Source organism: Chelonia mydas, chromosome 1 (genome assembly GCF_015237465.2).
Source record: "Chelonia mydas isolate rCheMyd1 chromosome 1, rCheMyd1.pri.v2, whole genome shotgun sequence".
Lineage (NCBI taxonomy): Eukaryota > Metazoa > Chordata > Testudines > Cheloniidae > Chelonia > Chelonia mydas.
This window is the reverse complement of record NC_057849.1, coordinates 254,550,640-254,621,418: the sequence shown is the minus strand read 5'-3', so window position 1 is coordinate 254,621,418 and position 70,779 is coordinate 254,550,640. Positions and strand designations below refer to the sequence as shown.

General features: G+C 53.2%; 1 protein-coding gene across 2 annotated transcripts; it reads right to left on the bottom strand.

The window, feature by feature from the left end:
• Positions 1–37,586: 37,586 nt before the first annotated feature.
• Positions 37,587–67,545, bottom strand: CYTH4 (cytohesin 4). 2 transcript variants are annotated; one of them, XM_027825084.3, is made up of 13 exons: positions 67,381–67,545; positions 60,760–60,842; positions 56,608–56,672; positions 56,046–56,112; positions 53,416–53,534; positions 52,847–52,927; positions 51,745–51,857; positions 50,288–50,436; positions 45,884–45,995; positions 45,456–45,532; positions 44,994–45,065; positions 39,321–39,475; positions 37,587–38,769 (listed from the first exon to the last, which is right to left on the bottom strand). In XM_027825084.3, the coding sequence occupies exons 1-13, from the start codon at positions 67,397–67,399 to the stop codon at positions 38,697–38,699; spliced, it is 1,185 nt and encodes a 394-aa protein (XP_027680885.1). In that variant the 5' UTR covers positions 67,400–67,545; the 3' UTR covers positions 37,587–38,696. The 2 variants fall into 2 exon arrangements, with proteins under 2 accessions (XP_027680885.1, XP_043398875.1); XM_043542940.1 differs by lacking the exon at positions 67,381–67,545 and having other exon boundaries at positions 56,046–56,140; positions 60,760–60,815.
• Between the last annotated feature and the right edge of the window lie 3,234 nt (positions 67,546–70,779).

Below are 70,779 nucleotides of genomic sequence, written 5' to 3'. Positions count from 1 at the left end.
GGTTACCATCTGGTCCCATTGGCTGCAGTGGGGTCAAAACCTTCCCTGGCACAATGACAGGGCATTGATTGCTGACCAGAGAGGGAGGTGGCACATAAATCCCTTCCCAGTGAGCCCTCGTGCACTGTTTCTACCTTTGCCCCCTCTTTATTGAACAGTTTTGAACATGAGCGTAACCCCATCTGGGTCTCCCTGAGGAAGGTCTCTGACTATTCCAGGCACTAACCTGGACAGCACTTACTCCTTATTTAAAGAGACAAGGCAGCGGTGGCAAAGAGAGGAAGCAGAATAAAGACCGAGGGTGGGACTCTGCCGTCGGCAAGGACCAGTGGAATCCTCCGTCAGAGCTTTCTGGACACCACCTCTCCTTGCAGCTTTAATCAATATAACCTGATAACATGCAGCAGTTTTAAGTGACTCCAGCACTAAAAGCTCCGACAGACGCGAGGCTTACGAGGTGATGGCTGGCAAAGTTGCTCTCCCAGACAAGTCATGCTTTCCGCCGCTTTTCCTTTCTTTCTCAGTCTGTGGGACACTGGGGAGGAGAAATCGGATGCCCCGCCAAGCTAGGAAATGCACGATGAGAAAGGACCAGCAGTCTCAGGGTTCGTTCATGGAGGGAAGGAGAGAGCAAGAGGGAGAGAGTGGGATGAGGGAGACGGCAAAGAGGGAATGTGTGGGAGGGATGGAGGCCTGAGGAGGGGGGATACTGTTGGAGGGAAAGGGGTTGGGTGAGAATGGAAGAGGTCTACACTAAAAGAATGGCTGACTACCATTCCTCCTCCCCCTTCGCCTCCATCCCTCCTTCACCTTTCCCCTTCCCCTCCATCGCCTCTCTCCTTCCTTCCATCCCTCCCTCCATTCCTCATTCCCCTCACTGACAAGGGTTGTTAGCAACGAGCCCCCTCTTACCCCCGCACCTGGTGTTGACAGCACTTTGGCTGCTAGTGTGGAAAGGACAAAAACATTTGCAATCCCACCCCACACGCCCTGCAGAAAGCGTGTGATCAATAGCCAGCCAGATCCTCAGCTGGGCCGAGCTTTTGCCACCTTTCCGCTTCCCTGACCCTGGGGCTACTGGGAGCCAAAATGGCCCTTGGTGTAACTTAAAGTAACTTAAAGTTTTTAATTATGCTGGCTGCAACGGTCCCGCAGGGAGGGCTGCGCTGACCAGCTGTCAGCTGGAGTGCTGTATGATCTGGGCCCGTCCCATTCCGGTCCTTGATACCCTCTGTACACCCATTGAGGATCACCCCTTCTTGGGGTCTCCTCAGCAGCCTCTGGCCCATAGACACTCAGGCTTTTCCTCCGCAGGGATACTTCCGCCCACCTTGAATAACACCAGAGCACAGGCAGAGCAGGGCAGGGTGTTGAAAATGGCAGAGACACCTGGCAGCCTGTTAATAGGGTTCCCACCGTGGCTAGTGGTGGGGGGAGCTGAACTGGATCTGGCAATAGTTGGAATTGTAGGGGGCAGTGATGGGGAAACCTATTGTAGACACAGACCCTGTCGAAGAGCAGTGAAGGGACAAGTCCCACTGATGCCACAAGCTCAGAGGTTGACAGTGTCGGGGCTGGGTGGATAAAGGGGCTCTGGGAGAGGGAGCATCTCTGGGGTAGGAGGCAGAGAGTGGAAGAAGCGAGGGACAGACAAATAAGTGAGGGAGCAGCAGTGGGCGAGGTGGACAGTGACAGAGGGAGAGGTGGGATCAGTGGTGCTCTGAGTGGGGAGCGTTTGGCTCTCTAAAGCTTTGGTTTTCCTGATGGTCTTCCGATTAATTCGCTCTGCACTTGTCCCCTCAGAGCTGCCTGAGTCGGAGACATCCCCGTTAGCCTGATGCTAGGTAACCAGTCTGTGGCAGAAACCAGACAAGCAGAAGCCCCCAACCACCCCTCGCAGAGCCCTGTCATAACCAGTCGGCTTCCAGCCCCTGCCAGCTGCCCCCAGCGCCGGCTGTCTGTGTGAGTTAAGCGTCTCATCCTGAGCGGCAGAGAACTGCCAAAGCCGGCCTGTATCATTCACAGCATCTGTGAGTGCAGCGCTGCCATCCAGACATCATCCGCCCTGCAGCTCCACGGGCACTCAGCTGGTACAGGAGGGAGGCCAAACGCACACCGTCACACATACATCTGCCAACATATAAACACACATGTACCAGCCCCGATATACATACACCCCCCACTACGTGCTCACATAGGTGTGCACATCCCCTTCCAAATAGGCACATGCCCATCTCACATGAGCACACCTGTAGCCCAGAACATACATACTCTCTAAAACATGCACACACAGATGTGTATACCCCCCAACGCATGGGTGAATACACACCCAACACCCAGCCACACAGATGTGTCCACCCCCCCAACACATGGGTATATACACTCCCAACACATGGGCACACAGATGTGTGAACCCTCGCTCTGCATGGACATAGATAGTGTATACACCCCATAATGCATGGACACAGATGTGTGCACTCCCCCACCCCCACATGGACACAGCTATGTACACACCTCCTTGTGCATGGACACAGATGTGTCTGATTTACAGGATCTGTGCTATGCCCTGGCCTTTAAGCAGTCCCCTGGGAGGACCCCTGCAGTGTGCTGATCCCTGAGGCGTTCTCGCTTTTCTGTAAGGGTAGGCCACGCAGCTTCAATGCCTCATGGACTGAGCCTCCAGGGTACAACACTCCTGGTTCACACTGCGAGCATCACCCAGTGAGTCCCACCGAAGTAGTATCCACAGCAATTCCAGGCAGCCTTTTCCAAACAGAGTAGGGTTTATTAGTCAGCTGGAACCCAGCAGTGGGAAATCCTTAGGTTAGCACAGCGCAGCAAAGGTTAAGGCACAGTCCATAATGGCTGATGCCAGGGCTCCAATGAGGAACCACCTTGGTTGCCTTTATCTGGGCTTGTCTACACTCCGGGTGTGACAGTGGCCTAGCTACGGTGCTGTAGCTTTGTTGCTGTAGCGCCATAGTGCAGAAGTGTCCTACAGTGATCGAAGGGGCTTTTCTGTTGCTGTAGGTAAGTCACCTCCCCAACAGAAGTCTTCCACTGACCTAGCCGGGTCTGCCCCAGAGGTGAGGTCGGCATAGCTCTGGCACTCATGGAGTGTGAATTTTTCACACCCCTTAGCGACATAATTATGTTGAGCTAAATGTTAAATATAGAGCAGGCCTCTCTATCCCTTTGCCTGATGCGATGGCTACACTAGAGAGTTTACATACATGAAAATGCGCCGGGCGGGTGGAGTGGGTCAGCGTGCGGGGGCGCCCATTTTTCTGGGGCTCCCCACTTGGCTGGAGTCCCTGGGCACAGGCCCTGTTGGCCCAGTGGCTAATCCGTCACGGCTGACCTAAGGCCTGCTCCCGCCGACATAGCTACCGCCACTCACTGGAGGTGGTTTTACTATGCTGACCAGGAATTCCCTCCCGGCCTAGAATGTCTTCACCAGGCACACTGCAGTGGCTCAGCTTCACCGCTGTAGCACGTCTAGTGTAGACTATCCCATAGCCTTAGTCCCAGGTAGTCACTAGGTAGTCACTGTGTCTCCATGAGTCCAGTTCTTATCACCGCCTCCTGTCACCCCCGCCCCGTGTTCTGCTGGAAAGCCATGCCCAGTTCACATGTTCATCCTGCTGGGAGCCTCCTGCTGATAAGTGCCAATTGGTCAGTCACTGGGCTTTCCATTGTCTCCGTAAGGGCCCAGCCAGTCCTTAGTGACCCTGGTCCATTCATATCACCCCGGACAGCTTACATGACAAAAAAAACCCTCCGGTGGTCTCCTGCTTTCCCTAATGGGCAGCTTTTCAACCCTTCAGCACGTTCTGGGTAGCAATACCAAGGTGATAGGTACAGGGTCCTACCGTTAGGTCATAAAACTATTACAGACACTTCCCACTTCCGTCACATCCGTACACGTCAATGCACGGGCACAGCAGTGTGTGTATACGCATCAACACGTGTGCACACACCCCAGCGCATGGGCATGTGGATATCTGTACACACCCCAATGCGTGGGCACACAGACATGCACACACCTCAATGGACACACACACAGAGATGTGTGTACACACAACCCAGTGTATGGATGCACAGATGGGCACATGCCCGTGTAACAGTGCGAACTGTCACATGGGAGGAGGAAAAAAATTACCTGCGGAGCAGCTGATTCCAATGAACCAGTCCTCTCAGGGGCTGTTGGGAGTGGGCGTGGTCTGGAGTGTACGTAAACCAGGGAGCGTGTGTGAGAGAGAGGTGGTGAGGCAGCACCCAAAACGACTGGGAGGCCGAAGGAATTGCCAAGGGAAAACCAGGCAATCACCTTGTGGGAAAAGGTGCTGAGTTTGGAGAGAGCTGGGCACAGGCTGGGGCCTGCCTCCTTAAGAAAATTTGGACTTGTCTGGGAAGTGAGAGGTTTTATGGGGGAAGTGGAACTAGTGTATTGGGTGTAGGTGATACTGAACTAAATACTGATCTACCCCTTTTCTAAGTACACCTACATGCTCTCTGACTTCTCTCCTTCTCCCCCACCCCCCGGGGCCAGAATCTGCCACCCCCACACCCCCCGTGGTTAGCTTATCATAGAATCATAGAAAATTAGGGTTGGAAGAGATCTCAGGAGGTCATCTAGTCCAACCCCCTGCTCAAAGCAGGACCATCGCCAACTAAATCATCCCAGCCAGGGCCTTGTCAAGCCGGGGCTTAAAAACCTCTAGGGATGGAGATTCCATCACTTCCCTAGGTAACCCATTCCAGTGCTTCACCACCCTCCTAGTGAAATAGTGTTTCTTAATATCCAGCCTAGACCTCCCCGACTGCAACTTGAGACCATTACTCCTCTTTCTGTCATCTGCCACCACTGAGAACAGCCAAGCTCCATCCTCTTTCGAACCCCACTTGAGGTAGTTGAAGGCTGCTATCAAATCCCCCCTCACTCTTCTCTTCTGCAGACTAAATAACCCCAGTTCCCTCAGCCTCTCCTCATAAGTCTTATTCTGGCCCTCGCTGTGGAATCTGAAGTTTAGCTGGATGGCCAAGTCACCTTTGTGACTGTCTGCCAAATTCCCTGGGGCTGGTGAGAATCCAGCAGTTCACAACCCCACACTGAGGCGCACAGATGTCCACACTCTTCCTTTATCTTCTGCCATGGATCCAATGATCTGTGCTATGCCCTGGCTTTTTAACAATCCCTTGGGAGGGTCTCTCAGAGGGTCACACTTTTCCTTACAGGCAGGTCATGTAGCCTCAGCACCTCCGAGACTGAGCCTCTTGGATCCAGCACTCCAGTTTCACCCCATGAGCTCTGCCCAGCGAGTCTGACTGAGAAGATAGACTCTTGGTCAGAGACTTTCCCCCTCTTCAGGGATCAGTGCACCTCAGCATCACAGCAGGCAGCCTTTCAGAACAGAGTAGGGTTTATTGGTCAACCAGAATGAGTACTGGATTGTTCTTAGGTTAGCACAGAGAAGCAAAGGTTAAGACAAAGTTCCCATTGGCCAAACCAGGGCTCCCTTGTGCCAGGCTCCTAGAAACCATCTTAGTTTCCTTTCTCCGTGTCTGTGCCCTTGTCTTAGTCCTAGGAGAGCTCTCTCTCTCTGAGTGAGCCCAGTTCTTACCAACGCCTCCTGTCATCATCTCCTCCCCTTGTCCTGCTAGGATCACCTAGCCAAGTCAATTGTTCAGTCATTGGGGTTTCCATTGTCTCATGGTCTTCCACTGAGATGGACTGGTCCCAGCCAGTCCTTAGCCGCCCATTCATATCACCCCATCTAGCTACATGACAAAACATCTCAGGTCTCCTGCTGTTTACACTCAGTCCATAGCAGTACAGACCACAGAGGGAAACTGAGACAAACATTGCCACCATACAAATATGACCAAAATTCCTACATGTTTTGTACCTTCCTCCAGCCACCCAAGAAGCAGGTGTGCACAGTGACACACACACGCACGGACCAGAGACACAGGCACATACTGGGAAAGCCGTTGCCTCCACGCTGGGTAAAGAGCAGCTCCTGCATACGTTTGAAAGAGTCAAATTCCTTGCTGGCTTCCCCAGGGGCCCTGCCACCACTCTGCTTTGAAGGGCTTATTAACATCACCAAAAGGGCTGTCAGGTCACACTAGCCCAGTGCAAAACAAAAGCTGCCAGAATTAGGAGTTTAGCAGGAACCTCCAAAGATAGGCAGCACCCTGCAGACCAGGAGCTCAGGAGAGGGGCTGGATGACCAGCAGCTCTCTGCCTTCTCCTCCTTTCCCCTGCTTTTCGTTCCCTCCATCCCTCCTTTCCCAGCCTACCTCCCTATTTCTTCTCACTCCTGCAAGTGCCACCAGGACTTGCCCTTGCCCAGCCTGCCATGGGCCCCATCTCTGCACATTAAGGAAGGCCCATACATCTCTCCTGATGAGCTTGCTGTCATTTGGAATGGGTGGCTCCTTCCCCACCTTGCTCTGGTAAATGGAGTCACAGTGAGAACAATTATCCATAATGACCCATTGCGGTAATAAATAGCCGGAAAAAACGGAAATGGTCACTTCTCAGTGTAAATGGCAAATCAATACCCCGCTGAGCCAGGTTCCCAGCTGCAGGGAGTCCCTCCGGAGAAGAGGAGATGGGGAGCTAACAGAAGGGGGGAGGGCACTGCTCCATGGGAGGAAGGATCTTCTGCATTCACCCCCAGCTTGCACCCACATGCTCTGCTGAGGCAGCGGGGAAAGCCTATCCCCATGTTAATTTACTCCTTGTGATCTCTCCCAGGGTGACCTAGAAAGGAGAGGCAGAGAAACAGTGCCCTCCTTGACAGAGGCTAAGGGGATGGGTAAGAATCCCTTGCCTAGCACAAGATAGTGAGATCTTGATTTATGAACGCAACCTCCCAAAGGAAAGTGGCGTCTGGTGCAGCAGTTCTCAACCAGGGTTCTGGGGTCCCCTAGGGGATTCTGAGCATGACAGATAGGAGAGACAGCCCTTCCCTCAACTCCACTGTGGGCCCCAGGGGGACTCCAGAGGTTGAGGGGTGGAGAGAGAGCCCTCTGTTAGTGTGGGGCAGACAGAACTTTGGGAGTCAGAGGCATGGGGAGGCTCATGTTTGTGCATGGGGTGGGGAGGAGTCCGGGAGGGAGAGGAATCGACAGTGCCCCCTCTTGCCATGGGGCAGAGGCGTAGCTTGACAGGGGGATTAAATGAAGCACAGAGCCACCCTGCAGCACGTGGGGGCCTCTGCCACGCGCCTTTATCACGGCCCAAACCCCTCAAAGTGTGGCCAAGTGTGAATGGGGCAGCCTCAGGGCTCCCCTACGGTGCCTGGTGGAGGCTTGGGGCCATTCTTCCCCTCTTACCACCCTGTTGATGGGAGATGGGCAATTTCATTTCTAGCAGCCAAACCACAACTTCCCCTGTCCCTGGCATTTGAGGAACAAAGCAGAATTTGAGGGGCAGGTCAGACTCTGCACCGGCAACAGAGACAAGGCTCATCTGGAATCATTTGTCTGAACCTCCCTAGACCAGCTAACATATGGGCTCTGGATCCTAAGCGTGTGTGGCTGGGCCTGGCTCTTCCAGGCCTCCTGTTCACATGACAACAGGATTAAGTATGGGAGGTCTTAGACTCTCCTTTTCCTGTCCCTTCCCATTGTCTGCCCTGTTGTGACTCTCATACATCATATTCCAACAAAGCTGTGGCCACCAAGGACTTCCCAGGTGTCACTAGGCCGCAAACTGTGACGGCCCACAGCTTCATGGTGGCAGCAGGGACAGATCTCAGATTCTCCTGCTCCAAAAGCACAGGCCCCTGCCACTTGATCTGAAGGAAAAGCACCATTAGCTGCTAGCAATGGAAGGCCTATGGCACACAGGTGAGCTGTTCTGAGCCCCTCCACTACACAGCAGTAACACACATGTACTAGTCATTACACTGCCCACCGTTGAGCCAGCAACCTTATAGGTCCCTTTCACCTGCCTACTCTCAGATGTCCCCCCTGCCTCCACTGCTCCCCAGTCCCCTTTTAGCAGCTTACAGCTCCAGATAGGGTTGCCCATTTTGGTTGGATGTATTCCTGGAGATTTCATCACATGACATAATCTTTAATTAAAGATTCATCTTTAATTCCTGGAGACTGCAGGCCGATCCTGGAGGGTTGGCAACCCTAGCTCCAGAGGATGCCTGTTTGCTGTCCTGATTTCCTCATTGCTCTGCAGACCACCTGTGATGCCCCCTCCTCACCCACCATGCTTCCTTAGCAACACGTGGTCCACAGGCGTGTAGGAAAGACATCTTTACTGAGGGTGTATCGTCCTTGTATGTGTCTCTATATATGGTGGAAATAGGTTTGGTATATTTGTTGCTCTGGCAACAGAGGCCTTTCTTTAGGGTTAACTTGCACTCCTCCCGATAGTGCACTGTGAACGCCCATTCCTCAGAATGTACCCACGCGTCCTCTTTCCAACCCCTTTCGCTCACTCCCCTCCCTCTCCCGCACGCCTTCTCTCTGCAGGGCTTTGCTTTCCAGAGCAATCCAAATTTGTGTTCTCAGCTCCCCTGCCCTGACAGCTGTTAATTACCTGCCAAATATCCCAGGTTACAGAGCTCTGGCCTGCTTCCTCCTTATGAAATATTGACTCCAACCTTCGCCTCTTCCCCCACACCATACGTTGCCCGAACCCCCCCCCCCCCCGCCTCGCCTCGCACCAGCGGTATTATCAATTACCTCCTTATCCACCTTTCCTTTTAAAAATTCTTTTTCATCTCTCAGAAGGTTTTTCTCTTTATGGTTTGTTTCCTTCACGGGGAGCGGGAGGGGAGAGACAGCATGGGGGGAGAGCCCCCCCCCTCGGCCCATCTAGAAATACAAAGACTGTTTATCTGTTGCACAGTTTTTAATTGGCTGCGTTCTGGAACATCAGCCCTTTTCTCAGTGATGAAATGGAGCTTTGCCTCTCCTTTATATAAGGAAACATGGCAAAAGCAGAGCCTCATGTTCTAAGGGGGGAGGAGGGGGAGTCGAGATGATTCAGCCAGGAAGATATAGAGGCAGCGACCCCAGCTGGCAGCTCCTACCACATGGTTGCCAGCTCTTTGTCACCTCCTGGGCTCCCTGAGTCGAGTCCTTGGGTCAGGTGTCGACTCAGAAACAGCCACACAATTTGTTAATTGGCCTGCCGGGGTCTGATGCTGCTCCCTGTGGGGTGTGAACCCTCAATCTTCTGTGCCAAATGCAGAAGCCTTTACTTCTTGAGCTAAACAATGGAGCCCTAGAGGCCATGGCAGTATTGGACCCATAACTCTCCTTTGTGGACCAGCCACTTAGAGGGCGACAAAGCCCTGCCCTCTCCCAGAAGAGTGGGGATTTCCTAGGCCCCCATGGGAATTCTGGGCCTGGCGATGCTCTGCTCGATTCCTGGCTCAGAGATGGAGGGGAGGCGCCCCTCACTGCTCATCTGCCTCAGGCGTATGTCTGCGTGAGGCTGAGGCTCAGCTGCTGAAATGTGGAGGATCTAGGAGCCAGCCCCCTGGGTGCAGGCCCACTGATGGGGTAAAGTGCCCCAGAAGGGGATCTGGCTGCCCATTGCCCACCGATGGCTCCGCTTAAGGGGAGTGCCCCAGTGACAGAGACTGAACACTAACCCCTGCCTGACTACCACACCGGCTACAGCAATGCAAAGAAGGGAGGCACGGGAGGCCTGTGGCAACACCATCACAGCCAGCTTCGCAGCTGGAGGGAGCTTGGCGTCTCCTCTCTCACGTGGACCCATTGGCACAAAAAATGCCATCTCTTGTCAGCAGCAGCAAGTGTAAACCCCCTAGCAGGGCTTATGAACGTCGGGCCTGCGCCTGGTCCCATTGCTGCTCAGGGAGAATCCCTCCAGAGGGACAAGGTCAGGGCCTCTCTTCATGTTGGGATTTGTCTGCTGTGAGAAGCAAATGGTCAGAAAGGTGGGGGACATGGGGTTGTGTGGTCGTATTCCACAGTGCGACAGCTGGGACAGAGGACAGGGCAGGAGAAGGAGCCTGTCTTTGAGTGGATGGGGTGCGTGTCTGTACCTGCTGGAGTGAGTTTCCGTTTGGTCGGAGGTGGGCACCAGGATGTGACAGAGGGCCCAGGCCCTAACTGGTCTCTAGCAAGCAAAGGGTTAACCTGCAAGTCCGTGGCAAGCAAGGAAGCAGGGCTGAGGCCTGAAGATGCAGCCGGGATCTGAGAGGGGATGCTGAAAGAAGTTATTGGGAGCCAGAAGGAGAGAGTGCCGCAGGGGGGAGGGGGAGGGGGGGATGGGACTTCACACCTGGTGGGAACAGGGCTTGGGTGTTTGTATCAGACCATCTTGTCTGGTTTTTATTCTGGTGGCGGATGCGCTCCGAAAACAAACAGAACGTGGAGGAAGGAACTGGGAGAGTGAATGACTGTTTTTTTCATTGCTAAAGCCATCTGTTCTGCTCCACCAGCTCACTGAGGGCTACGGGGGAGTGTATGTGTCTGCATGGGCAGCTGTAGCTGGGTGGAGTGAGGGTGGATGTGGGGATGTAAGTCTGTTTGTGTTGGTGTTTGGGTGCATAACATTGGCGGGGGTCTGTGTAAATGTGTGCATGTCTTTCTGTGGATGGACTGGGTGTACAAGCAAGTATGTTTATGAGGGTGCATGTGTGTGAGATGCATGTGTAGGTGGGGCTGTGTGTCTGCAGGTGATGTAAGTGTGTGGGTATATGTGGAGGGGTGTGTGTATGTAGGTGATGTATGGATGCAGGGTTGTGTGCCTGCAGGTGATGGAGGTGCATGGGTGTGCGTGGAGGGGTTTGCATATGTGGGTGATGTAGGGGTGCAGGGTTGTGTGTCTGCAGGTGATGGAAGTGTGCAGGGATGTGGGTGCAGGGTTGTGTGCGTAGGTGAGTGATGTAACTGCATGGCTCTGCATGTGTGGGTGTGTGCAGATGGGTGTGTGTCTGTGCATGGAGCTGGTGCATGTGTTTCAGGGAGTGTATGTGTGTTTGTGTGGGGTGTGCATTGGGGGGATGTAGGTGAGTGTGCATTGGGGTGTGGGCCATGGCCACTATGGCACATTGGCACGTCGGTGGGTGAGAGCCTTGTGTCCCCTCCCAATGCGTGTTGCTCCCAACAGCATTGCCTCACCCCTGCCTCTGACATTCAGCCACGCGTCCCCTGTAGCCGGCTGGTGTGCTAAGGATGGAGGATGGTGACAGGGAACGACCTCTGCATATCAATTCCCCCAAAGCAGGCTGTGCACCCCCGCCGCCCCCCCGCTGCCACCCCTTCTCTCATTCTCTCTCACTCTCACCAGCCAAGGCTGGTTGCCATAGCAGCTGCCGACTCGCTGGGCCGAACCTCTGGGGAGAACAGCAGCAGCTGAGCAATGCTCCCTGGCAGGCCCAGAAGGAAGAGGCCTGTAGCAGGGACGTTCCTCCTGGAACACCCACCCAGCACCTCTGTCTGGACTCAGCCCTCCCCAGAGGAGAGGACAAACACCTCCTGAGTCGTCCTGGGTGAGCTCTCGCTCCTGGGCTGGTGATGCAGGAGGCTGAGTCCTTCCCTCAAAGTCAGTATTGAACCAATGCTGCAGCACGATGCTTGGGGGACACAGTGCCGCCATCTCTCAGAGGAAGCTTAAAACCAACGTCCTGACCATGTGTGATCACTAAAGAGCCCACTTCCTCACTGCTTAACCCTCCTGTCCTGGCCAGCGTGGGCGATTGCATCCTGCTGACCCATCTTGCCCCTGCAGTTGTGACAGGAGGAGACATTTTTCATTTTGACGCCTGTGTCACACCGTTGTGGTGCAAATTGGCTGCCAAGTTCCACCCCAGAAGCAGCTTCATTTCAGGCTGGGATGAATGGTTTCTCTGTCTGTACGTATGTGTTCTATAAAGCACAACGCATGAAGTGCATCAATGGCAAGTACTCGTATTCTGCTGGCATGATAGCCAGGGTACCATGATACTGTGTTGCATTATTTTGCATCTTTAGTTGCTATGATGCCTCACTGCAGGACACTATTGTGTGTCCTGGGGCACAGTCATTATGTGACACCATCGCAGTGCACTACATTAACATGTGGCTCTTTAATGGCCCATGCTCATGGGACATAGGACATTTACAACAATAGAATCATAGGGCTGGAAGGGACCTCAGGAGGTCTTCTAGCCCAGTCCCCTGCACTCATGGCAGGACTAAGTATTAACTAGACCATCCCTGTCAGGTGTTTGTCCAACCTCTATGAAAAATCTCCAATGATGGAGACTCCACGACCTCCCAAGGCAATTTATTCCAGTGCTTAACCACCCTGACAGTTAGGAAGTTTTTCCTAATGTCCAACCTAAACTTCCCTTGCTGCAGTTTAAGCCCATTGCTTCTCGTCCTATCCTTAGAGGTTAAGAAGAACAATTTTTCTCCCTCCTCCTTCTAACAACCTTTTATATACTTGAAAACTGTTATCATGTCCCCTCTCAGTCTGCTCTTCTCCAGACTAAACAAACCCATTTTTTTTCAATCTTCCCTCATAGGTCATGTTTTCTAGACCTTGAATCATTTTTGTTGCTCTTCTCTGGACTTTCTCCAATTTGTCCACATCTCTCCTGAAATGTGGCCCCCAGAACTAGACACAATACTCCAGCTGAGGCCTGATCAGCCTAATACTGTCCTGAGACCTCCAGGTGAGGCGGCAATCCAACTGTATGGAATCAGGAATTGAATGCGTTCAATTCCCAGCTCTGCCAGTGACTCCCTGGGTGACTTTGAACAAGTCACTTAGTCTGTCTGTGCCTCTGTTCTCCATCTGTAGGTACATCTACGTTGGAGCTGGAGGTGTCATGCCCAGCGGGAGAATACATACCGGTGCTAGCTCGGATCAAGCTACAGTGCTAAAAATAGAAGCGTAGCGGCATGAGCACCAGGAGGGGCTAGTCACCTCAGTGCTCATCAAGGGTCTCAGGTGGGATCACACTCAGGATGGCTAGCCCCTTGCACCACTCTTTTTATTTTTAGCACACTATCTTGATCAGTGCTAGCACGGGTATGTCTACACAAGCTGGAAATTACACCTCCCTGCTCCAGTGTAAACATACCCCAAATCATGGGGATACTTCCTTTCTTCCACCCTCTGTAAGCTCTTTCTACCCTATACGAACAGTGAGGCCCTGACTTCAGGTGAGGCTTCTAGGCCCTACTGGAATTGTTATTAATAATAATTAATATACCACCAAGACATAAGGGAACCATTGGCTGGAAACCAAGCGGGCACCACTACAGTAGGAACCTATCACTTGGAAGTTAACACGGCTTCCAAGCTTTCAGTTTTCTCACATCAGGACATCCAAGGGGACCTTGACAGAACAGCACAAAAGCCACAATCTGGTGGGCAGAGCTCCTGGGAACCCAGTCAGAATAATGGACGAGGGCAGCAATCAATGGAGTTAATGGGAACCTTATTGACTTGCTTATCTGAGGCAGGGAGACACAATTTGATTCCAAAGAAGCCAATGGAAAAGAAGAAAGTGGGTTCTGTTAAGATGAGGTGGGGCGGGGGGAAGGGGAACCTGAGAGAGGAAGGCAGAGTTGAAGGAGAGACAGGGCATATGTGTGTGTGTGTGTGTGTGTGTGTGTGGAGGAATAATGAAAAACAGAGATGAAAAATGCAGGGCGGCCAGGAACAAGCATCTCATTGGCGCCTTGTTTAACTGGAAGCTGTTGTATACTCCCCATTTTTAGGTGGCTTTTAAGAGAATCTGATTGGGATTTATTAGAAAATAAAAACCCTCTAATTGAAAGCGAGTGGAGGCAATTTGTATTAATAAAAGCAGAAATCGTCAAATAATGGAATTGTTTAAAATCTATTACTTTGCTCCATGCAGCAAGAGGAAGGGGATGATTATCTCACCATACAGCACGTTAGAAGGAGAGCCCAGCCCGCTAGTCCCCTGTGCAGATTAAAGATGTAATTTATTGAAGCAATTTATTTTCTGGTGCGAAGTGGGGGCGGGGGAAGAATGGAAAAATATGATAAGAGCTACAATCAAGTCTCAGATTCTTAATTTGAAGACCTGCCTCTTATCAGCGTTGTTTCAATCATAAAAGATTGTATTCATTCCTCAAATGGGGTGAAAGCTGCAGGAAGAGACAGAGGCTGGGTAAAGAAGAGATCCCATGAGGAGGCCCATTACTCACCTCTCGGGGTTGTGTTATCGAGCCAGTCACTGCAAATCCAGGGGCCAAAATGAGCATATTGCTAAGCTTGATGTGAATTCAGGGCTGTTTAGTGTCTGTCTATCTATCTCATTTTTATAACTCCTACCTCCTTACTGTAATAGCTAAGCACTCACTTGCCCTGTGACTTGGCCTTGTAGGAGAAGGAACCAACCTGCCATCGTCACCGTGGGTGGTAACTCCAGCTGGTCTCATTCTATGTGCATGTAGAATCACAGGATTAGAAGGGACTGCAAGGGTCATCTAGTCTAACCCCCTGCCAAGATGCAGGATTTGTTGTGTCTAAACTATTCAAGACTGACCGCCATCCAGCCTCCTTTAGAAAACCTCCAGTGAAGGAGCTTCCACAGCCTCCCTAGGCGTCTGTTCCAGTTAGGAAGTTTTTACAGTTAGGAAGTTTTCCCTGAGATTTATGTAAATCTGCTATGCTGTAGTGTGAACCCATGGCCTCTTGTCCTGCCCTCTGTGACAAGAGAGAACAACTTTTCTCCATCTTTTCTATGGCAGCCTTTCAAGTATTTGAAGACCACTATCATGTCTCCCCTTAATCTCCTCTTTTCCAATCTGAACATACCCAGTTCCTCCAGCCTTTGCTCATATGGCTTGAATTCCATCCCTTTGATCATCTTTGTTGCTTGCCTCTGGGTCCTTTCCAGTTTCTCTCCATCCTTTCTATACATTGGTGACCAAAATTGGACACAGTACTCCAGCTGAGGCCTAATCAGTGCCAAGTAGAGAAGTACTATCATCTCCCATGCTATGCCTCTGTTAATGCAACCTAAAACTGCATTAGCTTTTTCCGCAACAGCATCATATTGCTGACTCATGTTGAGGTTGACATAATGTTAATGAAATGGCTAGAACTAAATGCCCTCAGCTCCCTTATTGCCCTCCCAAAGTCGCCACTCCTGCACTCATGCCACCATCATAACCTGACACCCCTCACTCCCATATCCCCCACAGTGGGAGTTGATATTCTACTTACACCATCAGGAGCCAATGTCCCCCCAACGCTCACACTGCCTCCAGACGCTGTCTCCCTGCATTCCAGGATGTCCCGCAGCTCCCATAACACCTTGAGCCAGCCAGCACCCTGTCCTCATAACAACATCATGGCACAAAGTCCTGCCATGCCCCATTGCCACCAGAGGTCATCACCCTACAAACCTGGAACCATCATACCCTGGTGTCCTTAAGTCATCACTCAGAGTGTGCCATGCCTTTAGAGCCCACTGAGTGGGTGGAGAGATCATTCAAAGGGAAAGGGGGTGGATGGGTAAATTGGGCTCACTTAAAAATATCCTCGCTACCAGCATGAGACACAAAGGGCCAGCTGGAGCAGTGGCATGAATGCTTACAGATATCGGGTGAGGACTCGGGTTGCTCAAACCAGTCCCCTCCATCTCTCTCCACAGTGTTCTGCCCATCAATGGATGTAACCTACACAAGTGCTCTCTGGCATGTCATAGAGTCACTGATTCATTGTAGCCTTTCCTGGGGGAGCGGAGTCTCTCCTAGGCCAGGATGGCAGGATGCTAGAGTGGGAATGGCTGCAGCAAACCCCGATGCAGTCACTTTTGGGGAGTGGCGGAAGCACTGCTGCTTGGTGCCCGGATACCATGGTGATGGGAGACACTCAGATGGGTGGCAGATCACATTATAGACTCCTGTAGGTTAGATCGCCTAGACAGACACAATGGACAGACACACAGTAGATCAGCCACATTAAGAGGTCACTGAGGCATGGATTTATGGCTCCATGGCTTTTTGCGAGCAAGGGAGAAATCTCGCTGAACCACCCAAGTCTCCTTTGTCTGTCCCCAAAATCTGCTGGCGCTCCTCCATTGTCACAGCTGTCTCCCACATCTTAGGACAGCTGAATAGGCCTGTGTCTCGACTCAGCAGCACGGTGGGGAGACACACACCTGGCACAATGGGTCCGGCTTGCAGCACCAGTCCACAAAGGCAACAGCCTGAGTGGTGCTCTGGGCTCTCTCTCTATGTTTCCAGGAGTCCATTTGCATCTCGCAAGAGGCGGGCTGAGAAAAGCAAGAGAGGAAGGGGCTGTCCGCAGCTAAAAGGGCCCCTCTGGGGGACAAATGAACAGGGAATTAATCTCATCCCATGCTGAGCCCGAGAAGCAGAGCCCAGCAGCTGCTGTCCCTGAAGGACAGAGTCACTTATCCACCTCTTCTCTGCCTTTGACAGGTGCTTGACTCAAACGCTGTTTTGTGTGTGTGTTTGCAGGTATTGGCCTTCCCCTACTTCCTTAGGAAACCCCCGGTGGTAAATGAGCATGTTTGTGTATATGTGTGGGGGGAGAGATCAGGGACGTTTTCCCCTGCCCACGGTAGTGTGTTGAAATAAAGGCAGGGTTGATCACGCAGGTAATTTCCTCCTCCCTCAACGCTCTCCCTTTGCTTCAAAAGGTTTTGTCCTTGATTTTGCCTCCCTCTTGGTTATTGTTACATTTGGAATGAATTCCGAGGACGTTTGAAAAACCAGAGACCGAGAGTGAGGACGGGGGTCGGTTATTGTTATTCTTACTATTCTAGTGGTATTAACTGGGGTGTGGTACAGCCTAGAGGCCTCAGGAGGGAATCAGGGCCAGTTTGCTGGCTGAGACTGGAAACTCTCCAAGGCAGGGACCGTGTATTCTTTTATCTCTGTACCGCACCACACCCACCTATAGCGCTAGGTGAACAAAACACTACCGTCAAGCTAGAGCTTGGCAAAGAGTTTCAGAAGCTTCCATCAACACCCCCCACCCCTTGCTCATGCCCCTCAGTCCTGCTCTGCAGCATCCCCTGCTGTTCCAGACCAGAGACACAGCCCAACCCCGCTCTCTCAGTGCCCCTTACCTCTGCCCTGCAGCTCCCTGCCATTTCATATCCAGGCCATCCCACAGTTCTGCTAATGCACCTCCATGCCAGCCTTCAGCTCCCCCCGCAATTCTCATCCTTGGCTCCCAGTACAACCCTGCCAGTGACCCTTAATCTTGACCTGCAGCATCCCCTGCTATTGGCTCTGCCATGGTACTTCAGCCTTGATCCGGATGCATGGGCTCTGAGAATCAGCTGGCGGGAAGAAAATGACATTTCCCCCCAGAGGGAAGAAAATGACGTTTCCCCCCCAGACTGAAATTTAGATTAGTTTGAGGGTGGCCCCCAGAGTGGGGGTGTAATTTCCTTCCTTATAGACAATCTGGAGCTGTTGACTTCTCCAGAGCAGTGAAGCTGACTCTCTGACAAGCTATTAAGTTCCTTTCAGAAGGGCACTGACTCAAGAACATGCACAATTCTACATCTAGCGCCAGCAATGGGGTGACTGACAGCTTCCCTGATTGAAACTGCGTCAAAGGCGCCTCAGCAGCTGAGAACAGGGAGCTGGTGGTTTGGGGGTAGGGGAGCAACCCACCTGGGGCTGAGGCTGAGGCTTCACAAGAGACTTTAAACCGGTTATCAGATCCCAGGCAGCCAAGCCCTTGAAAGGGTTTTCCCAAGAGATGATATGAAGAATGCTGTGCAGATGGGTTGCAGCCTGTGATTCTCTCTGCCTGTCTCCCAGATGCACGGGGCCCTTATCTCCCAGTGATCATCTCATCATGTCTGGGAGCGATAACAAGGTGAAAATAACTCATTGGTGCTTTGGAGACAGGGCCAATATGGGAACTGATATACCTTAAGGGCCTTACCCTGGGGTTCAATCAGCTCCTGACACGATCATGCATCTGGTCTCATGAGCCAAATTGTGAGCCCATGCTAGTGTCTCTCCCCCATGCACATAGGCACATGTTCCTGTATCAAACACATGCACACACATGCACTGGACTTCTGGATCACACAACCACACATTGCTATACCCGTGCATGCACCTCTGTTGCGAACACACCTGCATGTGCCTTTATAGGCCAGCACACTGAATACACAGATGCACTCCTGTGCCATTTTTTGACTCTGATATCACACATAGATCCATGCATGCACTTCTGTAATACACACATTGGCATGCATGTATTATATCACACACAGGCATGCCCATGCATGCTCTCCTAATAACGCCTCGCAAACTGACATGCACATGCGTATTCTGCTACATCACATGCATATAGTAACATGCAGCGGCATATACCCTAAAATTACAAATGCACAGCACTGACAAATACAGGCACCACTGCGTCACACACAATGACACTGACATGCACATATGTTCCTCTATATGACAGACAAGCACATGCATATTTTCCGGCACCCTCAGTCACTTATTTCTATATTTCACAGAGAGAAAGGCTTCTGCACATGGGTGCAACATACAGGTATTTAAACGCACACTAACACAAACACACACGTTGTCCTTTATCTTCCCCAATGATACACACACACACACACACACACATTCTCCTATATCATGCACACTGGCATACACATTCTCCTGGGTCACGCACACTGGTGCATACACACACACGCACACTGGTGCACACGCACAAACTCTAACACACATGGTCTCCTGTACTGCACACACATACAGGAGGGCTTGTATTCAGACGTCCTGGCTTCCTGCTACTCCATCTGAAGTCAATGGGAACTGTGGGTGCCCAGCACTGTTGAAAATTAGGCTTGTATTCCTGTTTCATATTGACACTGACAATCCAGTGCTCCCACCCTTACACTGCACTTGTGTGCTGACAGCTGCATTTTCTCCTAAATCTCTTTCTGCCACACCCACACCCTCTCCCGTTTCATAGGCCTGCACTGCCACATGCCTACATGTAGTCCCATATCACATACACTCTGACACATTCATGCTGGATCATATTCAGTAACTGACCTATGCAGGTCCTCCTCCATGTATGCCCCACTGCCACTCAAATACACAGCGGCCTGCACACAGTCCTACATATCACACACACACACAAACACATGCACACACACACACGTCCTTGTGTCTCACATACTGACACAGACAAATCTCTCCCGTGCCTGCATGCTCTTGTATGTCACGTGCACAAACACACCGGTCCCACCGCCAAGGAAGGCAACAGAGGTCAGAGAGAAGCCGAGTGTGGAAAGGGCCCCCCCTTAGCTGGGTAAGTGCTGCAAAGAAAAAGAAACACTGAGCAAGGAGGCAGCTGCTGCTGGGCTCCCAGGTGTTGTGGGAGGACAGTGCCAAGAAAAATGACACCAAGCAGGCCATTAAAATTACCAGTGCCCAGATGGCATTATGTCTGTGACAGGGCACAGGTAATGCCAGCCTGGCAGTATGATCTCTGCCACCAGCTGGGGGTGGGGGGGGTGGGAGGGGGGTGTGTAGGGAAGCAGCAGTGCCAATACCAGGCAGCTAAAGATTCTCGGAGCAAACTGGTGGGCTGGGAATGTGGTGGATGGTGTCAGTGTGTCAGGGGGTGTCAGGGAGCCAAGAACTGAAGGAGAAAGACGGTACTTTTCCCCCTACCCCCAGCAGCTGCTGCCAAGTGAAGTGCTCAGATACTGTGATGATGGGATTGGGTCCGTCAGGCCCGCACACACCTGGGATTTTATGCCTACTTAGGGTGGTTACAGCCGGACCCCTGGGCTCTAGTCCCAGATCTGCCACAGATTCCCTGTGTAATCCTGGGCAAGTCATGCCAGTACTCTGTGCCTCAGTTTCCCCAGAATGGGACTATTCCCTACCTTACGGGGAGTCTCACTACAGCTGAGTGCTAGTGACAGAAGGTTATTGCCTCATTTGCACCGGCTCTAGCATCTGCAGGTCCCCCAGTGCCTTCATAAAACCCTCCACTTGGGAGGGACTCATCGATGAGCCTAGGAAGAAGAAGGGAATGACATCTGGGGAAGCGTATCTGACTCAGACTCCTCCTTGGCCTTGCACGAGCATGTATGTTGATGCTTGGAGTCAGCCAGACAGCTGAAAATCCAGCTGGAGAGTCCTCCTTCTAGTCCCCTTGTTTGAACAAATGGAGCCTCTCAAACTCCTTCCCTTTCCTTGCTACCTTTAATCACTTCTCCTAGCACCTTGCTTCATGCTTCTGGCCCTCTGCACCTAGTGGTACCTCCCTGAATGCATCTGGGACTCTCTCCTGTCACCAAGAGAGCACTTGGCCTTTTGAGAGTGACTGACAGCTTTCACCAGAGAGCCCAAATTCAACCTCATGTTACACCCTTGTGAGAGCAACCCTGTTTTACAGAGGGGGACACTGAGGTGTAGAGCTGTTAAGTGACGTGCCCAAGGCCAGGCAGTAGGTCAGTGGCAGAATGAAAGGATGACTGAGCTGTGATTAGTGCACTGGACTGGCTCTTAGCAGAGCTAGGTTCAATTCCCAGTTTTGCCACTGACTCTGTGTGCCACCTGGGGTAAGTCACGTCCTCCTTTGTAGAAGAAGACACTAATCTTGAGGCTTTCTTTAGCTTGTGAGCTCTTCAGGGCCGGGACCGTCTCTGATTATATGTGTGTCCAGCACTGAGATGGGGGGAAGGGGGTGTCTCTGTTGTGGGCACTCCTGCAACGCAAATAATGAATAAGGACCGAACGGAGGAATGCCCAGTCTCTAGGGCGCAACCTCTCTGCTCATCCTCTAGCTTCCGAACACTCTCAGGAGCGGCAGCGTGTGATCTCGGGTGACCTTATCGGTCCCTTCCATCCCTTTGAACCCTCCGTTCCCCCGCTCCCAGGGCGCCTTGCAGCCCAGCTCCTTTCACGCTCCCTCGGCCCTGTGCCTCCTTAGCTCTGCGGCCATCTTTGAAAGCCAATAACAGCCGCCCTGGGGGGATGGAGCACCACACACAGCGCCACCCACCTGGGAGGCACCCTGCGACCCTCTCCTGCTCACGTTCAGGCTGTGAGGAGGCGGGCACCAGCCTTTCTCCAAGAGACAAAACAAGACTGGGGGGGCCGGGGACAGGTGTCAAAAATAACCAAGGCCTCTTAAGCCATCAGTAGGGGATGCCGCAGCCCTGTTGGGTTGGAGGGGAGGGGAGTGGGGAAAGAGGCATCTGTATCTCTCGGCTAATGCTCTCCGGCAGAGTGGCGGCGCTAATGGATATTAAAAGGGTCAGCATCAAGATTTAGCAAAATGGTACCTCTCCGGATCCATCTCATCCTGGCACGTGGAGCCCGAAGGGGGAGAGAGAAGGGCCAGCAGCTTGTGCATGCAAGTTGCAGAGGTCACTTCCCACCCCATCAAGGAGCTCACTCGCATGAGTCCCCACCTTGCCATGGCAAATCCAGTGTGTGTGTATGTGTGTGTGGTGGGGGGAGATGGCAGGGCGGGGTGGGGAGTAAGGGGAAAGGAAGAGGCAGCAGCCAACTGGGTGCATCAGTTGGTTTGTTGCATGAGGGTGCTGCTCTCCTTGCTTGAGGTCTGTGGTCTCTGCTCCCATCCCAACCCCCTGGGCCTGGGCAGTGGGTTGGGCTGGTAGATGGAGGGCAAGCAAGTCTCCCTCTAAAGCTGGGGAAGAAGGCGGTAGGTTCTGATTCTCAACGGCAGCCTGGAGCCCGCCCTGTCTTCCCCGCGCCCCATCAAGGTGTTAGGCAGTGAAGTGTTGGGGGAGCGGCTGGCCTATGCCTCCTGGGCATGTTGGCCACCAGGGAGCCCAGCGAAGCCTCCTTCCTTACCTGGGTGTGCTTCAGCCCTGGAGGATGAAGGTACCACCCGCCCTGCTCCCCAGCACAGCACTAGGTGACAATGTGCTGCTGTCCTTCAGCATCCGGCCCTTGCTTGGGACCCTGTCCGGAGGGGCAACAAGGGGCTCTAGAGAGGACCTGGTCTGGAGCTCCAGAGAGGACCTGGTCCAGAGCTCTTCATATGTAGGCAGGGGCCGGGGGGAAGGCTGTAATACCTTTGAACTGGTGAGGGAGATGGAGAAACTAATTGGGATCCCAAAGAACCCTCTTGGAGGGAATGGCAGCCCCCATTTCCCTCCTCCAACTACCCCTTCCAGCCTGCCCAGCCATGCCACTGCACCTGCCGCTGCGGCTATCAGTGGAGCAAGGGCGACACCCAGTGGCTAGTTTGGGTACTGTATGGAAAGGCTGAAGGAGGACAGCGTCCCACCCAGCTTGCCCACTCCCACCTTTCAATGTCAGAGAGAAGGGTGCGGCGGCGTAGCTTGAATGGGTTCCATCAGCATGAGTGGATCCCGAACTGAACCTCCTAGGAGTCAGAGTAAAGCCCCTGCAGGAAAGTTCCTCCTTCACTAAGCAGCCTTGGTCTCCGCCCAGCCTCCCTTGGCTTTCCTATCTCTGGACCCCATGTCTCCTCACCATGGCTGGCTGCCATGGTCACCACAGTTAGGGAGAGCAGGTCAGGCAGTCCATCCCCAGTTAGCCAAAGAGCCTTCCCTCCTGGGCTCTGGTCAGTGACCCAAGTGATGGCAGCTGACCTCGGCTGAAGATCTCCATTCTCAGTTCTTGGAGGGACTTGTGCATGGAAGAGCTTCTCCATCCCTCAACACCCCACCCATGGTACAGCCTAAAGTGCCACAACATAGGTATTCCCCTGCCTATGGTCTATGGAAGGCTACTTCCTGCCTTTGCAATAGAAGGCCTACCACTCCCCCACCACTTTAACCTGCATCCGTCTCTCCACCTTGTGCTGGAGGTAACACAGGGTTTTCTGGCTGGGGGGAGGTTCATCAGGAGAAGCTGGGTCAGGTTCTGCGTGGGTGTTGTTGTTTTGGGATGGCTTGGGCTTGGCTAATGGGCTGAAAGGAGTCTTCAGCTCCAGCGTCTTGGGGCAGGATGCCCTGAATCAGATTGGTGGGTTAGTTTTGATAAGAATGACTCAGTTACCAGGACCCCTCCAAAGGCTAATGAACTCATTTCAGCTTAAATGGACAGCGCTTATTAGGAAGCAGCCGAGGAACTGCGGCCTCGTCCCTCCCAGTTCAAACCTCAGGAGAGCTGGCGGGTAGGAGAAACCAGAAAGGAAAGAAGGGGGGAAGTCAAAGCGCGAGTGAGGAAAGCCCCAAGCAAGCAGAAAGCTGGAGGGGGGGTGAGAAAAGCATAGCAGAAGAGAAATGGGAAAGAGGGTAGATGAAAAGGAGAGAAGAGTGGGGAGGTCTGAACTCCCCCCGGGCCTCTGGTTTATCTCACTATTGTTTGAGCTTTTGTAGTGCAAAGAACCAGTGTAGTGGGTGGGTCACCCCGCTCCGGCCCTGAAAGGGTTAAAAGCCAGCCCTGGGAGAGGGCTGGGGCTGAGAGAAAAGCCTAGCCTGATTGGGGAAACTGCCACAGCTGGGGCCATGTCCCAATCAGGCCACAGCTGGCCCTATAAAAAAGCTGTGAGCCAGGGCCTCAGAAGGACTCTCCCTCTAGCTGTAGAGAGAGAAGGACCTGGCTGTCTGGGAGTAGAGCAGGGTTGGGGAAAGGCCAGAGGAGCAGGGGCGCTCCAGCCTGGAGAACCCCCAAGCTGCAGGCATTGCTGAAGGCCTGAAGCAGGTACTGGGGTTGGCAAAGGCAGCAGGTCCAAACCCTCCTTGCCAGTGATGAGTGGTTTACAGACTTCAGTCTGCCCCAGTGAGCAGGGGCTAGATAGTGACTGACAGTAGTCATTGAGGCAGGGTGGGGGTTCCCTGGGGTGGGAGACCCAGAGACTGTGGGGGTACTGCAGGGGGCAGCACCCAAGGCAAAGGGGCACTGGGGTCTGGGAGGGACATGGTGGGCCAGCAGCAGGCAAGACACTGGCCTGCAGAGGGCGCTCCAGAGGCAGGAGAGCTAATTCCCAGGACGACCAGCAGGAGGCGCTGTGCCAGTGAGTTGTCACGTTGCTACAGCTAGCCATGCATGAAACTGCAGCCCCCTTGTTAGTCTGTGTATTGCAGTAGCACCACCTAGAGGCCCCAGCTGCAGTCGGGACCCCACTGTGCCAGGTGTTGTACATATACATCGTGAGAGAAGGTCCCTGCCCCGAGAAGCTTGCAGTCTAAGCAGACCGGAGTGCGCACCTTGGAATGGAGTAGTGTCTTGAGTCACCCAGCCCCTCTGAGGCCAGTGCTCTGGCTCTGCCTCACTAACCTGCTTGGGCCTTCTCCTTCTCTGTCTCTTTCCATCCTGGCCCCTTGCTCTCTCTGGCTCTGAAGCAGGCACCAGCACGCACAGCTTGGTCAGGGCGGATTCACTGGTGCAGGATGCATGAATGGAAAGTCACCCAGTTCTCTCCACCCCCTCACCCAGAGCAGGAGGGAAGGGCAACGGGTGCAGCACCCCCCCCCCCTTCATTCCAGGGTGCTTGTGCAAAGCCTGTGATTGCGTGGGGTGCTGGCGCCAGGACTCCTCACCCTCTGCCCAGCTCCGAGAGCAGCAAGACCCCCCCCCCCCCCGGCCTGATGTGCTTTGTTTTCCTTCCTCCTTCCCGGTGGCCTTGCAATAAGGTGGGAGAGAAAGAGCTCCGCATTCCTCTCTGCTAAGCACCCTCCTGTAGCGGATCTCCCCCTCCCCCCTGGAGCAGCCCTCTCCGCAGAGAATCTCCCCCTTATGGCCTGCCCACCAGGTAACCTCTCTCTCCCCCCCCAAGCACCCCTCCCTACATTCCTTCAGGTGTATCTCACAAATCCCTCCAAGAATCACTCCTCACCTTTGAACAATTTTCTCCTTCCACCTTCCCCGAATCTCCCCCCCCCCTTCCTACAATGATGCCCAGGCCATTATTGCCCTCCCCAAGGAAGGAAGCCGACTCCCCTTTGTGTTCTCTGGGGGAAGCAGGCCCCAGGGTGTCCCGTCTCCTTGCCCCCAGTCCTGCAGCAGTGGTGGCTGAGGAACACTCTGCAGAGGGGGCTGCGGCTGTCGCAGCACGAACCTGGCGAGCCGCTGAGCTGGCTTGGGCATTCTGGTCGTGGCAGCGTGCAAAATCCCATTATGGTTTTAATGGTGAGTTTAATACACTGAACCCTTCGCTGCTCCAGCTGCCCCTGCTAGGCGCCTCTGTAATTCACACCAACAGGTTTTCAATCTCTCAGCGATTCCAAGCTGGCAGGCCACAGCATGGCTGGGAAGGGATGGGAGCATCAGCTCCTGGGCTAGCAGAGAGAACCGCACGGCCTATCGCCCACGGCAAAGACACATGCAGACCTGCCGAGCGCTGGCAGCTCCCCTTCGGCTACAGTCCTACTCAGCGACTGGGAAATCAAGCCAGTGAGGGGCAGGGCCATGGGGTGCAGATGTCTCCCTTGGGAGCCCCTGGCAGCAGGGGGAAACATCTGCCTGGTCATGCACTGCCCAGTCTTGCACTGCAAAACTTGTGATGGGCCCACACCCAGGCTGGATTTCACACCCTCCGCCTGCTGGGTCAGATTGCTGCCTGCTGAGTCCCACGCCTCCAGCTGCCTAATGCTACTGGGAGAGGAAGGAATGGCTTTGTGCTTACGGCACTGGCTTTGGACATTCCCGTCTGCAACATGAGGCCAGTTGTCCTGTTTTGTTTGACTAGCCTGCAAGGTCTTTGGGGTGCGGACCGTGTCTTGCTGTTTGTACAGCACCCAGCACAGCGAGGTCCTGCTCTTGATTGCCCCTAGAATGAAATGTGTGTTTAGAGGCATAGGAGTGCATGCATTTAGTGTATAGGAGTGTCAATGCATCCATTTAGGGGCATAGGTATCATTGGGACTGGGTGTCTTTAGGGGTGTCAGCAGAAGGGGTGGCTATGCTTGGAGGGCACAGGAGTAAGTGTGGGTAGTGTTGCCAACACTTGCAATATTATCATGACTGCCATGATATATGATTTTCTTAAAGCTCCAGCTCCTGGAGTCATGGGGTCAGTGGAGACTCTCCGCTTGCATTTAAAGAAAAAAGCAAGCGCCTAGCCCTGATGGTTGCCGAGAAACGCTTGGAAACATGAAGCAAGTGCACCCTATAGATTCAGAAACCAGAAGGCAAAGATAAAGACCTGACAAGCTATGAATCTCAAGATTTGGGAGTGGGGGGCATGATTGCTGAATACTCAGGGTAGGAGTGTAAGCAGCTAGTGGTGACGAAGCATGGGGTGTATCTCTTGAGGTGTAAGGGCGAAGGTGTATGTAGGTTAGAATCATAGAATCAATATTAGGGTTGGAAGAGACCTCAGGAGGTCATCTAGTCCAACCCCCTGCTCAAAGCAAGACCAATCCCCAACTAAATCATCCCAGCCAGGGCTTTGTCAAGCCAGGCCTTAAAAACCTATCAGGATGGAGATTCCACCACCTCCCTAGGTAACCCATTCCAGTGCTTCACCACCCTCCAAGTGAAATAGTGTTTTCTAATATCCAACCTAAACCTCCCCTACTTCAATTTGAGACCATTGTTCCTTGTTCTGGCATCTGCCACCACTGAGAACAGCCGAGCTCCATCCTCTTTAGAACCCCCCTTCAGGTAGTTGAAGGCTGCTACCCCCCTCCCCACACTCATCTCTTCTGCAGAAGAGAATAACCCCAGTTCCCTCACCTTCTCCTCATACGTCATGTGCCCCAGCCCCCTAAACATTTTTGTTGCCTTCCACTGGACTCTCCAATTTGTCCACATCCTTTCTGTAGTGGGGGGCCCAAAATTGGATGCATTACTCCAGATGTGGCCTCGCCAGTGCCAAAGAGAGGGGAATAATCATGTCCCTCAATCTTTGGCAATGCTCCTACTAATGCAGCCCAATATGCCTTTAGCCTTCTTGGCAACAAGGGCACACTGTTGACTCTCATCCAGTGTAACCCCTAGGTCCTTTTCTGCAGAACTACTGCTTAGCCAATCCGTCCCCAGCCTGTAGCGGTGCATGGGATTCTTCCGTCCTAAGTGCAGGACTCTGCACTTGTCCTTGTTGAATCTCATCAGATTTCTTTTGGACCAAACCTCCAATTTGTCTAGGTCACTCTAGACCAGAGGTGGGCAAACTACAGCCCATGGGCCACATCTGGCCTGTGGGACCGTCCTGCCTGGCCCCTGAGCTCCCGGCCCCTCCCCCACAGCGATGCTGCCGCACGGGCGGTGCTCTGGCCCGCTGCTCCTACTGGGCAGCGCAGGGTGTGCAGCTGGCTCCGACCGGGCTGTGCACTTCTGCTGCTCTGAGCAGCATGGTAAGGGGGTGGGGGGTCCTGGGGGGGGCAGTCAGGGAGCACAGGGCGGTTGGATGGGGTGGAGGTTCGGGGGGGGGGGGGCAGGCAGGGGAGAGGGAACAGGGAGGGTTGGGAGTCCCAGGGGTCCTGTCAGGAGGTGGGGGTGTGGATAGGGGTCGGGGCAATCAGGGAGCAGGGGGGGTTGAATAAGGAGGTGGGATCTTGGGGGGCAGCTAGTGGTGGTGGGTGCCGGGAGAGGGTGGTCAGGGGACAAGGAGTGGGGGGGTTGGATGGTTTGGGGGTCTTGAGGGGGGCAGTCAGGTGGTGGGGGCCAGGCTGTTTAAAGAGGCACAGCCTTCCCTACCCGGCCCTCCGTACAGTTCTGCAACCCCGATGTGGCCCTTGGGGCCACAAAGTTTGTCCACCCCTGCTCTAGACCCTATCCCTACCCTCCAGTGTATCTACCTCTCCCCCCAGTTTAGTGTCATCCACAAACTTGCTGAGGGTGCAAGCCATCCCATCATCCAGATAATTAATGAAGATGTTGAACAAAACTGGCTCCAGGACCAACCCCTGAGCACTCCGCTTGATATCGCCTGCCAACTAGACATTGAGCCGTTGATCACTACCCGTTGAGCCCAATGATCTAGCCAGCTTTCTATCCACCTTATAGTCCATTCATCCAATCCATATTTTTTTAACCTGCTGGCAAGAATACCGTGAGAACACATCAAAAGCTTTGCTAAAGTCAAGGTATATCACGTCCACCGCTTTCCCATATCCACAGAGCCAGTTATCTCATCATAGAAGGCAATCAGATTGGTCAGGCATGACTTGCCCTTGGTGAATCCATGTTGACTGTTCGTGATCACCTTCCTCTCCTCCAAGTGCTTCAAAATGGATTCTTTGAGGGCCCGTTCCATGATTTTTCCAGGGACTGAGGTGAGGCTGACCGGTCTATAGTTCCCCAGATTCTCCTTCTTCCCTTTTTTAAAGATGGGCACTAGATTTGCTTTTCCCATCATCCAGGACCTCCCCCGATCACCACGAGTTTTTAAAGATATTGGCTAATGGCTCTGCAATCACGTCAGCCAACTCCCTCAGCACCCTCGGATGCATTGCACCCAGCCCCATGGACTTGTGCATGTCCAGCTTTTCTAAATAGTCCTTAACCTGTTCTTTCACCACTGAGGGCTGCTCATCTCCTCCCCATACTGTGCTGCCCAGTGCAGCAGTCTGGGAGCTGACTTTCTCTGTGAAGAGAGAGGCAAAAAAAGCATTGAGTACTTCAGCTTTTTCCACATCTGTCACTAGGTTGCCTCCGCCATTCAGTAAGGGGCCCACACTTTCCCTGACCTTTTTCTTGTTGCTAACATACTCGTAGAAACCCTTCATGTTCCTTGCTAGCTATGCTTTGGCCTTCCTGATTACACCCCTGCATGCTCAAGCAATATTTTTGTACTTCTCCCTAGTCATCTGTCCAAGTTTCCACTTCCTGTAAGCTTCCTTTCTGTGTTTAAGCTCACCAAAGATTTCTCTGGTAAGCCAAGCTGGTCGCCTGCCATATTTGCTATTCTTTCTGCACATCGTGATGGTTTGTTCCTGTGCCTTCAATAAGGCTTCTTTAAAATACAGCCAGCTCTCCTGGATCCCTTTCCCCCTCATATGATCCTCCCAGGGGATCCTGCCCATCAGTTCCCTGAGAGAGTCAAAGTCTGCTTTTCTGAAGTCCGGAGTCCATATTCAGCTGCTCTCCTTTCTTTCTTTTGTCAGGATCCTGAACTTGACCATCTCATGGTCACTGCTGCCCAGGTTGCCACCCACTTCTACTTCCCCTCCCAATTCTTCCCTGTTTGTGAGCAGCAAGTCAAGAGGAGCATGGCCCCTAGTTGGTTCCTCCAGCACTTGCACCAGGAAGTTGTCCCCCAACATGCTACAAAAATGTCCTGGATTGTCTGTGCACTGCTGTATTGCTGTCCCAGCAGATGTCAGGGTGATTGGAGATTTGCGGGGTTGTGTGTGTTTAGAGGGTCTAAGAGCTTCCTGAGTAGATGATGGGGCTGGGTACTTTTCTCCCACCTAGCTAAATTGGTCTGTGTATCCGAGCAGCCATAACCTCCCACTCCTGTCCTGCAGAGTCGCAGGGGCTTCCTCACGTAGGGAAGCATGCTGGCTCCTGCAGAGAGCCCTCCAGAGAAGAAGTCAAGCAGCATATTAGCTCCTGGATACAGAAATGGAGACTCCAGAGCAGAGCGGTCGGGCTGGCAGGGAACATGATGGGCTAGAGGGTGGAAAATGAGGCCAAGAAATAGGCTGTGTAGTAAGGTGAGGCCCTGAAACAAACTCTTGCATCAGAGGCCTGGTATGAAGCCTAAGGCCTGAACTAAAGTAATTGGTCAAGATTTTGCTAATGTAACCCTTCTGCCCGTCAGAGTTGGCAGCAACAGGGGCCGGGTTCAGTATCTAGGGGTTCCATTCCAATAACACAATGCAAAACCAGCTGGAGCCCCCACCCAGTGACCTGGGACAAATATATACCACCCTCGCTGGGCGCCTCCAAGAGGCAATACTTCCCCTCTTGCAAGCACAGAGTCTGAGTGTAGCGAAGCCTTTTAATAACAGAAACAATGTGGCATTATGTTGGGGAAACACTACCAGGATTCATAACACAACCCATGAGCAAAAAACCCACCCCAAGCAAATGGGGGCATGTCCTTTCCCTTTGGTTTTTGAGTCCAGCAACCCAAAATCACCCAAAGTCCCAAAAGTTCAACACCCCAAAAGTCTCTGTCCCTGGTCAGTGCAGCCCCAGAGTTCGAAAGTTTATCTGCGGAGTTTTACCTTCCAACCTGGGTGGAGATGAGGGGGTGGGGGTTAAGGGGCACCTTATGTGGTCCAAAGCCGATTGCCCCACCTCTCCATGGGGCTCCACTCTGCTCTGCCAGCTGCCCCCATGAGCTGCTCCAAGCATCCCACAAATTGCTCCGCTCTACCAGCTGCTCTGCTCTGCCAGCCGTCCGGCAAACTGCTCTGCAATATATCTGCAGGCTCCTCCACTACTTAAACACTCAGTGATTTCAGCTCTTAGTAAGTTTAGCTCTTTTGTGATTTCAGCTTGTAGTAGGGGAGCCTCAGTGCTGGTGCACCATTAGCTCAAACTGAATTTAGCTCAGCAGCCTGTAAGTAGATTCCTAATGGAATCAAAATTAGCTCTGATAGTCCACAGTGGAGAGCGGAAGAAGTGCAATTAGCATGCAAGGCCCTCACCATGGGGCCTATACCACCAGGTATTAATACCTGTCCTAGCCTCTCTCCATTCACTGGGCTTTGGAACCCATGACCCTTGCACAGCGAGTGCTGCTTAGTTGATGGTGAGTCCCTCCATCATAACAAAAGGCCAAGTACAGTTCCACTGTCCTTGATTCACATAATCAGGATAATAACAGTTTATTCCTGCCCCAATAACAGAGAAACTGGGGCTCCTACAGCAGCCAAAGTGACCATCTAGGCGGGGTGGGTGTGCCTATGCAAATGAGACCAGCCCCTGAAGTTCTTTTCCACAACCCGCCATGACTCGCCACCAGATGTCAGGGTAAAGCTCATCCTGACTGCTTACACTAACCTAAAGCAAAGTTAAGCTGTGAGCCAGAGGCAGGCCCTGCTCACAGAATCTGGCAAGAAGAGGGCTGATGTTGCAAAAATACACATACCTAAAAGGTACTGGGCACTAGTTATGGAAACATGTGCCAGGATGGTACCAGAACACTCCGGTACTAGCACATTCCCCACAGATAACAGGAACAGGCTGACCTATCCTCAAGACAGGGGCAGGAAGGTAATATGGGAGAGTTGTCTTGTGGGAGGCGGCACCCTAACACGTAGAGGGGTTGCACCTCTACGCGTCAGGAGTGATGTGTAACTTGTTTGTACCTGTGTATAAGAACGTATCCCTCAGTGGATGTCTTTGTCTGGCCTAGGGGACAGTGGTAAATCCTGCCACTGACTGAGCTGGTTCATTGTCCAGGAGCACATATATATAGTAGTAGCAGAATTGTAGATATCTGATCCGGGGAGCTAGAGACCGTGTTTCGTTTGGCAATAAACCTGACCGGGTGCCTTCGTACCTTATCGGAGTCTGTGGTCACTGGGGGTTCTCCCAGGGTCTGCTGTGTCAGCAGTCTGCAGAGCTGGGGCAGCACACAGAGGGAACAGACGCACGCAGCAAACTGTTGGGATAGCTCAGTGGTTTGAGCATTGGCCTGCTAAACCCAGGGTTGAGAGTTCAATCCTTGAGGGGGCCATTTAGGGATTTGGGGCAAAAATTGGGGATTGGTCCTGCTTTGAGCAGGGGGTTGGACTAGATGACCTCCTGAGGTCCCTTCCAATCCTGATATTCTATGATTCTATGATAGTTCTCAACATTGAACAGAGGAGAGCACCACACCCATGACTTCTGACAACAGGATGAACAAATCCCTTTTCCATGTCTTCAGAGACTTCATACCTGACAGGCCTGACCCCTCCCCCCTCGCTTCTTGCTCCAGTATTGGCCCAAACATTGCATTTCCCTGGAAGAGGGGCCTGGGCCGAGTGTAGGATTGCCAACTTTCTAATTGCACAAAACCAAACACCCTGCCCCGCCCCCCCCTTTCCCTGAGGTCCCACTCACTGCATCCCCCGTCCCTCTGTCGCTCGCTCTCCCCCACCCTCACTCACTTTCACGGCCCTCGGGCAAGGGGTTGGGGTGCGGGGGGGGTGATGGCTCCATCTGGGAGTGCAGGCTCTGGGGTGGAGCGAGGGATGAGGGGTTTGGGGTGCAGAAGAGGGCTGTGAGCTGCAGCAGGGGGTTGGGGTGCAGGAGAGGGTTCGGGGTGCCAGGTCCCACAGTGCTTACCGTGGCGCCTGGGAAGTGGCCACCATGTCCCTGCAGCCCCTAGATGCATGGGTGGCCAGGAAGGCTCTGCCCACTGCCCTCACACCTGCAGGCACTGCCCCCACAGTTCCCATTGGGTGCGATTCCCAGCCAATGGGAGCTGCAGAGCCGGCCCTGGGGTAGGGGCTGCACGCAGAGCCTCCCTGTCCACCCATGAGTCTAGAGGCTGCAAGGACCTGGCGGCTGCTTCCAGGAGCCGCGCAGAGCTAGGGCAGGCAGGGAGCTGTAGCCCCAGGCCCCCGCTTTGCTGCCCACCGGACTTTTAATGGCCCAGTTGGCGGTGCTGACTGGAGTCGCCAGGGTCCCTTTTCGACTGGACGTTCTGGTTGAAAACCGGACACCTGGCAACCCTAGCTGAGTGTCCATGGGGTAAATCCAGAGGGACCCTGCAGGAGTCAATGGGGTTATCTCAGTGCAGGAGATGAGACTCGGGGCCTTCTCACTCTGACCCTTTGTTTCCCCTCTCTGCTTGCAGGCCTGGGCTTTCCAGGTGCTCAGCCCTGCGCAGTGCTGGCTTCTGGAAGAATGTTTTCTCCAGTCAAAAGGCAACAGCTCAGGCAGAGGAACCCTGCTGGCTCCAGACAAATCACTATAATCTCTGCCTCCACTTCCTTCTGCTTGGAGAGAACCGTGTATCTTTTCCATTGAGGTAATAACAGACTGCTGGCAAAGCCTCCAGCACAGAGCCGAGCTGCAGGTGATCAGCCGGGGCTGTGGAGTCTGGCTCCAGTTCAGTGACTTTCCTTCCGGTGATAATCGGGGGCTTTCCCGGGGCTCTGCCAAGGAAGGGCCTCCACTCCCCGAATGCAGCCCGCTTGGGGAAACTTCTGTGACCTGAGAGAGCTCTAGGCAGCACCACCCCTGCTGGGGGGCCAGAGGGGGCTCTGTGGAGGGGTGAGGGCAGAGGGTACAAACTCTTGAGATAGCAGCTAGTCGAGAAACAATAAGGGTGTTTCATGAAAAAGCCACTCGTTCTCTTAAAGTGATGGTGACAAAAATACTCCCCATTTTGGTTCAAACTCCCCTTGAGCACGGAACCTGGTTTGATGATTGAAACCAAACATTTTGCCCAGATTTTTTTCTTGTTTCCTTTTTTCTCTCTCTCCCTCCTCCATCCTTCCCTTTCCCATTTGCCCCTGAAAAAGGACAGGGAAAGGGAGAGAAGTGGGGGAAGGGGGAAAGAAAACAAACCAAAACCAGATTTTTTGGGGGGAGGAATGGATGGGGCAGTTGATAAAAGAGCAGAAAAATTAGGAAAAAAATAACCATTTTACACACACACGCAAATTTATTTAGAAAAAGGCCATTTTCACACACTCTCATTGCACCACAAACATCAACCAGCTCACAAAGCCCCCCCCCCCCCGACACACTGGGCATGTGGGGAGATTGGGCACTTGTTACAGCTCTCGGACCCCTCCCTCCAGAGGCCTCTGTGCTGCCCAAAGAGAAGTGTGTGTCGGGGGGAGGGGGCGTGCTGTGTGTGTGTGAGATGCCAACCTGTCAGGGCTGTGACTGCAGCTGACAAGTTTGCTTAATATAAATAAATATTCATATAATTGATTAGACATAATTACAACCCAAATCACTTCCTCTTCACCCAGCTCAATGAGCCTGTGACCCGCACGGGGAGAAAAGACAGCAGCAAGAAGTGTCTCTCCTGCTGGTATTATTAGGAGGTCTCTGTCTCTCATAGGAAAAGTCTGTCTTGGACCTTCTCACCCCACAGCTCCTTGTCCCAGACTAGCCCCCGGGCCCCACACCAGGAATAGGCCTGTCTCAAGAGCTGCCCCCTCCCAAGAATCCCCTGTGCCAGACTGGAATGGTGCTGTGTCTATAGATCTCTCTCGCCACCTAACTCAGCTGGGATGTGTCTACACTGTAGAATGCCCCACTCAGGAGTTAAGCCCATGCCTTTTTGCAGTGTAGACATATCCTCTGACTCCCGTCTGCCCCACGCTAGCTGCCCTCTCACTAACCTGGACTCCCCATTCCTGCACTGGGGTGAGTCTCTACATGTCAGAGATCCACCTCAGCTGCAGCCCCCTGGGAGGTGAGACGGGAGCTGCGTCTGGGCCCGCAGACAGAGCTGGGGTGAGGAGTGGAGCCAGGCAGGTTTCCAGCCCCATTCCTTCACCTTGCCAGGAGGGGGCCAGCTCTTGGCTCCCTGCTGCACTTTGACAGTGACGCCTTTGCTGGTTTTGCGGCTGCCCCCAGCTGGGCGGGGGGAGCGAGCGCTTGCAGAATGGCAATGCCCCTGGTGGCAGCAGGGAGTGTCCCAGCCAGGTGAGGGGTTGGGGGAGCCCCGAGAGCACAGAGAGGCTGGGAGGAGGAGGCTATGGCTGGTGCCCCAGTCTCATGGTCTGTACAGTGCCCCAAAGCCCTGGGGAGGCACAGCCTGCTGGAGCTAAGCGGAAGGACCCATAGCCAGGAAGGCCTTTTGCTGCTATTCCTGGCCATTCAGGCAACCCAGACACCCCGGGTAGCATGGGGGTGCTGGGTGGCTAATGAGGATCCAAGCACTCCCCCCGCCCCTTCCACTACATCACGGTTGATCTCCTGGGGCAGCACGCAGTGGGAGGACAAGGTCCAGGGGACACATTCTGGCCCGGCGAGAACGAAATGACATGTGAGTCCCTGGGACAGGCCCCATTCATCTTCGTCAATGGGTGAGGGAAGAATTGGAAATGGCAGGGCAAGATTAGACTGCAGCACATCCCTGTCACAGTCATTTAGATCCCCACCACCTCGCCACTGTGCCAGAGCGTGGGCGACTATGGCGCTGTTCATTCGGGAACCTCGGGCACGGCTCTCCCCCACCTCCAGGAGCCAGCTTCCCCTGTGGGGTGGGGAAAGCCGCTCAGGCCCTGTGACATTCAGGAATGGGAAGGGTGAGTGGCTCATAGTACAACTGAGCATCACCCTCAACCCCTGACCCAGTCAGAGCTTCCCCTTGTGCTACACCTCTTCCCCTAAAACTCAGATTCTCCCACTCCAAAAGCACCCACCCCTCTGCCAAAGGAGAAGCCTCGTTTGTTTTCAGCAGTACAGGGCATATGACACATAGTTGAGCAGTGCTGATTCCACCCAGTAGGGGGCTAACATGCAACAGCAGCACTTAGATACTGCAGTGAGGGGTACTATAGCAAGGCCTCAGAGAGCAATGTACCAATCAGCTCATTAGACTGGAGGACAAACGGCCCCTGGTGACAAACCTCAGAACTAAATTTGGTTCAGAATCCAACCCCCCTGAGTTCAGGCATGGCTGGGCTTGAGGAGCCACTGTGGCCTTTTTATAGCAATCGATGCAAATGACATTTGGCTCCGGAGCTGAAGTTTAACCCAGAATACAGTTTTGGGCCCATCCATCTGTCCAGCGCTCTCATAAGCTTCCCCACACCTTCCTGTGTGCTGTGCTTTTTATGTGACTTGCTATATACACACCTCTTTAAGCTGAAGTGTCTGAAACCCCTGGCGTCCCTCCCAGCTTTCGCCTCCCTTGCTTGCAAATGATTTCTAGAAAGCCGTTTAAAATGTATTATCCTTCCAAGGAGGAGCCGATAAACAGGCGTGGGAGGGGCAGGCGCAGGAGACACAATGCAGTGAGCTGCCATATTTCCTGACTTTGCGTTGTCTCCTCCTGGCCTTTTACCAAGATCGATGGCCATTTATTATGAAAATAAATTACCAGCTCCTGTGTGCAGGAGTCCTTGATGGGAGGGGGGGGACAAGTGTCAGCCTTCCCTCTGTCTGTGTGTGCTTGGATGTATGTGCGTCACCCGCGCCGCCGGTGACGAGCGAGCGGAGCATTTTTGCTAGCCATCAATCTGTCAAATTTACTCTCTAATGGCGTGTGTGCACATGCTGTGATTTCTAGCAGTGCGATGCAGGAGGATGGGTGTCTGTGGCCAGCGAGACACTGCAAATGTCCAGGGTCTGGCTGTTGGAGCCACACAGCTCATTCATGTAGTGAGTTTGTGGGTGCTGTGAACGTGTGTGCCAACAGCGTGCTGATTTTGGGTTGGGGGAACTCGAGTTTTGGCTGTCCGGCATCGGGCAGCCCAGACCAGGGGGCCAATGTTGATACTTGTGCCCATTCCGTGTGCGCACGGGGCTGGGGTGGGCTCTCGGTAGGCATGTGTTCAGGCAGGGTGTGTGGGTAGCGAGTGTGCCTGTCTAGTGAACTTAGTGCGTCTAGTGTTGTCGGTGGGTGGCATGCACTATGTGAGTAGTGTATTGGCGTTGTGCTGGGTAGAGTGGGTGGTGCATGAACGACTTGAGAGATGAGATTTTTACACTGGAACCTTGGAAGGATGACAAACTCTGCCCCCTGTCCTCCCCTCCTCAACCCCCTGGAGAAGGGAAACCCACTACCTCCATTCCTGTCTCGCTGGATGAGTTGAATAACTGCCTGCCCCACTGCCACTTCATGTTACCCACCCATTGCCCTTCTCCCCTCCCGCCCCCCCCCCCAAATCCTGCTCTGGAGAGAACTAGCTCTGGAGCACAAGTGGAACTGCAGGAGCTAACCAAGCCAGGTCTGAGATAAGAGCCCTGCACTAGATTTCTGTGCCCCTGGAATGGAGCTGGGCCCATGCCCCAGGGAGGAGGGGCAGAACCTGAACTGGAGCCCTATGGCCCCTGGAGTGGAATATGGCAGGTACTGGGGCACAAGGACTGAAAATGATCCCCAGAATCTCTGCTTCTGGGCAAGGCCGGGAAGCCGGTGGCATCTTTTAAAATTCACAGTGGATTTTTGGAGAAGTTGCCAGCTGAGGCAAGATTCTAAGCCCCTCCCTCCAACCCCACTCCTGCCCCCCATGATCCAGCCTTCCCCACGCTGGAGCCCCTACAGATGAGCGACTCAGACTTTCAATCCTAGAGACATTAATAAAAGAGACCAGACAAAAACCATCACGTTCCTTCTCGTGGGTGAGCACGTGCTTCGACTCCGAGATACAGTCCCTGCCTCTTGAAATTAATTCCCCATCCCTGGTGCATCGGCAAAATAACTAATCTGGCTGTGCTGGGTTTGCTGCAGATTTCCTGGTGGACAGAGCCCCCTGCAGGAGGAAAGGGGGAGGAAGGAGGGCACAGAAAGGAGCCAGGGAGAGGTTATAGAAAACGGGGATGGTAGGAGAGAGGAAGAGACACAGGGACCCTGCAAACTACAGGTTGGGGAGCGTGTATGAGTCTAACCTGCAATTCCCCTCCTACCTACCACCCCTTGGCTTGTGGGGACTTCTCCCAGTGGGCATCATGGTCTTCCATGGCTCCCTGCCACTTCTCCCCTGGCCTGTTACGATGCTCACACACCCCCTCCCGCCTGGATCCAGCTGCTCAGTGCCTTTCTGTGTCCCGATACTGTGCTGAATCATCACCCTGGGTGTGCAGCTTACTAGAGAAGGCAACGTGACATCCTTTGGTATCGTCTGTGCAATTCTTACCTTTTAATGATCATTCCACCCTGCGGCTTTTTGGGTTTTTTACACAAGAGACCAGAGTTGAAAACACCAGGGCACTGTATGTGCTGGGCATTCCTGCTCTCCCTGCTTCTGGCTGGGGGCAGCTGGGATGCAGAGATCTGCCCCCCTGAAACGGTGCAGCTGAGCGAACCCTGGGAGCGCTGCAGGCTGGGAGAAGACCCTGAAGGCTTCTCTCCAGAGCCTCGGCCCTTCACAGAGACCTGTTTGCCAGACTCTGAGTTCGAGAGACTAGGGAGGTAGAAGAGCAAAGCAAAGTGCACCATTTTTACTTGTCCCCACCAAGCCCCCTTGGCTTCCTTCCTGCAACCCATTATCAATGTACACATATATACACATTGGGGACTCCAAACTATTACTGCTGTCTTCAGGGGCACAGTGTGGAGGAACCTGGAATGGCAGGGTACAGAGAGGGCTCCCCAGTGCATGGGGTCACGTCCCTTGGGTTCTTTCACACAGGGGTTCTGAACCCCAGTGACAACCTCTCCGTGGTCACAGGCCTCTCACTTCTCAGGTTTTTACTTGCGTAGAAGAGATGCAGCTGGCTCTTGAAGTCTGCTGCGGGCTTGGACAATCCTGGGGGGGAGGAAACCTTCTTGGGATTCCCCCAGAAGAGCCCTCAGGCCTGCTGCCCAGCTCAGTGGCTGGGGAGGGAGTCTGAGAAACCAGACTTCTGCAGGACTGTCCTGGCCAAGGCTGGGAGCTGGAGACCCCTGCAGCCTGTCCAACGTGAGGAGGCCAGCGTGAGGTGTACATAAGGCTATGTCTTGTCGTAGAGCCTCTGTCAGTTCAAGGGCGGGAGAGGCTGTGCCCATAGCCCCGGCCTCCAGATCCACATCTGCATCAACCTACTCCCCTTCAGATTTGAACTCCCGGATTGGAAAGGGAGAAGCAAAATGGGGCTTGCCAGCCTGTCAGTCATCTTCTGGCCCATCAGGAGGTAGGAGAAGGTGCTGGTCCCCGAGCGTCCTTCGCTGGTAGAGCCCAGTAGGGGAGGAGATGGCCCAGTGATTAAAGATCATCTGGTCAGCAACGAGCGGGCTGGCAGCTGGCTCAGTTTTTGCTGGCGATCTTTTTCTTACGGGCTGAGACCAGGTCATAGAAGGGATCCTGGGTGATGCTGGTCCTGGATAGAGGAGGAACGAGAGAGAGATTCAGGGCTGGGAAATGACAAGGAAAACTACAAGGGTCTCTCTGAACCTGTAAACAATGGACCCCCTCCCTCCCCAGAACAGGGGATCTGCAGGCCCCTCAGCAGCACCCGGCGCCTCCAACTAGTGTCGTCAGGCTTTGCAGGCCAGAGGAGGAGCCTGAAGGTTCACGGCAAGGGCCTCCAGGCCCTAGATGGCTAATCCATTGGAGCCATAGGTGTGGAGAGGCGAGGAGGTCAGGGACGCCCACAGGTGCTCAAGTGTGAACGTTTATCTCCCTGGGGGCCTATGCCCCTCTGCTCACTTGCATGTAAAAGAGCTGCTGCCCAAGTGCCCCCCAGAGGCAAGGTGAGGCCTCCAGCTCTGCATGCTGGCACAGCGTAGCCATTCACCTCTCTGCCCACCGGCGCACCACAGGTAGCTCTGGCCTCTGCTAGTGCCATGTCTCCCCGGCCTGAGCTCACTCCACCCCATTTCACCCTGCCTGAGGGAGCCCTCTCGTCTCCTGCAGGGCCTGTCCCCTTACCGTATCGCCTCAATCCACAGGTCGCGCTCCTCCATTGTGGCTGCCGAGATCTTGTAGGACTGGTGCTTGCCTTCTACCACCTTCCCATCCCCATCTGTCTTGCAGGCTTTGATCTTCTGCCCCTTGCAGTTGGGATTGAAGAGCTCGAAGCAGTTCTGCAGGGAGAGACATGGAGGGGGTCAGGCAGTAAGTCCATTGTTCCAGGGGCCCAGCTTTGGGAGGGCATGCTAAGGGAGTTTGCAGAGGTGGCAGTGGGCTCGTCTGTTCCTGAACTGGGGCCAGGACTTTGCCTGTCATGCTCCAGGGATCTCAGCATTGTTGAGTTAGATTCCAGTAGCTCAGAGGCGTCACAAGTAAAAACTGCCCCACTCTGCACTCAGTGATGCCTGCGCCACCGTGGCCACCGACCATGTTTTACAGAGAGTGAGAACGATGGCCGAGAGTCTGGAAAACACCCGGTGGTTTGTGCTGCACCGCATGCACCCTACCAGAGACGGTCATACGGGAACGTTGCCTAACAGTTTTTGGGCACCTCTAACAGTACAGCATCGCCTGCCATACTGCAACTAACACTGGCTCTGCACAAGGGACAGACAGAAAGGAGGGCAGGTTGAGGTAAGCTTTCCTGGGGAGCCTCTCTAACAGCCCAGCGCTATTTCTTACTCCTAGACTTTAAGGCCAGAAGGGACTATCAGGATCGTCTAAGCTGACCTCCTGCACATCGCAGGCCACAGAACCTCGCCCACCCACTCCTGTGATAGACCCCCTAACCACTGGCTGAGTAACTGGAGTCCCCAAATCATGCTTTAGAGACTTCAAGTTACAGAGAATCCACCATTTACACTAGTTTAAACCTGCAAGTGACCTGTGCCCCATGCTGTAGGGCAGTGGTCCCCAACCTTTCTGTGGGAATAGCATACTCCTATTCCCAGAAGACTGTGGCGGGCACCAGACACCCCGCCGCCGAGAAGCAGCAGCGGCAAGAAGCATTGCCGCCAAAATGCGGCCAAGGAAAGGCAATGCTTCTTGGCGGCATTTCAGCAGGCGGTTCTCCCGCCGCCGCGCTTGTCAGTGGCATTTCGGCAGTGCGGTGCCCTGCAGGCGCACACAACTGCCCTGGTGGGCGCCATTGCGCCTGCAGGCACCGCATTGGGGACCCCTGCTGTAGGGGAAGGCAAAAAAATCCCCAAGGTCTCTGCCAATCTGATCCAAGGAAAAATTCCTTCCTGACCCCAAATATGGAGATCAGTTGGACACTGAGCATGTGGGCAAGGCCCACCAGGCAGACACCCTAGAAAGAATCCATTGTAGTAGCTCAGAGCCCTCCCCATTAGTGTCCCATCACCAGCCGTTGGAGATATTTGCTGCTAGCAGTCGCAGATCTGCCATTGTAGGCAGTCCTGTCACACCATCCCCCCCATCCCCCTAAATTTATCAAGCTCAGTCTTGAAGCCAGTTAGGTTTTTTGCCCCCACTGCTCCCCTTGGAAGGCTGTTCCAGAACATCACTCCTCTGATGGTACGAAACCTTCGTCAAATTTCAAGCCTAAACTTGTCGCTGGCCAGTTTATACACTTCCTCCAGAGTAGCACGCTGTGGTGTGGCACAAACTCCTGATGAAGGCACCAAATCCAGAGCCGGGCAGAGAAAGGTGGTTTCGTTTTGTGGAGGATTGCAATATTTCAAAATCTGGTTCCATTCAAACTCAGAACAAAACCCAAACATTTCAGCAGTGTCCCAGAAAGGGAAAGCCCAGGGTCCCCAACTCATAGACAGTGAGCTGGAGAGGGGCTGGGTGGGTGAGCTGGCAGGATGGCCAGGCAGGTTTCGAAAGCTGCCTGGTTTCTGGAGGCACTCTGTCCAAATTGAACCATCGCCACAGAATGGTTCAATTTCAACTAGTTGGCAAATTCCCATGAAAAACGTCACGGGAATTTTTCCACCCAGCTCTAACAGAACCATAATGTCCCTGGCCTGAAGTCAAGACCCCTGTGCCTTGAGCGATCAGGTCTTGTTCCAGCCCCTGCTCCAGCGTACCAGCAGCTGCTGTAGAGAGGGACAGGACTGCCCATAGGCATCTCAAACGTACTGAGCTTGAGACTGATTTTCCACCAGCGTAAGCCGAGTAAAGGGCCATTGACTTCCATGGGTTACTGCTGGTCTATAGCGGTGAAACGAAGACTAGAACTGCAACCGCGCTGACAACCTCAGCAGAGAGGCCAAGCACTGAGCAGGCTATGGGGACTGAACTCCCCCTCTCACCAGTAGTGGCAGCCCGTCCTAGACAGACCTGAAGCACATCAGCAGGGCTAAGGTGCTTGGGAAGTTTATCCTGCCGCTGCCCATGCTGGGCCTGCCCCTGTCTTGGAGGTAAAGACGGGGCTTGGTCTCTGCAGCTGTTGAGCCCGTGTTTCTCACCTGCACTCACGTGGAGCTTTAAAGAGAGTCTGCCTGGGGTTGGCTCCCGGGGCGGGATTTCCCTACACCCCCCCCATGGGGGTGTTTACCCCCCCTGAATTTATCACCATCCCCCCACATCATCACCACACCATCCCCCCACACATCCCAGTTTTGTGAATTAGTTACATGCAGGGTTGCCACTTTAGTGATTGTTTGGACATTTGAATGGAAATTGAAACATTAATACACACTTTAAAAGCATATACCGTGTATGATAAAATATGTGTATCTGAAAATGTCTAATAGATTTGAAACATAAACTAGCTTCCTTGTACAGCTGTTTATGACCATGTCAGTGCATTCATTTCGGTGATGTTGGCCAACCTAATAATTTCAAAATATGCTTTGTAAGCAAAGTCTAAATGAGCTCTCCCTGACAGCCAGTGATGAGCTGCGGAGTGGCGGGGGGAAAGGCTTCAGGACCAGATTGTATTTACATTCACACCTAATCTACCTAAGTATCCAGCAAACAGAGCTGTGTTGCCCAAGTAATAGACTTTGGCTGGGGCTGGGTTACAAATCACTTGAATGCGGGGGTGGGGGGGGGAGGTGTAATGAAATGTTGTTATTCTTATTGTAGGAGTAAAGGGCAGTAGAACTGCACTTAGCCTGTGCTGATTGAGGGACATCGAGAGAGAGGGTGGGGACAAGTGATTTGCTTGATGGTTTGCCTGAGTCACAAGTACTATTAGACTTGCCCCTCTCCACTGTTTAAAGACAGAGCTGATTAGGCTCCAGAGATAGTCTTTGTTTTGTTAAGTGACCACTACAGCTAAAATCACTGATAATCACGTCTAAGTGCTTAGACCTGCTGTGGGACAGTGTTTCTGTGGAAGAGACGGCCCAGTCTGCACCAGCAGTGAGGTTCCCCCACTGCAAGCTTAGCTGAAATCACCGAGAGCTGGGTGGAACCTCAAGAGACCAACTCGCAGAGGTCACAGTGGCAGGTGGCAGCAGAAGGTGACAGCGCAGGGCCATTGGCAACAGAGCAATGGACTGAACGGTGGCACAAAGAACAACAGTGGCCAGAGCAGACAGTGAGCAGCTGGAGGAACGAGCAAGGTGCCTTTTTGCCCCCCACCTGGAAGGTGAACTCATAGGAAAGCACCTCTGAACTCTGAGTCTCCACTGACCAAGGACAACACCGGTGAGTGTTAATGAGGCTGTTAAGCATGTTGGAGACACAACATAGTTCATGCAAACAAACATGGCCGTGGCATCATACTTTCTATTTAAGCAAGAGATACCACACACCACAAACTGGAGGCCAATGTTAAGTGCACTGTCACTTCTTCATCCTGAAGTTGAACACTGGTTCCAAACAAGACCAGCAAATGCTCTCACTATCTTTCTGCAAGAAACTCAACTGACTGGCTAGATGCATGTGGTGCAACAATGAAAGACTCAACAGTTGAAAAAGTGAAGAACTCTCTCACCGCATTCAAAAAATGTGCATACATGGCTGATGAATGCACAAATGCAAATGGCCATCAAGTACTAAGTTATTGTGTACATTATCTTGATGTCAGTGGTAGGCCAGTAGATGCATTTCTAGATGTTCAAGTTATAGAAGACACATTGGCTGCATCTGTGACAACCCACATCTTAGAAGAGTTAAATGCTTGTCAATGGGACCCCAAACAGATGGCTGCTTGTGCATTTGATGGAGCTGCAAACTTCTCTGGAAGACATGGTGGAGCACAAGCTTTGCTCAGAGAAAAGTGTAACCCCAGTCTCTCCTATACACACTGCAGAGGCCAGCTAGTCCAACTAGCGCTAGTATGAGCTGCAGACTCTTCAAAAGACATTTAAAAAGCTATAAATTTAATGTCTTCATTATAGTCTTTTTTCAGCAAGAGCCCAAAAAGACTGAATATCTTGGAAAATACAGAAGATACACTGGGACTGAAGTTCAAATTACTCCAACCTGGGAAAACCCTCTGGCTTTCTCATGAGCGATCCTTGGCTGTTGTCTTAAAATTACTCCAGCCATTATTACTGGCTTTGGAAAGTATCTATCAAGATGGGACAGATCTAAGTAGTGAGGCTGTTGGATTACTTTTGCTACTATGTTCAGAGTAGACTATTGCCATTCTCTCATTTGTAAGTCTACTGTTGAAACCACTTGGGTCATTAAACAATGCCATCCAGGCATCTGCTACAAGAGTAGTAGATCTTTGTCCAGCAGTAGAAGCTACATTTGGATCAATCAGAGAGCTATCCATTGAAAAAGTACTGGAAGAAGCAAAGACTTCAGTCCAGAAGTTGACTAATGAAGACATTTATATTGAATCCTTAAGTGAAGAGGACAAGAAGTGTTTGTTAAGACAACTGAAAAAGTACACAGACTTGATTCTTAAAAATCTACAACAGCAACTTCTAGATTCTACTCAACCTCTACGTAGCTTTTACAGATCCCTGTCTTATAAAACACCGACAGTTGAGTGGAGTGAGGCACTACCAGCAATGGGGCTGCCATGGGCTCATTTGAACACAGAGAATTTGAACACAGAGTGGAATATCACACGACGAGTGAATGAAGATTTGACTTCAACTTCTTTTTTATCATCACTAGTGGCTCGACCCGATCTTTGTGCTATGTTTCCTGGGCTGAAAGAAGTAGGAATTCATCTCTTGCTACTCCCAGTCACAACAGCTACAGCTGAGCGTTCTTTTTCATCATTGAATAGAATTTTGTGTTTTGAAAGAAGTCGCCTTCTGCCTGATCATGTGAATGAACTAATGAGCATATCAATTGAAGGAATGGAAGTATCGGACACATGAGAAGCCACCAAAGATGAACGCATTGCATTCAAGAAGTTCATTAACAGAGTCGTGCAAAATTATAACAAGAAACCAAGAAGGATGTAGATGTAGTGCTTCATAAAGTTGAGTAGCCAACTTTAATTTGTGTGATGATTTTAAAGTCTAATAAAATGGTCATGAAACATTTTTCAGTTTTTACTATGGTGCCATACAGTCCACCTTCACCCTCATGGTCTCACCCCTCATCGGCCCTGACCGCCCCCTGCTGTAAATTTCACCCTCCCCCCACCTCCAATTTCAATTCCTGGGGAAAATGTTCAGACACTCTGCCTTCCAAGACAGCAGAGCGCTGCCTGGGACAATGCCACTGAAGAGGGCAGGAGGAGATAAACCGGCTAGCGTCTCTGATGACACATGCTTGTTGCGGTACCAAATGGTGGAGACTTACTGGCTTTTTGGGGTCGTCCACCTTCCGAACCGATAGATTCTCCAGGGGGATGATCCCCAGAGGTTCTTTATCCTGGAAGCCAATGAGAAGCAGGTATGAGGGTCTGACATGCTCCCAGCACCCAGCCCAGTGACGTGTTTCTCCCCGTTGCCCTGGCATGCACCCCAGAGCATTATGGCAAAGCAGGCCCCCAACGGAAACACACTGGCAAATCAAAGGGGCGCTAGGTGCCCATGGCTATAGCTGGCCAGAGTTCTGCCTGACAGAAAGTACCAGGTAGTTGATTCTAATCAGTCTGGAATGGCAGCTGTGGGTCATAGCCTGGGCTGGGGGGTGGGAATGGGGGGACTCAGTCTGACCGCAGTCCAGGGATGACAGGGTGGGGGGTATCCCCATCCCTCAATACCCCTGGAAAATACAGCCCCCCTTGGAGAGATCTGCTTGGCTGGAGTGCAGCCTTACCGTGGTATATTCAAAGTAGTACAGGCAGTTGTCAGTCAGAATGAACCAACGGCGCTTCCAGGTCTTCACCCGGCCTCCTAAGGGCAGCAAGATTCCAAGCGTGTCAGTCCCTGACAGCCCCCGCTCACTGCAATCACCCCCTGAAGATTAGTGCCCCGGGATAGACCCTCCGCCCCATGCTGAACGCACCCCGGGAGCTGGCACAGCTCAGAACTGGGGGGAGGGGCAGCACCCTTCTGAGCAGACTGGCTTTGGGAGGTGCAGGCGTGGGCTGGCTAGAGAACAGCCAGGAGGTCTGAACCCCAGGGGTCAGGCTCAACCCGCGGCAGCAGAAGGAAGGGCGGCTGCTGCAGACCTCCACATGGATGCGTAGGAAACCCTTGGGGTGACGCTCATGGGGGAGAGCTGCACAAGGAGGCGATTTGTACCCAGTTTAAGGAGCCAGCCCTCGCGACTGGGGTTGAAGAAAGTGTGCGTGAGGTCATTCCCATCGTCCTCCGGGATGGAAAATGGCTCGTTCTTGATGCTCTCGAACAGATTCTGTCCCACAGAAAGAGGGAGAGAAATAAAAAAGCTGGCATAGGGTGACCTGACTTAGCTCACTGACATTCCCTACGTATGGATGGACAGGGGTTGCTGGCTACGTGGTACCCCTTAATGCTTATCTCACAGGGACAAAATGGGAGTGGTATGTGTTCGTTCAACATTCCTGTGCCACACACACTCAATGTGTGTACACACACCTGTAAGTGAGCAATCAGGTGTGGGTACACACACACACACGTACACGTATGCTTATGCGGCCAGCATTCTATTTTGCACAGACACACAAGCGCAAAGAGTAGCAATTAGAAGCAGACACACACACACGTGTGACCTACCAGGCACGCCCCAGTGCATTGCCCAGCTGTGGGAGGGGGATTCCAGTTTCTCGTCCTGTGCGGGGATGACACTGTGCTACTGGGGTTTGACATCATTTATTATGCTAAGTTCTGAGTAAAAAGTTCCTGCAATTTCCTCCAAACAACTGTCAAGAAGTGACATGACGCCAGAAAGCTGAGCCCTTCACACTGAGGGAGGAGTGGGGCGGAGGGGTGCTAAACAAAGCCAGGGCTGCTGCTGGGGTGGGTGGGTGTCGTGAGCAGTATACAGGGTTCTGGATGCCAAATCATCACTGTGGCCTGTACAAGGCCCCTGATGCCAACCTGGAAAGGGTGCATGGTTATGTATAAATAATAAATCCCAGCAGGCCTGACAAACTCACTACACCCAACACATGACTGTGAGACTATTGAGCCAAACACTGTCTTGTAAGGTATCATATGAAAACTGGTGCCATGCTGGTCAAGAAGATCACTCTGTGATGTATGTACGGGTTGTGTATAAAGAGTTGTGTATGCGTGCTGGCAATACGTTCTTACAATATTTTGTGGAGGCAGTTGATAAGCAAGCCTGCCTTGGAGAAAGGAATGTGGCTTCACCTGTCAGCATGGATCAAGCTCTGAGACAACAGCATGGCTTCATCACAAGCAAAGGCCAAGGAAAGTACATTTGCCTCCAAAGTGAGTGAGCCAACTGAGAAAGCAAATTGACCAGAGGATGGGGAGCGGGCTTGTGGCCTGCACCCCAAAGAACAAGCAGCTGAGGAGAGGAGCCTTGGGGTTACTTTTCAGAGAATACATTTCAAAGGTTTTCTGGACTATAAAAAGAAGCAAGGAGCCTCCTTCATTATTCATTCCTTAGGGAACAAAGGGGGAAGCGCGCTCTGACCCTGTGAACAGTGGGTCCTCCTGCCCGAGGGGCTGGGGATGCTGATAGCTTGATGGGAGATGTGACAGCTGTTTAGGCGAAGATCGCTGCTTGCTAAGGTTAAGTTTGAGTCACTAGAAAAACGTGAGCTTTTTGTTTTGTTTGTAACCATCTTTCCCTCTTCTTAGGATCTCGTCAATCTCTGTTCTCTGTTCAGATACTTAGGCTTGGTTTTCCTGCAGACCAGCTCAGTGCTGCGTATTAAGGTGAAGAGTGTCCGCAGCTGGCTGGTGTGGATTCTATCTCTTTGCAGGCAGCAGCAAACTTGGCATTTCAGTGGGCATCCAGGGCCGGGGCTAGTTGCTCCAGAGGAACACTTTTCCTGGGGGCTTGGGAACGGGTTCACTGCGTGTTACCAGCAAGGCCAGGCTGAGCCTGGCAGAGTCTGGAGGAGTTTGTTGGTGAGGTGGACAGATAGGGGGGTAACACAGTGGTTTAGAGTTCTGGGCACCCCAAGAAAGAGTCACAATCGCGGCACTGTGCAGGGCCCCTCTCCACAGGCTAAACCTGAGCAGGAGTCGCTAAACCTTCCACCCCCCCCACCCCCACCCCCGGGGTATCGTGTGAGAAGGGAGGAGCTGTCATGCTGCCTTCCCTGAGACTCAGCCATGTGGTGGCTGGTCTCCACAGCTCTGGGAATTGCATGGGAAAAGCAGGGTACGCACACAGCATTTGGTCTCCTAGGGCCAGACTTTCTGCCCCCATTTAGGCCCCTGAACAAGGACCACGGGGTGCTGCTCTGCTCTTTTGGAAACCTGGCCATTAAGGCTCTTCCTTGCCCAAGCCTAACGATGCCCTCTTGTAAGTATGGGTCCCCGTCTGGGTACTGATGCTGCCAAGGGAGCCAGAGGGTGAACCTGCAGGGGGTGCCACCAAGGTCCTCAGAAGAGGGAGGCCTAGCGAGAGGGAGAATGGCCCCTGGGCAATGCAGGAATTCACCATGTAAAATAAATCCCTTGGGGCTTTCTGAGGCTGGGCCAGGGGCACAAGGCCATTCGGGATCAGAGAAACCTGAGCTACAAATGGCACGACGTGTGCAGAAAGAGACGCCAGAGTCCTTCCTTGAGCAAATGCCCCTCAGCAAAGACACATGGCATCGCAGAGCCAGGGTCTGAGACCCCTATTCCCTTCAGCACCTTACTCCGTGAGTCGTCCCTGGGAGTCAATGGGGATGTTCCTGGGTGCTACTCAGTGTGAGTATGGGGTTCATAATTTGGCCCACAATGACATCATCGTCATCATCATCATCATCATCATCATCCCCCAGATGCACCGGGCTGTGTACACACACCATGCCCTGAACAGCTTACAGACAAAGGCTGGGGCTAAGGGAGTCAGGTGCCCAGCTCTTTTGGCAAGTTATTGTGCGTTGGGTGCCTCGCTCCATTAGGCCCATTGAAAGTCCCAGCCCTACAAAGGCAGGCATGCCCACACACGGATACACACTCGCAGACACGCACCACGACACATCCCCGACAGACACACCCACCGCTAACCACACTCACACATGCGCACGTGACCCTCGCAGATTTGCTCTCTCTCTCTCTGTCACATACACACACATGCCCCACACTCTCCTGCCCTGCAGCACACCCTGGCCAGCAAGGCCACATTGGCAGGCTCTCTCCAATGCACCTTCCCTGTCCCCCCACCACAGCACATTCTCTCATCTTCCAGACACCTATACCCCCCTCCTGGAGCACCCCTGGTCCCCCCGCATGGGAGAGTCCACTTATTCCTCCTTCCTCAGCAGCTGGGTGACTAGGGTTGCCAACTTTCTACTCGCACAAAACTCAACACCCTTGCCCCACCACTGCCCCACCCCTCCTCTGAGACCCTGCCCCCGCTCACTCCATTCCCGCCCCCCCGTTGCTCGCTCTCCCCACCCTCACTCACTTGCTCATTTTCACGGGCTGGCTCAGGGGGTTGGGGAGTGGGAGGGGGTGAGGGCACTGGCTGTGGGTGCGGGCTCTGGGGTGGGGCCGGGGATGAGGGGTTTGGAGTGCAGGAGAGGGCTCCATGCTGGGGATGGAACCGAGGGGTTCGGACTCAGAGTATGGGAGGGGGCTCCGGGCTGAGGCAAGGGGTTGGGGTATGGGAGAGGGTACTGGCTCTGGGCTGGGGATGTGAGTTCCGGGGTGGGGCCAGAAATGAGGGGTTCAGGGTGCGGTAGGGGGCTCTGGGCTGGGGCAGGGCATTGGGGTGGGGGGGTGAGGGCTCTGGCTGGGGGTACAGGCTCTGGTGTGGGGCAAGGGATGAAGGATTTGGGGTGCAGGAGGGTGCTTCAGGCTGGGATCGAGGGGTTCAGAGGGTGGGAGGGGGATCAAGACTGGGGCAAGGGGGCAGGGCATGGGGTGGATGAGGGGAGTAGGCTCCAGGTGGAACTTAGCTCAGGCAGCTCCTGGAAGCAGTGGCATGTGCCCGCTATGGTTCCTAAATGAAGGCATGGCCAGGCAGCTTTGTGCTTTGCCATGTCCGCTGGTGCTGCCCCCGCAGATCCCACTGGCTGCGTAATTCCCGGCCAATGGGAGCTGTGGAGCTGGTGCTTGGGGCAGGGGCAGTGTGCAGAGCCCCTTGGCTGCCCCTGCGCCAAGGAGCTGGGGTTGGGGGACATACCGCTACTTCTGGGAGCCGCGGGGAGCCACAGAAGGCAGGGAGTCTGCCTTAGTCTCGCTGTGCCACCAATCGGACTTTTAACAACCTGGTCAGCAGTGCTGACCAGAGCCACTAGGGTCCCTTTTCTACCAGGAGTTCCGGTAAAAAAACAGACACCTGTGAACCCTGTGGGGTGACGCACCTTAGGCCTAGCAGGCCCTTGTCTCCTTGCACTTTCAGAACCACTGAGGAAGGAGGAATATATGGACTCTCCCACTCATGGGGACCATGGATGCTCCAGGAAGGGGCCACCCAGAAATCAGCACGATGCCCCAGGGAGAGGTATTGATGATGCCTTTGGCTGGGTTGGGTATTTCTCCCAGCTCAGTACCCGGCAGCAAGCCAGGTGAGCAGGCAGGAGCACTTACCCGCAGGAGCTCTTCAGGCAGGTCCCCTCCATTGTTGATGCCTCGGTTCATGGCCACAAACCTCTCGAAGGGGGGCTTGTCCTTCACGTTGGGGTTGTGCAGGCTGGTGTTCAGCATGATGACGGAGAAGGAGAGTACATAGCACGTATCTGCCGGCGAGCGAGAGAGCGCCCAGGGCTGTGTGGGTGCCCGGCAGCATCACCACTCCAGACACCCCTGCAGGGGGAACCGTGCCCCTGGGGTTCTGAGGGGAGGCTTCACCGTTCCCACTGGGGCTCTAGCAAGGTTCCTCCTGCAGCAGGAGGAGGCTGTCTCCCTTTGCCTGGGCTCTGCTAATGGCCCTTGGATTGCCTGATCCTTTGGTCTCCAGTACTAAGGACTTGGAGCCCTCGGAAAGCAGGGAGAGGCTGCTCACCCCACTGGGGTCTGATGGCTGGCACACGGGGCCTGTCAAGGGCCCGCATCGTGCGTGTGGAGGGGACACAAATCCCAGGTGGAGGGTGTGACATTTATTTGCCTCCTTAACCTTGCGCCATTACGTGAAAACACTGATTTAGCACAGGTGGCTGTCGATGCTCATAGACTTTAAGGTCAGAAAGGACCATCATGATCACCAGTGGTTCTCAATCTGTGGCCCATGGGCCGCTTGCGGCCCAATCAGCACACAGCTGTGGGCCATGTGACATCCTCGGGGCCACACAGATAGTATTGGATGCAGCCCACAATGGTAAATCGGTTGAGAACCACTGTCTGACCTGCAGCACAGATGCTGATTTAGGACAGCGTCGCGGTGGGAGGACACAGTCGCTGGGACACAGTATGAAATGCTGGAACGTGCAGCATGACCGGTGGGTGCTAGGAATACACTGACAGAGGGGTGGCCTGGGCCGATCATTCCAGGATGTGGAGCTGTGGGCCGAAGACACAAGCCTGATGGTGGTGACCGGCTTTTTCGCTGCTGGGACAGGATGGATTGGGCTGGCTTTATAATGGCTCAGCTACCTGAGTGCAGATCACCAACAGCACTGCTGCTGTCAGATGGCGAGGAGCCACTATCCTAAGCTGTCGGGTGCTGGCAAGGCTTCTGGAGCCAACTGCCTGAAGAGGGACAGTGATGATGGAGTGTGGCATGAGGGGAAAGGAAGGAGAGTGGCAAGAAGGAGGAGGAGAGGCGATTGGCCAGGGGAAAGAAGGAAGAAGAGATCAGACATAACAGGGGAGGAAACGGGAAATCAAGGCAACAAGAGGCAACTCCTTTTGTAGGTAAGAGACTACAAACTAGAGCTAGATCACAGAATCATAGAAGATTAGGGTTGGAAGAGACCTCAGGAGGTCATCTAGTCCAACCCCCTGCTCAAAGCAGGACTGATCCCCGACTAAATCATTCCAGCCAGGGCTTTGTCAAACAACTGAGCCAATGCTGGCAGCTCATCCCCACTCCCCACCTCTGCAACTACCTGTCGACTGGAAGACTCCCGGGTTACACTGGCAATACCAGTTGGCGAAGGCCTCCATCATCCGATCAATCTTCTGGGCTTCCCCGGGCAGCCGGAAGCTCCACAGGAACTGCCTACAAGGACACCAGGCCCGTGGGCGAGTCACGGAATGGCCAGGCAGGCTCCATGCCCTAATACACAGGGGCGCCCTCCTTCCTCCCATGGATGTGCGGGGGTCCTCCCTCCAAACAGGGAAGGCAACAGGACATCCTTATGTGCAACAGGGGCCCCTTTCTTCCCAAGACGGGTGCGCTGGGACACCCAGCCTAGGACCCAGGCAGCTTTCCCCTCAGCACCCAATGAGACACCCAGCCTGGGAAACAGGGAACCCTTCCCTCAGCTCCTAGGGCAACAACTAGACACTGTCCTTCGGAAACGGAAACCCTCCCCCAAAACAAGGGAGCAGGACAGGACGCCTGCTCCAGAGCCCAGGGCCTCTCTCCCCACCACGTGGGCATCCAGCAGGACGCTCTCTCAGCAAACGGGGACCTCGCTCCCCAGTGCACAGCCTCAAATGAGACGCCTGCCTCAGGACACAGGCTCCCTCTGCTGGTAGTGCACAAGAGCCCGAGGAGAAGCCCGCATGGGCAATGTGAGAGCTCAATGAGATACCCGGGTGGTGGTGGGGGGATCCCTCTCCCACAGCACACAGACACTGCCCACGTGGCCACCCCTGAAAACAGCAGGCCCTCTCCCCCCATGCTGGGACACCCCAGGAGGAAGGAGGGGGGCCAACCTATGAAAGAGTAGGATGCTCTTCCCTAACACAGGGAACTGCAGCAAGATGCCCCCCAGGGAAATGGGGGTCACGCTCCTCAACGCACTGCACAGCAATGGGACACTGCCCCGGGAAGTGGCTTCCCCTGCATTGGTGCAGTCGGACACCCACGTATGAAAATGGGGGCAGGGGTCCCCTCCCAGACGAATGCTTGGGAAGCTCTGTCCCTGCTCTGAGCTGTCTCCCTAGCCCCGGGCCCTCTGGCGTGTGTTCGCTTGCCTTTGCAGCCACGCCTGAGCACCCACTCCCAGGCCCCTGCTGCTCTCTGCCTGTGTGCTCACTCACCGTAGTGCCTGCACCAGGTTGAGGTTGGCGAACGGGTGGCATTCCACAAAGGCCTGAAGGATCTGCAGGTTCGCTGGGTCCCTGGTTGAGGGAACAGGGCCGAGTGGGAGGGTGTGGGGAGAGAAGGAGACTGTGACTTTATGATGCAGCCTTACTATGTGACCTAGAGCAGAGCTGGGCTCAGACCCCTCAGAGCTCCGATTCCCCCAGGAACAGCTCTGCACACCCCCTCTCCCTGCTTTCAAAATTCAGCTCCCCTTCCCCCACAAAAAGACACCAGGACCCTTGGCAACGTTGTTACACTGATGCCTTTTCTGCACCGGGGGGTTTGCCCCAAGTACAGCCATCAGCAACTAGTGCAGCTGCCCCAGTGCTCACCCCTTGGATCTACAGGGTAAACAGCCGGAAGCTGAGCTATACATGGCTTATCTCCCTTTCAAGCAGGGCCGAGCTCCCTCAGTGCAAGTAGCAGCTCTGCCTCTCTATGCTAGTTGCTACAGTTCAGCTACACTGGCGGCAGAAATTGGGTCTAAGGCCTAAGAGAGTTGGATCAGCTAGGGGAGACTCACCTCTCTCCCAGGTAATCCCCAATGGCTGTCTTGTTCAGGCCTTCTCCCTTGTAGAGGAACCTGGCGATCTCTCGCAAGTCTGAGGACAGCACCTTGTGCTCGGTCAAGTACTGGATCCCCTGGGGAAAAAGCACACCCAGGCTGTGAGTGAGGGGGTCTGGGGGGCTGGGGAAGGACAATTTAATGGGGGGTCCAGCCCAGTCACCTCTGGACATCATGTTTCCCCAGCTCTACAGGCCTCCTCCCAAATCCAGCTACTCCCCCTCCCCCTTGGAACGCAGCTGGGGAGCACACAGCCAGATTTGCTATCTTAATCCCTCCCCTCATGTTCCACATGGGTGCTAATGCTGTACCCATCCCCCTCCCAATCCTGGCCCGGCCCGAGACACCTACTGTCGGGGTGCTGCCAGGTTCCTGAGCAGAGCTGTGCGGAGAACGGAAAGTCCGTTTCAAGCAGGATTCTGAGATTTCAAAGTTTGTCTTTGTTTCATTCCAATGGAACCCCCAAATTTCAAAATTCTCCGCAGAAGAAAATTACACCCCCCTCCCCCCAAAAAAATTCATTTTGGGTCGATCAAAATTTTTCGTGCCCACAAAATTGGTTTGGTTCCATTCTGACTGTTTTAAAAAAGGCATATTCTATTATAATGTACAGCACCATGCACAGTTTAAAACATTCCAAAACGAAACATCTTTTCGAAAGGAAAAATGGAAACATTCCATTCTGAACGGGTCCAAATGGGGTGTTTCAACACCGTTGGAACTCCCCTCCTTTCCCCCCTCCACACCTTTTTTTCTCTGAAACAGAATTTTGATGAAATGGACATGATTTTGTGAAGCATTTTGATTTCGACAGAGCTGCGTTTTCCAATGGAAAATAGCTCCCTCTACGTTTTCCCAAACATCTCTGTCCCAGAGTAACACCCACTGCCGCTCTCCCGCCCTGGCACCCCTGGGCGGAGTCTGCACTATCTATGGGTGCAATCCTCCTCTGTGCACAGGGACCAGGACAAAGACCAGGCATCACTAAAGTCCCACTTAGGGCCTCAAAACAGGGCTTGATTTAACTCTACATAAGAGACCGCAAGGGGCTGGATTGCCAGGCGGGAGGTAAATAGAGAGGAGTCCTTTGCCGGTGCTCTGGAGTGAATGTCACCCAGACTGTGCTCACCCTTTGGTGGGTTGGCGGGTAGTGCCAGCAGTTGCTGTGATGTACAGAAGTGCAGAGGCAGTGCTAGCCCACTGGGGGCTGAAGCAGGAATATCCCCCCCCCCATACAACACATAATAAAAAGGGAATATGGGGGCCCCTGAAGCTGCTCGGGACCCTAAGCAATTGCTTAGTCTGCCTAGCACCGGCTCTGCTGGAGGGTCCTCTTTTGTGTCGTAGTTGGAGGGGGCGGAGGCGTGATGGAAAGTTGGTCAGAGCAGCAGCGGTTGAGCCGGAGCCAGTGAGACGGTTGCTGTGGTTAAAATGATGGGGGCTGATATTACTGCTGCAGCTTGTGGTTTTCTTTGCAGACTGAGTGGTCCAGCAGAGCGGGGGAGGGGAGAGAAAGCGGCCGCTTCTTGTTAGTCACATTCACCTCTGCCTTTACACCCTGCTCTGAGTCCCCTGCTGGTGGGGTGGGGAGTGCGGGTCGCGCCGGGGGTGGGGGTGGGGGGAGTTATCCAGCGGGTGGGACACCCAGACTTGCTTTGCAGTCCAAGTCTTAGACTCTCGTTCCCAGGCCAGCAGCAGGGGCTGCTTGGCCTGGCCAGGCCTGCTCTGAATGCGAGAAAGCCTCACATCCTGTTGGGTGACCTCCCTCCCAACCCAGGAATGGGTTTTAGAGGAATAAGCTGACGGGGGTGAGAGAGCCTGGGCTGGGGGCTCTCTGGACTTGGGCTCCCTTGACAGACAGAAGAGTTAGTGGCTGGATTAAGTCTGGCCCTAGATTCATAGATATTAAGGTCAGAAGGGACCATTATGATCATCTAGTCTGACCTCCTGCACAACGCAGGCCACAGAATTTCACCCACTACTCCTGCGAAAAACCTCACCTATGTCTGAGCTACTGAAGTCCTCAAATCGTGGTTTAAAGACTTCAAGGAGCAGAGAATCCTCCAGCAAGTGACCCATGCCCCATGCTACAGAGGAAGGCGAAAAACCTCCAGGGCCTCTTCCAATCTGCCCTGGAGGAAAATTCCTTCCCGACCCCAAATATGGCAATCAGCTAAACCCTGAGCATATGGGCAAGATTCACCAGCCAGATACTACAGAAAATTCTTTCCTGGGTAATTCAGATCCCACCCCATCTAATATCCCATGGCCCTGTCTCTCCTCCTCCCATTTCTCTTCTGCTTTGGGGTGCTTTGATTGACACGTGTCAGCACAATGTGTCATGGGGAGGCAGCATTGCTTAGAGCTCTCAGAAGATATCCTGGTGCAAGGCATGGCCTGGCAGTGCTATGTCAGGCTGAGAAACCAGCCTACCTCCACCCCATCACCCGTTCCTGGGACCCACCCCGCGTGTGTCTGCCCTGATGGCAGAATGAATGTCTTTGGAGTGGGTAACTCGCATCTGATCTGTAGTAAAGAGGGGTCCATATGGGATGCCAACAAGCAGCAGTCGGAACAGTACACCTTACCTTTGTGGGGTCCATGTTGAATTTCTTCCGGCCCATGCACAGATCTTTGTCCCTCTGGACCATTTTGCTGCAGATGCAAAGGTGGAGAATCAAGCCTGGCACAAAGAGAAGCAACCAGCTGTATTCCCCTCCAGGGTGGGGCAGGAGTGGGGCTAAGTTCCCAACAGGAGTTCCCACATCTCAGCTCTGGCTTGCTCCAGGGCCAAGAAGAGAAGCCACCCCCTGCCTTAGAATGTGTCCATCCTAAGGCAGGGGGTGTTAACCCCCATGGAGCCTGGAATCTCTCAAGGGGCTGGTGTTTTACTGACCTCACTGCTCTCTAGTAAAGAGAAATCTCATGAGAGAGAGAGTGCGCACACAAGCGAGCTGTCTCCATAATTTCTCCTGTGTCCAGAAAGATTCCCCTCTCCTGGGACATGCGCCAAAGCCCACTGATGTCAATTGAAAGGCTCCAGCTAGGGGTGGTTCCTTCTCCACCCTGAAGAAGACCCATGCCACCTATGCACCAGAGGAACAACCATGCAATCGCCACCTCCCTGCAGGCATGTGGCTGGATCCTCACCTCTCTTCTGTGCTTTGGAAGCAATCTATCTCTGCAAACACCTGCGCAATCTCCTCCTTCAGCTTCTGTGGGAGGAAGAGATGGGGGTGAGAGCGAGCCAGGGGATGGGAGAGAGACCAGATGTCCCACCTGATCCCTGGGCAGCTGCCAAGCCCGGCTGGTATGGGCAGGGCCAGCCCAGGTCACTGGCCATTGTCACGGGACCAGCCAGGGTGTCTTATCAAAAAGGGCGCTGATCTTAGGTGGCCTTCTCCACCCATGCTGGACACTGGCTGAAGGCAGGGGAGGGGAGCAAATGTTCTGACACCTATTGTCAAAAGTGGCTGAAAAGTCGAGTGTCGAGAGAGCCAGGGAGCAAGAGAACAGGGACCCATATCTGTGACCACTCTGGAATGGATCCTGGGTGTTGTTCCATGCCCCTTTCCCTGCTGTAGCCGAGCCATGCAGCCAGGAAAGCTGTGCAGAGAGGCAGTGGAACCAGCTACCAAGCAGGGGGAGTCACCTTGGGCTTAGGTGTGCTGATCCAGTATCAAAGGGAGCTGCTTGTGCCCCTGGCATTCAGCAGTTGCCGCACAGACTGGTGAGTTGGTCGGGCTGCTCCTCACTATATTCTATCAGTTAAACATGGAATTCAGCTCCTTTGGACATTTGATAGCTCCCAGCCCCTGGTTGGCTGCCTCTGGGTTACAAAGGGAGCCAAGTTTTTCGGGTTTTCTCCATGCCTGTTTCCCCTCCCACCCTTTGCCTGGTGAGTTGATTTAGATTTTAAGCCCTTCAGGGCAGGGACTGTCCCTGAGAACATGTTTGTACAGCACCTAGCAGAACGGAGCCCTGAGCTTGGTTACTGTCATACAAATTATTTACTGTTATTACTATTTCCTGGCACTATCTTTCAGCTGCTCAATAGGCAATTTGAGATCTACCAGCTATTTATCTGCAGTGATAATGCACTAAGATTGCTGCAGAAATTCTCCAGGGGACGAAACTCCATCCTGGGACCCTGTTACCTAAGCACCTCCTGCTCCACTGGGCAGTGACTGGTTACCAACCAGCTTTGGGGAGATGACAGATTCAGACTATTGGCCCATCGAGTCCAGTATCTTGTCTCCTGCCACACTGGGTCAGCCCTCTGGTCCATCTACTCAGGTTTCCTGCCTCCTACGTTGACAGGGGGAAGGCAAACAAACAATGCAAACGGACAATTATGTAAAGCTGTACCTGGAATGGGGGAGGGGGTTTGCATTCCTGACTCTATGGCAATCACTTCACACCAAGAAGCACGAGATGGGATTATTTATCCGGTAGAACTTGGCTTAACCTTCTGTCCTAGTCAAGGCCTTGCACTGCACTCGTCACCTGGGCATTTGGACACCTGCAGATTGTAGGCCAGCTCCTCAACTGATGCAAGTCACCGTAGCGCCACCAATCTGGCTCAATAAGCTCTTCAGTGTGTGATGCTGGCAGGCCAGGTGCCAGCTCATGGCGAGGCCCCTAGGCCTCACTGAACACTGACACATGCATAGCTGGAAACCAGTCTGACTCACTTGGGTATTAGTATTGTTAATATGGGTATTAGATTTAGAGAGATGTGTTTGGACTTTAAGGAATGCTTGTGAGATGCCGCATGCATTAATCTCACTGGCAATATCTGTACCCCATGCTATAAGGTAATATTTAAGTGTTTGCTAAGAAACTGGAAACCCCCACAGTCAGGAAAGAAGCATTACCAAGCATGAAAATACTAGTTTACCACAAAAGATGTCATCTCCTGCTCAACAGTAGAAGGCCTATAGACAGCAGATGAACCACCGTGGAACATCAGTGGACAAAAGACTTTGTTGGTTGTTCCCCCCATACCCATGAAGAGGGGAACTGCACAAACCCTCATCCCATCACAGTTTGAACTCTGAGGGAAGGGAATAAAAATCCCTGACCAGAAGGATCTGTATCACTGTGCTGCTTGGAATTTGGAGAGGGCAGTATTTCTAAGCATAAGCAAGGGATCCCCAAACTGCTTAGTTGGATTAACCCTAAAGGACAGATAGTGCCTTTGACCTGGGGTAAGTGACTGGCCCTTTGGGACTGGGAGTAACCTGAACATTACAGCAGCTTCTATTTTTGAAATCTACGATTGTAACTTGTGTGTGTGTGTGTGTTTACCTGCTTTAACCTTGTCATACCTCCCTTATTTCTTTTTCCTAGTTAATAAACCTTTAGTTAGTTTAAGATAGGTAGGGCCCTACCAAATTCACCATCTATTCTGGTCAATTTCATGGCCAGAGGGTTTTAAAATTGGTCAATTTCATGATTTCAGATGTTTACATCTGAAATTTCAAGGTTTGTAATCATGGGAGTCCCCACCCAAAATGGGATCATGAAGGATGGGGGAGGGGTGTTGCCAAGTTGTAGGTGGGTCCCAAGATTGCCACCTTCACTTCTATGCTACCTCCAGAGCTGAGCTCTGAAGGCACCACCCTCCCAGCTTCCTGCAGTTAGAGGAGGTTCCTGAGGTAGAGGTGGGTAGGATCTCCCCCATGCTGCTGGGAGCGCCCCAGCTGGGGGCTCCTGGCTGCTAGTCCATGCCAGGGACAGATTAAGGTAGGGGCCCTGACCAATTTAGCCCCCCCCCCAGGAAAAATGGGTGCCCCAGCCCTGGAAGAAGCCCCAGGGCAGAAGCCCCTACCAGGTCACTCCGAGACCTGGCAGAGCCACAGGGGAAGAAGCCACAAGCCTGGGTGCCCCGAGCCATGGCTGCAGCCACAGAGCTGAAGCCTCGAGCCCGGACTGCCCCGAGCCCCAGCTGGAGTGGCAGGGGGGCGGAAGTCCCAAGCCCAAGCTGCCCCAAGCTCCAGGTGGAGCGGGGGGGGAGGGGACAGAAGCCCAGATCCCAGGTTGCCTCAGCTGCAGTTGCTGTGAGCGAAAGCTCCCAGCCTGGCAGGAGCCACTGTGGAAGGAAGCCCCAAGCTTGGCGTCTGATGCTGCAGCAGGAGCTTGGCGGGGGGGGGGGGGGGGGGGGGGGGAATGGTAGCCTGGAGCCTAGCTCCTGGACTGCTGCAGTGCAGAAGCGAGGGTGTATCACCCTCATTTCTGTGCTGCCTCTGGAGGTGGGTCTGATTTCCCCACCAAGAGCAGTTGTGCAGGGGAAGGACAACTCCTGTCCCTCCTCAGCATGGCCGGACTAGCAGTTAGGAGCCCTGGGCTCCTAGCAGCAGGGGAGATCAGTTTTCGTGGCGGAGGGCTGATTTCATGGTCCGTGACACGTTTTTCATGGCCGCGAAATTGGTAGGGCCCTAAATATAGGATTGGCTAAAAGCGTTGTCTTTGGTATAGGATATAAGGTGCAAATGACCTGGGGTAAGTGACTGGCCCTTTGGGACTGGGAGTAACCTGAATATTGTGATTTTTGGTGTTAGGGACCATCTGTCACAAAGGCAGGCTTGCCTGGGTGGCAAGATAGACTGGAGTGCTCAAGAGGAATGTCTGTGACTCCCTGTTAAGGCTGTTATAATGCCTGTGGAGTTCACACTTGATGGGTGGTTAAATCTAATGATAGAAACACACAACCAGTTTGGGGTTTGGGCCCTGGTTTGTAGCTGTCCTGAGGTTGGCACCTGCGTTTGTGAGCCACTTCAGACAGCCTGACACAGGGCAGGGGCTCAGATGCCATGACAATGGGCATGGAATAGAACAGAAACAATCTGTTTTGGTTTTGTACACTGCCATGCACAGCTATGGTACTAGACAAGTAATACGTGCTAATTAATAGTAACTCCACATATTGGGACAGCTGCTGTAAATTGGCATAGATCCATTCATGTCAACAAAGCTACCTTGATTTATCCCAGCTGAGGATCTGGGCTGTTAATAATATTGCTCATAAAGTTCGCCAGCCTTTTCAAAATGTCCCGTTATAGTGTTTGCCTTGATGATCTCTTGCAACAGGGAGTTCCCCACGCTGGATGCTGCTTATTGGTGGGACTGGTGCCATTTGAACCTCAGAATTCCAGATCTGATGGTGCTTGGGAAAGTATCTCCTGCCAGGCCAGGGAACTGTTCTAGATGGGATGGGATGTTTGTAAAAAGTTCCCCCAGAGAGCAGGTTCTGGAAAGACCTGCCTGTCCAGTGATGGGAAGAGGCGGGGTGGCCCATACCTGAATGTCCTCCAGGAGTGCCATCCTGTGCTTCTTGATAGTGTCTATTTCAGCCTCTTCAGCCTCGCTCAGATCAGATGACCCTGGAAATACAAAAGGAAAAATGAATGCCAGTGAGAACGGGAGCTGTCTCAGGCCAGGTGGAGCCCCACAACATTGTGGGCAGGACAAAGCAACCCCTGCCATTCCAGTTCTGAGCTGCTCTTTCCCATAACATTCTGCCATGGCTCCTCCCTCCTGCCCGGCATCCTACCCTCCTATTCCAGTCCTGAGACCCAATCCCAGCTCTGCCAATGCTTCTCCTGACCCTGCAGCACCCCCAGACACACCAGTCCTGGGCACTACATCGCAATGCCAATGTCCCTCAGCCCTGATCTTGCAACAACCCCCGTTTCACTCCCTGGACTCTCCCAAGTAGCGGTGTTCAATCTTGCCAAATTTTGTTTTGTGGTTTCTCATACAAACGAGCTTCTTTCATGAGCAAGATCAGGACAAATGAACTTGATAAAGCAGGTTTCAGAGTAGCAGCTGTGTTAGTCTGTGAAGTGAGCTGTAGCTCACAAAAGTTTATGCTCAAATAAATTTGTTAGTCTCTAAGGTGCCACAAGTCCTCCTTTTCTTTTTGATAAAGCAGTGACCTAAATATAAAATCTAACCCAATCAAAAGCCATTGGCTTGATCTCTCTCAATCTCTCAGAAATTCAAGCCCTTCCATTAAATGCAGAAACAGATGCAAGAAACAAATGCAAATGGGACACAGAAATGGTTTAAGAGAGAGTCTAAGTTGATGCCATTTTGAGGGGAGGGAATTTGGGGTGGGGGGTCATCTGAGGAAGAGGAGTGATGGGGCTGGGAAGATCTTCCAATGATCACGGGCTAAACACAGATATAACTAGGGCTGCTCTTGCTTCCCCTCTTCTTCACAGGAAGACAAGTGATGAGAGAGATGAGAAGACCACAGAATGATTAATAAAAGACCTAGAAGAAGAAACGGAACGGCAGCAGAGCGGCTAAACACACTCTGGCCAGAATGTAGCATTCAGCAAGAATCAGAGGAGAAATAGGAAGCTGCAGCAGCAGAAATTGAGAGCCGACGTCAGCAGCAAGGGAGTTCGGGGAGCCACAGATCAACCCATGCACATGGGCGGCATGTCAAGAGCTCTCACTCAGCCCCAGGTCAGGAGCATCTCTCTAGGCAAACACCTTCCCCCACCCCTGCGTCAGGTCAGTCCAGCAGGTATCCTGCCCTGTCGGTGCACACACCAAAATCCCCTGGGCCTCTCCTGTCTGGGGGGGGGAAAGGGGAAGTCTGACCAGCTGTCTTGGAAACTCTCTGAGTGTGCCTCACCACACGGAACAATGTCTAAAAATAGGGTGGAAAAGGGGAAGGAATCAGCTGTGGCAGGGGAGAGAAAAGAGAAGGGGGAGAAAGAACAGTAATTTCAGAGCACAGGGGCTTGTTTCCTGCAGCGTCCCAGATAAGTGAGGGACGGGGCAGCCCCACTGGAGTCTTACCACATGTTCTTATGCTCCCCCAGTGCTACTCACTGAACTCTGCTGGCTTCCCTCCAGGCTTCACATGCCCTGGGGATGCCCGACACAGACTAAGGGGGCAGAGTCACCCCAAGCAGTAGCCCTGAGCCAGCTTCCTGCAGACAGTTGTACACATGCGCACAAATTGCCTTGACTGAGTTGAGGCCACTGAGACTGGGGAGAGCTGTGTGGACGGGAACTTGGACTGGGAAGGAGCATATCCCCCAACTCTGGAGGCAGCCTTGGTGGGGAGCTGGAGGAAGCTGCATTGTCCAAGCCCCCATGCAACGCAGGTAGGATGGGAAAATGCCTGCTCTCATAGACTCATAGATTCTAAGGCCAGAAGGCTAACCATCATGACCATCTAATCTGATTTCCTGCCCACCGCATGCCACAGACCCTCACCCACCACTCCTGTAGTGGGCCCATGACCCCTGGCTGAGTTACTAAAGCCCTCAAATCTTGATTTAAAGACTTCAAACTACAGAGAATCCACCATTTACTCTAGTTCAAACCTGCAGGTGACCCGGGCCACACACTGCCGAGGAAGGTGAAAACCCCCAGAGTCTCTGCCAATCTGACCCAGGGGGAGAATTCCACCCCAAATATAGTGATCAGTTAGACCCTGAGCATGTGGGCAAGACCCACCAGACAGACACCTGGGAGAGAATTCTCTGTAGAACTCAGAGTCTCCCTCATCTAGTGCCCCGTCACCAGCTGTTGGAGATATTTGCTAACAGTGGTCATGGATGGGCCATATGACATTGTAGGCAACCTCCAACTGCTGCCCTTGGAAGGCTGTTCCAGAACTTCACTCCTCGGATGGTTAGAAACCTTCGTCTAATTTCTAGCCTAAATTTATTAATAGCCAGTTTATATCCATTTGTTCTTGTGCCAGCATGGCCCCTTAACTTAAATAACTCCTCTCCCTCCCTGGTGTTTATCCCTGTGATGTATTTATAGGAAGCACTTTGTTAAGTGAAGCAAGTCAAGCTCCTTAAGTCTCTACTCGTGAGGCAGGTTCTCCATTCCTCTGATCATTCTAGTAGCCCTTCTCTGCACCAGTCTCAAACACAAGAGACCAGAATTGCACACACTATTCCAGACGAGGTTTCACCCGTGGCTTGTATAACGGTACTAACACTTGCCTATCTCTACTGGAAACACCTCCTGTCATACATCCTAGGGCGGCATTAGCAATCTGTGACAACCAGACCTGCAGGCTTGACAAGTGAATTATGATGGCTTACTGCCTGGCAAACGGGCTGCCAAACTCCAATTCAAAATCCCAGCCCCAATTCTGTGCCGAGTGCAGCTCAAAAGGGGAAAGGGGCAAAGGTGGCTTGACGTCACTTTTATGCCCCCTTATCCCAGGGTCAACAAGAGACCAGGACAGCCCCTGGTGCGAGCAAGAGCAACCTCAGGGCTGCTACAATCTTTGCCTGGGGCTGTTTGGGCAGCCGAGGAGAGCAGTGGGGGCACATATTCCCTAGCCTCGCCCTCAGCTGTGCTCCATACCCTGATGGCTGTGGTGCTGTTATAGCTGATTTGCTGCTACGGATGGTCTGCATCACCTGGGGGTATCTTCCACTGACCAGTGAAGCCGGCACTATGGCTGCTTTGCTTTGGTGAAACAGCTTAAAGCATGTAGCGAGCCCAAGGATCTGGCCCCTAGAGGACATCCACTGACCCACCAGCTGAGGCTGCAAATAACAGGGCTCCCTCTCCTTGCGAATGCTGCCGAACAGCCGAAGAAACACATGAATTGCCTTGACTGGAAGAGAAAAGGGTAGACAAGGATGGGGGCAGGGAGAAAGTGATGGGCAGACTGAGTCAGACATGGAAGGGGAGACAAGAGGAATCAAGGTGAGAGTGAGCAAGAAACGGGGCAGGTGGGTCACATTTACGAAGGGATTTAGGCACCTAAAGATGCAGAGAGGTGCCTAGTGGGATTTTCAGAAGCACCTAAGCAGGTGAGGTGCCTAACTCCGATTGGAAGCAACTTAATAAGTAAGTGAATTTAATGTATGCGCCTCTCTTTCATTGGGCTTCCCTAGCAGGCATTCCAAACCTCTGCATTTTGGTAGCGGAGACACGAGATGGCTAGTTTGAGTCCTTTGTTGCCTGCTTTGGATTCCATAGTTAAATCGGTGGGGAAAGGAGAGAATATAACCTAAAAGTCACCCTTTTGCCCACAAAATCCTGCAATGAGCCAGAATCGAGTGGTTCATTTGAAGAACTATCCGTTGAATCAACTGAATGGTTAAATGAGGGCAATTATGCTACTTAGATTATAAGCTCACTGGGGCAAGGGCCGTCTTTTTGTTGGGTGTTTGTATAGCACCTAGCACAATGGGGTCCTGGTCCTTGCTTAGTGCTCCTAGGCACTGTGGTAATAAATAATAATAACGTGCAGGCAGCTGGCCTCTATTTTCCCAACAGCAGAGGAGGTTGACAGCAGCACAATGATTCCCCTTTCTTTCAATTCCTGCTTTTTTAGAAAACGGAGCCTGGGAACTTGGGAAGGGAGAGGCCCAGTGGATCTTCTCACTGGCCCACTCCACTCCAAGATGAGCCTGGGCGTAGCAATGCAATCAGAGGGTGAAGAAGTTCACATCTGGTACAGAGGAGCCACACAGAGTCTAGGCACCAGCTAAATTCCACGTAAGCCCTGTTTTGAGGACTTAACTTAAATGATGCATAGACCATGTACAGGCCCTCTGCCCAGGGATAAATTTCACCCACATTGAACAGGAATTAGTTCAGTCAAGTCCAATGCCCCAGGGAGTCAGTGCCCCCAAAGGTTTCATGAGCTCCTATCGTCTCCCCAAGACATGCTCAGACCTGTATTTTCAAAACTCACCTCTGGCGTGGATGGTGCAAATTTGGTAACCACACAGTACACATGCCAAATAATTAACACAATGGTTTAGCCAGCCACACCGAAAACCACATACTGTAGCTAGGCATCTAAATGCATACCGCTGCAGACACGAACAACTGCATCTGCAATTTCCTCCCTCCATTAGTAATGGGTACAAAACTGTGCTGGCAATACTAGAAGCCAGGCTAAATGCAGGATCCACATTACACAAGCCTTTGGTCTACCTTGGTATGAGGCTGAGTTTACAGCCAATGAGAGGCGGCAGCAGACCCTGGAGCTCCTCACCCTCCTCCTCGCATGGATCCCTCTCCCAGCCTCACCACTGTTCTGATTCTGACATGATCATCTCCCCATACTCCATCGCACAGCCCAGCCCATGGCCCTGCCGGCGTAGCTCTCTCCCACATAGGAACACACAAGATGAAGTCGCTCACCTTGCCCCCCAAGGGAAAGGGGTGGGAGTTTCCACCTTTCAGGCTCGCCCTGTCAGTCATGCATGGACTGTGAGGGAGGAGAGGAAGTCGAACATTTTCTCCACAGAAACAGACAATGGGCTTGATTCCCTGGAGTTGGCCCAGAGAGGTGCAAATGGCATCCCCTACCACCAGCAGGGGTCACTGCGCCCCAGTGGGATTCACTCCAGACAGAGGACAAGGGAGTATTCACACCCTCACCCCTCACTGGGGTCGTGCTGGGCAACCTTAAACTGCAGAAGCTTCCTCACTGAAAGCTGCCTGAGGGACACACTCAACCGGGGCAAACTCTTGGCCCCCTGACCACGCCTCCTCCCCAGGCAGCACAGCTGACTTTTGAACCAGTGCCAGCCAGCCGTGGGTCCCCAGGCAGGGTGGGGTTGGGGGTGGGTACCTTTCACTGCTCCAAAGGCCTCAAGGCAGATTTCCTGCCAGTGAAGACCTTTCCCCAAATGTCTGCCCGTGTCAAACCAAGCCCAAAGACCAATAGCTCAGTTCAGCAATAAAATCATAGGCCTGGATATATCCATGCGAATCACAGAAATACAATGACTCCACTTAAGCTGCTTGGGGCAAGGATTTTGTGTTGTGTGTTTGTACAGCACCCAGCACTGGGGCCCCAGTTCACAATTGGGGCCCCAGGCACTACTACAAAGCACAACAGTACAAAGCACAACAATATTCATAACGTCAAGTAACTCACTGTGGCTATTAACAACATGAGAGCAACCCTATTTTCGTGCTGGACAACCGGTTTTGAGATCCACCTTTTCCTTGGACAAATGACCTTGCCAGCGTGAGGCCAGCCAGGATCCCTTTGTCTGTCAGCTCCCCCCCCTTGTTGCCCACCACTTACCAAACCAGGAAATACGTTTTTATCTCGCTCATCGCCTCTCGGCTACTTCTGTCTTTCTAACTTCTTTTGGAGTCCGTCGTGTTTCTGTGGTTCGCAGGGATATGTCCAGGCCTCTGATTTTATTGCTGAGCTGAGCTACTGGTCGATGGGCTCCCTCTCCCCCACTCCCCATTTCCAAGTGGGCCATTCCCTCTCTCCTCCGCTCAGGGGGCTGATTTACTGTTACCATGCCCCACGGGCAGTCATTTACACCCGTGCCACGCACTGCCCAATCAGAACTCTGTGGGTTTACACACACTCACTTTGCACTAGCCCCAGCTGGGGCAGGGAAGCAAAGGCTTTCACAATTTCGCTGTTGAACTTGCAAGTCATGCTTTTGCACCTCTGTTCCTGTCACACCGAGGCTGCATCAAAGGAATCTGTTGTTTACAGTCATATGCTGACCCTCAGTCCAAGCACCATGCACCTCTGATGCCCCAGGATGGGCCTGGCTTACTCCATGCCTCCTTGTTATCTAGCTACTCTGAGGGTCACTGACATGAGGGATTTAACCTTCCTCCTCAGAGATGTCCTGTCTGTACAAAGCTCAGTAATGGCTTGACCCTGGTCCCATTAATGTCCGTGGGTCAGCCCCCAGTGACATTTGCAGGGAGCCGGAACAGATCCTGAATAACTGGGAGGGATGGAGGGAGGTGAAAACAGCACAACACCTGCAAGCTATAAATCCCACCCAAAGCATCTGGGGAACTCCTCATCTCTCCTTTCCTCCCCAGCACCCCACTCCAGCTGGTGACACTGCCCTGACAGAGCCTAGTGGGTTAGCACCACTTTCAGCAACAAGACAGGAGAAAGAGGCGGCCAAAGGAAAGACTTACCGGTGGGACAAACGTCCATCGTGATACCTGCTGAAAGGAGAATTCTTTCAACAGCCGTCAGTTTCTCTTTCCCCACTGCTCTTGTGGGTGCCTGTCACAATTAGCACTACTTCAACCCAGTAGCTAAAAGTGTGTCAGCTGGATGGACCGCTTTGTCTAGAGGCTCCACCCCCATCTCCTCCCCATATTGCTCATAATGGTGAAGGCAGTGATGAACTCATGTTTCTCAGAGAGTACAAACCCTTATTGGTTACTTCCTAAAAATAAAACGAACCAAGCCACGAGCAAAAGCCAGGCTGTTTTAACATGGGCAGCCATTCAGGTCTTTGCTGGGGGGGTTGGTCTCGAGATTCACTGTCATCTGGTTTGATCCAGCATACTCTGGGGAGTGAGGAAGAGGGAAGCTGGCAACTCAAAGAGCCAACTTGCTTCGTGGATGGTTTTGTGCGGGGAAACAGGTTTACACGCACACACACTCACACACACACCCCCCGCCCCTGCTCTAAGCTCCCAAAAGAAATTAGCAAAAGGTGGTGGGTGGGTGAGAATTCCAAAATTGGTGTCTGCTGGATCCTGCACTGCCCCCTGCTGACAGCTGATGGTCTTTTATCCAGACCAGGTTCCTTTCTCCCCATCCCAAATTGGTCCCTTTTGGGCAGGCTCCTCAGCAAGGATTGACTGGGCCATGGAGAGTGAGCTCCCCTCTCAACCCTAGAGTCGCTCTCTCCCTTGTGGAAGCCTTGCCCCCGGCAGGACAGTGGAGGGAGCTTGCCCTGGCCCTGCCTGTGCTGTGTCTGTTCTGGAGAGTGTAGGACTTTAACCACCGGGGCTGTCAGTGTCAAGCTTTCTCTTCCCCTCCCCCCAGCCCCGGAAGGCTGCACACTTCCCCTTGAGGTAATTGCACTTGGTTGCCACGTCTATGCTATGTGATGGCCCTGACATGCTGTGAGGGGGAAGGAGGGGAGGGCATTGTCCCCACAGGGGGAGCTCGACAGCTGGCATCAATGTTCCGAGCTCCTCTTGCCGGGCAAGGGATTCACAGGGACTTACACAGTTCATTGTAGAAGTGATCTGGTGGCCTGGCCACAGGATTCCTCTCACTTCTGTGTCAGGCTTACGGCTGAGGATGGTGAGACAATGCCAGATGTCCTGAAGCTGAGCACAACGTGAGCAGGTGTCTGGCAGGCTTCTCCTCCACACAACCTACAGCTCTGGCAGAGCACCTCACTCCTGCCTGGCCATACTCTACGCTTCTTCAATTCTGCCTCCCAGCTCTGCCCGGGTCCCTCACTCCGGCCCTGCAGCACCCCCTGCTATTCCAGCCCTGAGCCCACCCCAGCTCTGCCTGTGCACCTCGCTGCTGCATGCCTTGCTGTTCCAATTCTGCCCTCCACCAACTATGCCCAAGAGCACCCCCTGCTACTGCCTTAACATTACCTCTCTTGAGCAGCCTGCAAAGCCATTTCCCCAATCCCTGCCTGCTATACTCACTGCACCGTGCACGGGACTGGCCATAGGGTTGTGGGGAGGGTTTGGAAGATGGTTCCATGGGGCAACCCCAAAGCTAACGGACTCATTTTATATAAAATGGGGAGATTGGAAAGCTCCTCAGGTCACCCTCGGCCTCCTGCTGCAGAGCCACAGCCTGGTCGCTTGGGCTGGACTCCGTGCACAGGTGCTACCGTGTAAAACAGGTTTTCAAGGGCCAATTTTCCAACTACACTGGAGGATTGGGGCTCACTGAGGGGGAAGGGAGCTTGTGGCAGCCCAGGTGGGGTCTGGGGTCCTCCCAGAAATCCAGCGCCCCACAGCTGTGAATTACAGGCATCCCAAAGACTAAACCCAAGCAGCCATGGGTGGGGGACGATCATGAATAACCCACGATTTTTAGGAAGAAGCAGTGACAAATCCCCTCCACCTGCAGGTTTTCATGTCCAAGGCCATTTTCACAAGGCAAAAGGCTAGAAACTTATTGTTTGGGGCTTTTATTAAATGTAAGTTGAGATTTCTAGGTCCCCCAAACAAAGGGAGGAGCCCCTGCATGAGACCCACACAGTGCAGGCAATGCAGCTCACTCCTGACCTTCAGCACACTCCGTCGCTCCAGCCCCAGAGGCCCTGGCCAAGTTCTGTCAATAAGCCTCATTCAGACCTGCTCTCCAGTCCTCCCACAGCTCTGCCAGTCTGTATCCTGGCCTGCAGCACCCCTTCCTATCGCAGTACTGGGATCCCCACACAGCTCTTCAGAGGCACCTCAGACCTGGCCTGCAGCTCTCTCTGCTCATCCAGTGCTAACTGCTGACACAGATCAGCCAATGCCCCTAGACTCTGCCACTCTTGGCCCCATCACCAACTCTGCCATCATCCCCTCTGCTATTCCAGTTCCAGGTTCTTTCCTCACTGGAGGCAGCCAGTCTTGGGGAATCCTGTGAGGTCTCAGCGATGCAGCTAAACATCCAGGAATGACTGGTCTGAGAACCCCCTGCACTCATTTCACTAGTGACCTTATGTCTGAATTCAACTCAGGCGAAACAAACACGTCAGTCAATCAAAGACCACAGACAGCAAGCGGTCGAGCTGGAAAGAGCCGCAGGAGGGGAGGAAGTAAAGGAAGAACAAAAAGCAGGAGGCAATTGATGGGAAGCTGAGCCGGTGGGGAAGTGAGGCAGGCAAAAGGGGAATAAAGCTGGGCTGGAACCCATCACCCTGCCCTTCTGCACAGACCCGGCATGCAGTCAAGGATGCCTCAGTCTCCCGGGGTGGGGTGGGATGTGGGAAGGCTGCATCCCTCCTTGTGAAGTAATTGCCATTTGAGCCCTGGGTACACTTCCCCCCCTTGATTGGTAGAGTCCTCTCTCTCATGTCCCTGTGCCGGGATACAAGACACCCCCTCCTCATCTCTTCCCACGTTCCTTTCCCATCCCCTGGGCTAGGGTCCAGGCCTTTTCATCTGCTCCCACTTCCTGCTTTCCCCATGTCTCTGTGCTGGGCTAGGAGTTCCCCTTCCCAGTCATTCCTACATTCCCCCGGAAGAGCCCTTCTTTGCCATGCATGCTCTGCTGAAGGATGCTGTTTCTGGCCTGGGGAGCTGTCGGGGGATGACAGGACAGGGTACACCGAGGTAAGAAGGAAGGGCAGGGACAACAGTTGGGCGATGGGGCAGGGTGACATCTGGGATGACAGGAAAGGGGAGCAATGGGGTAATTCAGGTTTCTCCCCTCCCTTGGATTTGTAGGCTGGGGAAGCCTCATATTTGAACCCCCATCTCCTCCACCACCTGAACCCGGCTCCCCTTTGGGTTCCACAGGAATCCCACCTCCCGTGGGTCACCAAGCTGTAGAGACGATACAGCAAGGCCTGGGTGAGTCTGTCAGAGCGCAGCCATCACACCGACAAATTC

Bases quoted from the DNA above. Each gene is read 5' to 3' on its own strand.
- CYTH4 (XM_027825084.3), bottom strand. The intron at 56,113-56,607 runs GTGAGGATCCAG...TTGCATCTGCAG, and splicing joins TTCCAAAGCACAGAAGAGAG to CAAAATGGTCCAGAGGGACA. The intron at 50,437-51,744 runs GTAGTTGCAGAG...GCTCGCCGGCAG, and splicing joins GGGAGTCTTCCAGTCGACAG to ATACGTGCTATGTACTCTCC.